Source organism: Camellia sinensis, chromosome 12 (genome assembly GCF_055761805.1).
Source record: "Camellia sinensis isolate YWXY chromosome 12, ASM5576180v1, whole genome shotgun sequence".
Taxonomy (NCBI): Eukaryota; Viridiplantae; Streptophyta; class Magnoliopsida; order Ericales; family Theaceae; genus Camellia; species Camellia sinensis.
Genome location: NC_138972.1, coordinates 98,085,755 through 98,157,843, shown reverse-complemented (window position 1 = coordinate 98,157,843; position 72,089 = coordinate 98,085,755). Strand labels below are relative to the sequence as shown.

General features: G+C 39.0%; 1 protein-coding gene and 1 pseudogene across 1 annotated transcript; both read right to left on the bottom strand.

Annotated features, from left to right (window-relative positions):
* Nucleotides 1–57,945: 57,945 nt before the first annotated feature.
* LOC145804226 (glucan endo-1,3-beta-glucosidase, acidic-like) lies at nt 57,946–62,126 on the bottom strand (annotated as a pseudogene).
* A 2,378-nt stretch (nt 62,127–64,504) lies between these two features.
* LOC114318748 (glucan endo-1,3-beta-glucosidase) lies at nt 64,505–67,462 on the bottom strand. Its single transcript, XM_082897951.1, has 3 exons — nt 67,349–67,462; nt 65,699–66,087; nt 64,505–65,215 (listed from the first exon to the last, which is right to left on the bottom strand). Exons 1-3 carry the CDS (start codon nt 67,410–67,412, stop codon nt 64,634–64,636), a joined length of 1,035 nt encoding a protein of 344 aa, XP_082754077.1. The 5' UTR covers nt 67,413–67,462; the 3' UTR covers nt 64,505–64,633.
* Nucleotides 67,463–72,089: the final 4,627 nt, after the last annotated feature.

The following is a 72,089-nucleotide window of genomic DNA, read 5'->3' as shown; positions in this document are numbered from 1 at the left end:
GAATCGTAGTAGGAATACTACACCCTCCCAAGGAGAGAGCAGAAGCCTCAGGACAGGCGACACTCATTCCTTATCTTCCAGAACTCGTCACTCCAGGTCTGAGAGGACGAGATCCGAAAGATCATACACTGAAGGAAGCACGTATTGGCCTTCGCACTCACACCAAACCAGATCTAGACAGACAGAGCTGCCCAGGTCATCCGACTTACGAACCGTGCTCGAAGAAAAAGCACGATGCAAGGAGGATGCCAGGGCACGCGATCCACACAGAGTCTCTGCCTTACAACGGTTGGCCCCTCGGACGCATGGAAGCGTCGAGGTTGGAATGCCAATACCGCGCCCAGCGTATGAACCAACGGACAAAGCTTTAGCAAGACTACAGACTTCGCCGTTTGTTCCCGCAATTGAAAACGCACCCCTACCATCAGGCTTCCTTCAGCCGAAATTCACTACATATGAAGGGAAGACGGACCCGTATTCACACTTGAGCCACTTTCGCCAAGTCATGGCTGTGTACAGGCGAAACGAGGCCTTAATGTGTATACTCTTCCCGTCAAGCCTTGGCGACCTAGGCTTGACTTGGTTCGAAAAACTCCCAGAGGGCAGCATAGCCTCCTGGGCCCAATTGGCAGAAGCGTTCGTAACAAGGTTCCGAATAAACACTAAAACACCGGTGGAAATAGACCAGTTGCTCTCCATCGACATGGGTGAAAAAGAGACCCTCAGATCTTACAACAGTCGCTACTGGGAGACATTCAACCATATTGGAGACTGCCCCACCAATCTAGCCATTGCGCAGTATAAAAGAGGCCTTCCAGTCGGAAACAGACTAAGGGACTCGATCACCATGACGCCACCCCTTACCATGGAAGCCCTGATGGAGAGAGTGCATCAGCACATCAGGGTAGAAGAGGATGGCGCACGTGCCAAAGCAAAATCTAGTGCAACCACAGTACCAGAAAAGAAGACCTCAGCAAAGGTCAATGCAGTAGATCGGCAGAATAAAAACGGGCGTGGCAGACGAGATAACGGAGAAGACCCAGACAAAAGATGGTTGAGAATCCGCACTGCCATAACAACGGTGTTCAAAAAACGAATATATCGGATTCTGAGCGAAATAAAAGATGAGCCTTTTGTCAAGTGGCCAGCCAAGCTGGGGGAAGCTCAGAAAGACTATGACGACAGATCACGGTGCACCTTCCACAAAGAAAAGGGGCACCGAACTGAGAATTGCACGCCACTAAGACAACACTTGGAAGAATTGGTGGCAGCAGGCCACTTGGACAAATATATTGAAGGAGGGACACAGCCAGCCCCCCAGGATCATAATAACCCCAATGGGATGCCGATCAACACCCCACCACAAGGCATCATCAATGTAATACATGGAGTCTTTGAACCTGAGCGTGTATGCGAGCTCAGGGGATCAATCAAGAAGGCTGAGCACTTTAGGGAAGTGTTAAGTGCCCAACCTGCCACCAAGAAAGGGAAGACAGAGGCAACAAGCGTCATGTCTTTTTCAGACAAAGACCTGGATCGAATATACTGTCCTCACAATGATGCTCTGGTTGTCACTCTCCGAGTCAAAGATTTTGACGTCAAGCGGATTCTGATTGACCAGGGTAGTTCATGTGAGATCATGTACTACGAAACATTCAAACAGTTGAAGCTACAAGACAAAGACTTGGCGCCTGCAGTTTCTCCTCTAATTGGATTCAACTCCATGCCAGAATGGCCCGTCGGCAAAATAATTCTTCCGGTTAGAGCAGGAAGCGTAACAAAACAAGTAGAGTTCTGGGTATTGAAGGTCCCCTCTACTTACAACATCATCCTGGGCAGAACATGGCTGCATGCCATGCGATCGGTGGCGTCATCTTACCACCAAGTAATGAGGTTTCCCAACGACACCGGTATAATTGAAGAAGTCTATGGAGATCAGATCATGTCAAAGCAATGTTTCGCCACGGTGAATGGCAACCGCGCTGCCAAAGGATATGTTCATTCGGTGGAAGAACCAGAAAGTAATGAACTATTCGCGGACGTCGGTAAAGAGGCTGATCAGAAAGCGGTGGAGGACTTGGTGGAGGACTTGGTGGAGGTAAAAATAGATGAGAAGAACCCGGATAAATTCTTCTTGCTTGGCTCATCGTTGTCCAGCACTGAGAGATTAGAGGTCTTGGAATTCTTGACCTCTAACATCGAAGTGTTTGCCTGGACGCCCTACGACATGCCAGGTATTGATCCAAACTTCATCAGTCACCAACTCAATGTCCACCCATCCGCCAGACCAGTCATTCAACGCACACGCAGATCGGCACTCCACCACGCCGAAATAGTGGCAGAAGAGGTAGGCAACCTGCTGGAGGCAGGAGCAATAAGAGAAGTGCACTACCCAAGATGGATCTCCAACACAGTCGTAGTACCAAAAAAGAATGGTAAATGGCGTGTCTGCGTCGACTACAAAACGGTCAACAAGGCCTGCCCAAAAGATAGCTTTCCCCTACCAAGGATAGATCAACTGGTGGACCTAACGGCAGGGCATAACCGACTTAGCTTTCTGGATGCATATAGAGGCTACCACCAGATCGCCATGCATGAGCCAGACCAGGAGGTCACATCCTTCACAACACCAAGGGGATTATATTGCTACAAGGTCATGCCCTTTGGCCTAAAGAACGCAGGGGCGACATTCCAACGGATGGTCACCAAGATGTTCGAACCATTGTTAGGCAAAACAATGGAGGCTTACATCGACGACATGGTCGTCAAAAGCAAGGATGAGAATGACCATCTTAAAGACCTAGGCGAGATGTTCCAGATCCTGAAGAAACACAAGTTGCGCCTCAATGCGTCCAAATGCGCATTCGGAGTTGGATCTGGCAAATTCTTGGGCTTCCTTGTGACCAACCGGGGTATAGAAGCAGACCCTTCTCAGATTAAAGCAATCCAGGAACTGGAGAGACCAAACTCAGTCAAAGAAGTGCAGCATCTCACTGGTATGGCGGCTGCGCTCAACCGGTTCATAAGCAGGTCATCAGACAGACTACGACCATTCTTCCAAGCCTTAAAAGCCAAGTTTGAGTGGGATGAAGAATGCGACCAAGCTCTGGAAAGCTTGAAGGAGTACATGTCTTCCCCACCACTACTTGTTACTCCAGTACCTGGTGAAGAACTCTTTTTGTACCTGGCCGTCTCTCAGCACGCAGTTAGCGCAGTGTTGGTTCGTGCAGAAGGAATACAACACTTGCCCATCTTTTATGTCAGCAAGACATTGTTGGGAGCCGAAACAAGGTACTTGCCCTTAGAGAAACTAGCATTAGCATTAATGATGGCATCCAGAAAATTGGCACACTACTTTCATGCCCACACCATAGTCGTCCTCACAGCTTTTCCACTAAAAGCTTTGTTTGAAAGGGCGAACTTTTCTGGGCGAATCTTAAAGTGGGCAGTAGAGTTGGGACAATTCGACATCAAGTTCCAACCCAAGACCACAATAAAAGCCCAATCTTTGGCAGACTTTGTCGTAGAGTTTACTCCTGGAAGTCATCATATCTGCCCAGTCGACCTAACTGACGAAACCGAACTAGGGACAGAAGTTGACGCCGGAATAGCGCAACCCCTAGTAGAGGGTAGTCAATCAAGCACCAAGGCAGACCATAATAAGGACAACAAGGAAGAGACAAACAAAGGCTCACCAACAGTTCAATCAGAGGACGTAGGGCTGATAGCCAACATGGACCTTGAAGAAAACACCATCCTTGACCACACAACATCGTCTGACCCCTCAACTTACTGGAAGCTATTCGTTGGAGAGATGTGGAAGCTCTTCGTGGACGGAGCATCCAACCGGCATGGTGCAGGGCTTGGCATAGTCCTCATCTCCCCAGACGGCCTGGTTGTAGAGCAAGCAATCAACCTTGGCTTCCCAGCATCCAACAATGAAGCGGAGTATGAGGCGCTTCTCGCAGGACTCAAGTCAGCTTACTACATGAAGGCCACCGAACTAATGGTGTACAGTGACTCCCTACTGGTAGTAAATCAAATCTCTGGCGACTACGAAGCAAAGGATGATAGAATGGCCAAGTACCAAGAATTAGTCAGAACAGAGATCAAGAAGTTTGATGTAGTAAGGATAGAACAAATTGGCAGGGAGGAAAACAGCCGAGCGGACGAACTAGCAGGCCTTGCCTCAATGGCAGATACATCAAACCCTCATCCATTACTCATCGCCTTCTTACCAAGACCAAGCATAGAAGACCCCGAAGCAGAAGAAGTATGTTGCACAGAATTAGGCCCCTCATGGATGGATCCCATCATCTTGTTCCTAAAAGACGGCATCCTACCAGAAGAAAAAAAAGAAGCCAACAGAATAAGGGCAAAGTCACAGCGATTTTGGCTATCTCCATCTTTGGCACTTTACAAAAAGTCATTCTCAGGGCCTTACCTAAAATGTGTTCATCCCAGCAAAGTGGAAGCATTCTTGTTCGAAATACACGAAGGGGTGTGCGGAAGTCATCAAGGGGGAAGGTCGCTAGCTTACAGGGCCATTTCGCAAGGATATTGGTGGCCATATATGCAAGCAGACTCAGAGAAATATGTGAAGAAGTGTGAGAAATGCCAAAAGTTCGCGCACCAAATACATCAACCAGCTAGAGAACTCCTACCATTGACCAGCCCATGGCCTTTCGCAATGTGGGGCTTGGACATAGTAGGACCACTTCCAATAGCACCCGGCGGCAGGAAGTTCTTTCTCGCAGCAACAGACTACTTCACAAAGTGGGTGGAAGCAGAAGCATTGGCATCAATCAAAGAAAAAGACGTGAAGAAGTTTGTTTGGCAGAATATCATCACTCGGTTTGGCATAGCAAAAGCACTGATCTCAGACAATGGTACTCAGTTCGACGACAGAATCTTCAGAAGCTTTTGTGAAGAGTATAAGATAGAGTTCTACAATTTTACACCGGCATATCCTCAAGCAAATGGGCAAGCAGAAGCATCAAATAAAGTCGTCTTGGATGGACTAAAGAAAAGGCTAGAAAAGGCAAAAGGCAAGTGGGCGGATGAACTTCCTCATGTTTTATGGGCTTATCGCACCACACCTCGGCGATCAACAGGAGAAACACCATTCTCCTTAGCCTACGGAATGGAAGCAGTAATCCCACTAGAAGTTGGCCTCCCCACAATTCGAAGCTAGAATTTTGATCCTGACTTGAATGGAGAAGCCATAACATTGGAACTTGACCTTGCAGAGGAAAGAAGGGAAAGAGCACTGGTTCACATTGCCGCATACCAACGAGAGTTAATCAGAAAATACAACAAAAAGGTGCATCCAAGACAATTCATGATAGGCGATTGGGTACTGCGCAAAGTAATGGGAAACACCTCAAACCCAGGAGATGGCAAGTTAGGCCCAAACTGGGAAGGTCCTTATAAGGTGGTTGGGTTAGCAGGCAAAGGGGCATACCACCTAGAAGACAAGGATGGCAAAGCAATCCCAAGGCCATGGAACATGGCCAATCTCAAGTTATTTTACTTTTAGCTTTTCGTTTTTCAAACATGTGTAATTTTTTCTTCCTTCAATAAAACGAGAAATTCTTTTCAGCATAAGTTGTTCTTTGTAAAAGTTAGCCTTAAGGTTAGGCACATTGCAAGCATTTTTCTAAGATTAGCTAGAAAAACTAACTTAGACGTTGGCTGGATTAAACCAACACCTTCCTAAGCCCAGGATAAGGATCTAGGCTGCAGGACGTTTGGTCGGAATAACCAAACATTATTCTAAGTTAGCTGGAAAAACTAACTTAGAGGTTGGCTGGAATAAACCAACCTGTTACTCTTCAGCCGAAGTAAGGGTATGGCTGAAGAATGGTTGGCTGGATTAAACCAACTCTTATTACTCTTCAGCCGGAGTAAGTGCAAGGCTGAAGAGTGGTTGGCTGGAATAAACCAACACTGGTTACTCTTCAGCCGAAGTAAGGGAAAGGCTGAAGAGTGGTTGGCTGGAATAAACCAACACTTATTACTCTTCAGCCGAAGTAAGAGAAAGGCTGAAGAGTGGTTGGCTGGAATAAACCAACACTTATTACTCTTCAGCCGAAGTAAGTGCAAGGCTGAAGAGTAGTTGGCTAGAATAAACCAACTCTTGTTACTCTTCAGCCGAAGTAAGAGAAAGGCTGAAGAGTGGTTGGCTAGAATAAACCAACTCTTGTTACTCTTCAGCCGAAGTAAGTGCAAGGCTGAAGAGTGGTTGGCTGGAATAAACCAACCTGTTACTCTTCAGCCGAAGTAAGTGCAAGGCTGAAGAGTGGTTGGCTGGAATAAACCAACTCTTGTTACTCTTCAGCCAAAGTAAGGGTATGGCTGAAATTGGATTGGCTGGATTAAACACTTTGTACTCCTTAGCCGAAGTAAATATATCGGCTAAGGAGTGGTTGGCTTGTAAGCATAGTACAGGCATACATATCAGAACCAGAACAAGAGTTCAACAAAATTTTCATTCATTGAAAAGCAAGTACAAGAGGAACATAGCCCGGTTACAAAGAAAAGGTAACAAAAAAGGAGAAAAAATTAGGAAAAAAGCTCTTCAATTTCGGCGTCAAAAGCCGCATCACCATCAACTTGGAGACCGGTTTCAAGCGGAAGTTTGCTCTCGGTGGAAAGGATGGTTTCGGCTGGAGCCACGGTTTCACTTGGCTGATCAATAGGAGGGTCCTCTACCATGGGCTCCAACCGAAGTGATGGGTCTGCACTAACAACCGGAATGTCTTCAGGAGCAGAGGAGTCATCAGAATCTGAGTCTTCCAGAAACTCTTGTTGCAAGGCATCCGCATACTCCGCAAGGGACTTCGGTATAAAGTAAGCTGGAGGGTCGAAGACCTCGGTCTGTTGATCATGACCGAGTTTCTCAACAGCCGCCCTCCAGCCGCACTTGAAGAACAGCTCCTTGGCAGCGTCGCACTGTTTGACATAGGCATCTTCTGCCTTCTTGTAACCCTGCTTGTACCCCTCCTTTTCGGCTTCCTCCGCGCTCTTTTTTAGTTGAGTTATTTCGGTGTCTTTTCTCTTCTCAAGCTTCACCAACTCCCGCAGATACTTGTCTTTCATAGCGATGGCAGCTTTCTGCTTCTCCGCTTCAGCCGAATTAACCAGATCGGCAAGTCGGCCGTTCTCTGTTTGCATCTCGGCCAGTTTCTTTTCAGCTTCTTCTAGCTCGGCCACCTTTGCCTCGGCTTCCGCCATTGCCTGCCTTGTGGTTTTTCTAAGCTCTTGGACTTTCTTGTAAGTAATGTTGTTCTTCTGTAAGGCCTGACAAAAAGAAGACTTCTCTTAAGCCGAAGTGAAAGTTGGAAAATTTAGACAGAAAAAACGGACAGAACTACTTACCAATATCATGGACTTCGATGTAGACCGGATGGACTTCATCTCGGTGTTCAATTGCTTGAGGTGGTGCTCCATGTCCTTGGGGAGGCACACACTTTTGGCCAGATTAAAAGCCAATAGATGATCTTTTTCAGCAACAACCGAATCAGAAGCCTTGATGTCTCGGTCGTTGAAGGTTAGCTGCGGAGCCCATTTCGAAGATTCTGCTCGGTCAGTTTGCTCCTGTTGGAGGGTTGGTTGAGGACTTTGGGGGATGGATTCAACCTCATCGACAAGTTGCCGTTCGGTCGATGTAGATCGGGCGCGTTTGGAAGGGTGAGACGAAGAAGGCTGCTGAGAAAGGAGGGCCACAACGGCAGGCTGCGTTTCTAAGGATGGTTGCACTTCGGCCCTGGTTGTTGCGGTCAGAAGGGCCCTCACTCTGCTTTTCTTCGCCATCTCTTCTTCAGCTGTTAGTGGGACAAGTCGTATTTCGGGCAAGTTTGGGTCCGGTTCAGGTGCTTCCTCTAGAAGGAAATCGGTCACTCGGGCTTTCCGACGACCGCTATATTTGTAGGTCGGCTCAAAGCTTAGAAGCTTAGACCAACTTCTTTCCTTAATCCGTAGTGCGGCTCGAAGTATGTTCAGATTTGGGTAGCCGTAATAGGAGGCAAGATGAGCTAAGTCTGCAAAAAGGATACAACTGTTAGGTCGGTTATAACATCTGAAACCGAAGTACAAGAAAAAAATATAAAACCGAGGTAAACTTTACCAGGTTCTCCTTTCTTCCAGTTAATACTTCGGCCTGGGATTTGGGCTTGGTGATCCTCAAAATTGCCCGATACCCAGAAGAAGTCATCATCATTAACATCCTTATCCGGTGTATCTTTTATTATCTTTTCTCTACGTCGGCGTATCCTAAGGTAATAAACCCAGCCATCATCTTTGGAACCTATGGAGTATTGGTGGAAGATTTCGCCTAAACCGAGGTTCAGGCCTGTTTGGCGGTTTAGCTCGGCGATACCCATTATTATCCGGTATGTATTGGTGGATAGCTGGGTTGGGCATAGTCTGGTTTGCCTAAGAAATTCACAAATTAAAGGCTGGACCGGGAACCTTAGTCCGGTTTCTATAATGGATAAAACAGTAAAGGGGACGAAGCCTTGGTTATTCCACGGAATGGTTTCCTTCCTGGCTAGGGTAAGGTGTACATCGTCTGGAATGCCATAATCCCGTCGGAATTCGGCCATACCACCAGGGGTCTCTACCAAGTACCTATACTTACCCATTTGTATAATTTACCAATAAGTTATATCGGTGCAAAAATTGTGCCCAGTAGCTCGGTTGAGCGCACGCAGGAGTGCCTGGGTAACCTAAGTCTGCAAAGTAGAAAACAAAGGGGTTAAGCACAGATCATTGGACTGTGCTACAAATTACAAACAAGGTAAATGAGCCCTGTTTCGGCTTTATGGGCTGGTTCTGTTTCGGTTCTGCACAACACTCGATAGTTCGATTTGAACTTATTGTGCGCAAGATCGGTTTTCCTTTAGGGATTTGTTATCTCGGTTCGAACAGTGGGTTTTTTGCTTCGGTTAAGCCACTAGGGGCAGCTTTCTGAGTTTGGTTTAGAAACTAAGAAAGCTGGCTTAGCCCCAAAGGCTTAGCTCGGTTGAAGACTAAGGTTCTTAGTTTAATGTATTCAGACTTCGTTCGGTGATCTTATTTCGGCTAAAGTGAATCAGGAGGTTATTTTTTGAAGCTACTGTCATCTCTATTAGTCCTAGTTCGGTTATTGACTAAAGTGATCTACCACTAGCACAAAAACAGTATCCTAGTTCGGTTGGGGCGAGATTTTGGATCTAAGACTAGTTTTCTACATAATAGTTCATACACACATGGAGTTCTACTGGTTTTTTCATAAAAGTACAGAAGCAAAAGCAACAAATGGAAAAAAGTGTTTGCAAAAAGCATACAAAACAAAACTATACAGATGATAAAGCAGACAAAGAGCAAGAAGGATAGGCTTGCTTACCCGAATAAGAAAGAAGCTAGGAAATGGAGGCAATGGCAGCAATGGAGGCACGAACACAGCAAGCTCAAAACTCAGGGGCTCAGGAACAAGGGAGAGAAGAAGGTGAATGGTCCAAGAATGAAAAGAGTGTTTTGTGAAATGAGAGAGAGGGAAAAGAAAAGGGAAGAAGCGGGAACTGTTCAAAAATTGTGAAACACGAAGACGGCGTTGACAGCTGCCCTCTACGAATGGGAGCATGCCACGTGTATACGGAAAGGGAAGCGTTACAGTCGTGATTGAAGAGACGTTTTGACCGGACAAAGTGAAGCCCGAAGTAAATTTAGCTCGGCTGGAGAGGCTAAAGGGTTTTTAGCTCGGCTGGAAAGGCTTAATAACTTCAGCTCGGTTGGACTGGTAATCCCAATCATGCTGTGCAGATGGAATTAAGGGGCAATTGAGAGGGTAATTTTTGGTAAAAATTGGGCCGAGCTATGAGATGGGCTTTGTGGCCCAAAGTGCCAAAGATTTGGTGAAAAGGCCGCAATATTACTCCGGCCCAGGGAAGGCCGCAATGTTACTCCGGCCCAGGAAAGGCCGCAATGTTACTCCGGCCCAGGAGAGGCAAGGCTACTCCGGCCTAAGAGAGATAAAGTTACTTCGGCATAGTGACTGTAAAATATACTTCGGTCCTAAGGCAACTTGGAGTTATACCGGTATTGGGGTTAGACCGGCCGAAAGTCGTTGGTTCGGTCTAAGACCGTACCATGGGTTCTACATGGAAAGCTGAGATAAGAAAGGGAAAACACAGGAACCGAACTAAGGATGAGTTCGGTTTACTCGGTGGCTCTGCATAGCCAAGCTTATTTCGGTCATATAGTAGTTCGGCCAAAGTAAAAACCATCCCACTTGGTTTAAGCAGTGGGGGAGGGTGTAAAAGGATAAGCATTATCCTTAGGAGTATGAATCCTAGGAGGACTCTGCATGGAGGAATAAAAGTCCTACTAGGATTGTGCCACTGAAAACTTATAAAAGCTCACAAACATCACCTTGGAGGAGGTAATTGAACACAATTTTTCTGAGAACATAGAGCTTTTGTCTATCTATCAAGTTACTGACTTAGGCATCGGAGAGGTTTCCGGCACACACCCGCCGGCTAGCTCACGTTTGTGTTTTCAGGTGAGAAAGCGACGTCGTACGGAGGAGCGTGGACTTGGTCAACAGGATTATACGAGGAGAATTATTTCTTCCCCGTACATTTAGTTAATTTAATGTGTTGTTCAATTCATTTAATGTGATAGTTAATTATATATAATTAATTCAAATATCTATATTTATATATATATATATATATAAAGGGTGTGACATGTATTGATGTTATAAAGTATATTTATATATTATGTAGTTAGTTAATAAAATAAAAAATATATATATATATATATATCATATTATTTATATTATATTTATATGGTATTTGTTCTATATAATATAATAGCATTAGTTTCTATTAGGTTAGAATCAAAACAAAACAAAAAAAAAGAAAAAAAAAAGAAAAACAGAGGCAGCCGCATAGGAGAGTAGCCGCGTGAGAGGGGGAGAGAGAGAGAGAGAGAGGGGGCAGGGGAGAGCATCAGTGGAGTGAGAAAAGAAAGAAAAAGAAAAAGAAAAGAAAAGAAAAAAAAAGTGGGCTAGGGTTTTACTTTGGTGGTTCAATTAATCTTCTAGATATTGCTTCAATCATCAAAAAAAATAAAAATAAATAGGTGAGTACGAAATCCACTTTTCTTTGTTTATATTTGATTCGTTATATTTATTTATTTGTATTTATTTAATATTGATTTGATTTTTGTATTGATATGAAGATGACAGATTAATTTTAATTGTTTTGATTAGTTGCGTATGTAAGGTTTGGAATTTTTTTTAGATGATTGATTAATTTTAATTATGTTGATTAGACGTATATGTAAGGTTTATGATTTTTAGATAATTAATTGATTGTAATAATTTTAATTAGTTGGGTATGTAAGGTTTGAGATTTTTTTTAGATGATTGATTAATTTTAATTATGTTGATTAGACGTATATGTAAGGTTTAGGATTTTTAGATGATTAATTGATTGTAATAATTTTAATTAGTTGAGTATGTAAGGTTTGGGATTTTTTTTTAGATGATTGATTAATTTTAATTATGTTGATTAGACGTATATGTAAGGTTTAGAATTTTTAGATGATTAATTGATTGTAATAATTTTAATTAGTTGGGTATGTAAGGTTTTGAATTTTTTTTAGATGATTGATTAACTTTAATTATGTTGATTAGACGTATATGTAAGGTTTAGGATTTTTAGATGATTAATTGATTGTAATAATTTTAATTCGTTGGGTATGTAAGGTTTGGGATTTTTTTTAGATGACTGATTAATTTTAATTATGTTGATTAGATGTATATGTAAGGTTTAAGGTTTTTAGATGGTTAATTAATTGTAATAATTTTAATTAGTTGAGTATGTAAGGTTTAGGATTTTTAGATGATTGATTAATTTTAATTATGTTGATTAGATGTACATGTAAGGTTTAGGATTTTTAGATGATTGATTAATTTTAATTGTGTTGATTAGATGTATATGTAAGGTTTAAGATTTTTAGATAATTAATTGATTGTGATTATTTTAATTAGTTGGGTATGTAAGGTTTAGAATTTTTAGATGATTGACTAATTTTTAATTATTTTGATTAGACGTGTATGTAAGGTTTAGAGTTTTTGGATGATTGATCGATTTTAATTATTTACATTAGTTGGGTGTGCAAGGTTTAGGGTTTTATTTTGGGTGACTTTATTAATTCTTTGAGTGATTCTTTGATCTTCCAAAATAATTGTGAGTACAAAACCCGCTTCCCTTGATTTATATTTAATTCTTTGTTTTTATTTATTTATTTGATATTAGTCTGATGTTGCATTCACATAAAGATGATAGATTGATTTTAATTATTTTGACTAGTGGTGTATGTAAAGTTTAGGGTTCTTAGATAATTGATTGATTTTAATTACTTTGATTAGTTGTGTAGGTAAAGTTTAGGGTTTTTAGATGATTGATTAATTTTAATTATTTTGTTTAGATGTGTATGTAAGGTTTAGGGTTTATAGATGATTGATTGATTTTAATTATTTTGGTTAGTTGTTTATGTAAGGTTTAGAGTTTTTAGATGATTAATTGATTTTAATTATTTTGATGAGTTATATATGCAAGGTTTAGGGTTTTTATATGGAATGATTTTATGATTGTAATCACACTCATGATTATATAAAATTAAAATAAACTTAGAATCCATAAATATTGGTTAGAGGATAGGTTGATTCGTTATTTTTATTTATTTATTTATTTATATTTGATGTTGGATTGATTTTGTATTTGCATGTAGATGATAGATTAATTTTAATTATTTTGATTAGTTGTGTATGCTATGTTTAGGATTTTTTTATGGATTTATTTTATTGTTGTAATTACACTCATGGTCATATGAAATTAAAATTAATTAAGAACCTATAGATAAATTCCTTATACTCCACCATGACTCCATGGATTGTTGTTTTATTTGAGTGATGGTGAGAAAGAGTGTATAAAAAAAAGTGAGGATTATGAGATTTATTTGAATGCCTTAGGCTCGGCATTGTTATGTTTATTCTCATGTGTGAGATGTTGAGTATATATATATTGTTGCCTCGTTCTCATGAGTAGACGAGTGCTTTGATTTGCGCGCGTACGTATATGCTAACCATCCGGAGAGTGTGAGTCAAACTCGGGATGATATCCCCGTGCAAGTTTGGCTTCGGAGCGGTGTTAGGTATACGGGAGGCACATGGGATATATGTGTAGGCCGGAAGGGGAGGGTCGAAGTGGTGGAGTCAAGGAACAAAGAATTTAATTATGAATTTATTAGTATAGTGTGAATGGTACTAATATGTACATGATAAAAAAAAATATAATATAAAACGATCTTGATAAATTTTGAAATTTGAGTAGAAACATGTATACGTGATTCTAGACAACTTTTTTGTTTTATCTTTTTACTAAAAAGATCGATTAGAACTTATAATCGGATGATCTTGATTATTGTCGGTTTGATTCATTTTAGCAAGACAGATTTTAGAGGCTGTTTTAACCCACGAAACGAGCTCATTTTTATTGGTTTCGCGTAAACTGAAGTAAAACATTATTCTGCACACTTTTCGTGTTTTGAAATTTTTCGAAAAAAATCATCTTAGGGCAGTTTTGGTTTGTTTTCAGTTTCAGATTTTTCGATTGAATTCTGTCTAGATTTTTATATCAAGTTTTTCTCTTAACTTGTTCAGTTTCTGTTAAATTCGTTCACGCTGTCTTTTAGAAAATTTGATTCTGTACAACTTTCGTTCTTTGAGTTTTGATCAATTCGAATTATTTAAGTATGAAACGGTGTAATTTTATATATTTTTTTAATAAGTTACTTATGATTAAATTATACTAACTTTATTTGTTTTGCAGGATGGTGGGTCTTACTAACTTTTTATGCAGGGCTAACCCACCATATTTTTTATTTCTATTTTGTCTATTCTATAATCAATTTATATTTCGTTGTGTATGGACCAGAAACTAAATGCCACCGTATCTCGGGAAACTACCCATTCGTCTCGGTACGGTTGGAACTACTTGTCTTGTCCCGTGATAAGAATTAAATGTATTTTTGTCTGTGTCTGGTGGACACGTGGGTGTTAAATCTTGTACTCATACTAGTATACCCGTATACTGACCCGTTTTGTCTCTTGGCAACTCGGGTGCGTTCTGTATGAGCGCAGCTGAGCTTCCTTTGCAGGATTAGTTGAGGCTACGGTGGTGACGAGAAGTAACTAAAGTTTTTGGGCATATCTCTTGGATTTCTTTTGTTTTTTTTTGAGCTTAGGGTTGTTAGTAGTTTATGTATTTATTATTATTATTATATTTTTTTTATGACTTTAGTATTGGAATAATTTGGCATGGTTTGTAACCGTACTTTATTTAAGTTGTTTTGACTAGTTGTTGCTACCTTAATGTTGAGGTATTTGTTAGTTATGAATTTATGGTGGATGGTTTGGTTGGCGTTTTTGTTTTTTTGTTTCACCCCTAGGATTTGGATGATAGAATATTAATTGGGGTTTAGTCCTAATTTAATATTTAATTGTCCAAATTTTGGGGCGTGACAGCTGCAGGCCTACTTTCAACTATTTTGGATGCATCCATCGCACCCTCTCTCGTTTGGCAATATGAAGAGGGATTTTTGTCCAGCAGCACCGGGTCAGGTAGTGAGCCGGAATCTGATTCCACCGTGTCTTGTGAGTCGGAATCAGGTTCCAGCTCGACTGAGTCTGAGTCGGTATTCCTAGGGGTGATAACCCGGATGCCACAGTCCTGTCCAGGTCGTCTTTTTCTTTCTCCTTTGAGTCTGTTGTAACAGAAGAATCGGACGGTTTGGAAGCACTTAATGAGAATAATGTGGATGTGGTTTCCGAGTACTTTTCTGTGCCTTTGATATATTGCTTAAATCAGGACTTTCAAAATTTTGACGAAAACGACGAGGGAGAAATTCCTCCGGTTTTGCAACGATTAATTGATCAAGAGCAGGAAAGATTTGTTAAACCTTTAGTTGATGAAATCACTACTGTGAATATTGGTACTGAGAAGGATCCGTGGTCCAGATCGAGTCCTCGTTGTCTTCGGAGGAACGCGAGCGCTTAGTCGCTTTATTAAAAGATTTCAAAGATGTTTTTGCGTGGTCCTACGAAGACATGCCTGGAATCGATCCTGAGATTGTACAGTACCGGATCCCTCTTGACCTCGAGGCCCGACCTGTCAAATAGAAACTCAGAAGGATTCGTCCAGACTGGGCCATCAAGATTAAGGAAGAGGTCACCAAGCAAATCGATGCAAGCTTCCTGCTGGTATCCGAATACCCGACTTGGTTGGCCAACATCGTTCCAGTGCCAAAGAAGGATGGCAAGATCCGAGTATGCGTAGATTTCAGGGATTTGAACAGAGCTAGTTCGAAGGACGACTTTCCCCTGCCGCACATTGATGAGTTGGTGGATTTCACGGTAGGGCATGCTTTGCTTTCGTTTATGGATGGCTTCTCAGGTTACAATCAGATAGTGATGGCACCTGAAGATCGAGAAAAGGCTGCTTTCACCACCCCGTGGGGGACATACTGCTACAGAGTGATGTCGTTTGGGTTGAAGAATGCTGGAGCTACATATCAACGGGCCGCGACCACAATATTGCATGACATGATCCACAAAGAGGTTGAGGTGTACGTGGACGACATGATTGTCAAGTCCAAAGAAAGAGAGGGCCACTACACCGCCTTGCAAAAGTTCTTTCAAAGGATCAGAGAATTCCAGTTGCGTTTGAATCCTCAGAAGTGTACGTTTGCTGTTACAGCAGGGAAAATGTTGGGGTTTCTTATCACATAGAGAGGTATCGAAGTCGACCCTTCCAAAATCAAGGCCATCCTAGAAATGCCACCACCAAGGACTGAAAAGGAGGTGCGAGGCTTTCTGGGTAAAGTGCAATTCATAAGACGGTTTATCTCAAAATTAACCTTGACTTGTGAACTACTTTTTGGTCTCTTGAAGAAAGGAAAGAAATTCCAATGGGATGGCCAATGCCAAGCTGCTTTTGAACAGATCAAGGAATACTTACAGAACCCGCCCGTGTTGTCACCACTAGAGCCGGGGAGACCGTTGATATTGTATCTTTCGGTAACCGAGACCACAATGGCCTGCATGCTCGCGCAAGAATCAGAGGACAAAGTGGAGAGAGCCATCTACTATCTAGGCAAGAAGATGCTAGAGTATGAGACTCGCTACACACTGTTGGAGAAGGCTTGCTTAGCTTTGGTATGGGCTACCAGGAAGCTGCAACACTACCTGTTAGCTCACTCCGTAATGTTGGTTTCACGACTCGATCCCATCAAATATCTTTTCGAGAAACCGGCACTTACGGATAGGCTAGCTCGTTGGTTGCTGTTGCTTTCCGAATTCGATCTGAAATATGTGACGCGTAAGTCAGTCAAAGGAAGAGCAGTAGCAGAGTTCTTAGCCGATCATCCAGTGGAAGGAGGTGAAGCAGTTGAGTACTCGTTCCCAGATGAGGCCATTTTGCATATTGACGACGAGTTTTGGACGATGTATTTTGACGGAGCGTCCAACCAGTACGGGTATGGGATAGGGGTGTTACTAATAGCACCCGACAACTCCCGTATCCCTTTAGCATTCAAACTCCGATTCAAAGTCTCTAATAATGAAGCAGAATATGAGGCATGCATTGCCGGTTTGGAAGCAGCCCTGGAGCTAGGAGCAAGATGGTTGGACGTCATCGGGGACTCGAACCTTATTGTGTCTCAAGCAAAAGGAGACTGGAAAGTCAAAGAAGAAAAGATGATGATGTATCACCGAACCTTGGACTTGTTAATTCCTCGGTTTGAGAAGCTAAATTTTGCTCATCTACTAAGAGAGAACAACAGGTTCGCAGATTCTTTAGCAACTCTATCTCCCATGATAGACATCCCGTCCGGAGTCCGGATGCATCCAGTCATCATTGACCAGAAATTTGCGCCAGCCTACGAGTCGATCGCCGCCATAGATGAGGTTCAGGACGAAAACCCCTGGTATTACGACATTTGGAACTTCTTGGAGAAGGAAATGTATCCACCGGAGGCAAACGCCAAGGATAGAAGGGCAGTCAGAAGAATGGCCGTTCAGTTCATCATCTGCGGGGGTAAGCTGTATAAGAGAGGTCACCTGCGAATGTATAAGCTATGTGTAGAAGCTGAGGAATCAAAGCGCCTACTGGAGGCCATCCATGGAGGAGAGTGTGGGGCACATATGAATGGGATAATGTTAGCGCGGAAGATCCTCAGACAGGGTTACTACTGGTCCACCATGGAGGATGATTGTATCAGCTTTGTTTGGCGATGCCACAAATGCCAGATCCATGCAAATCGCATGAACATTCCGCCATCGAAGCTATACAATATGACTTCGCCATGGCCATTTTCAGTTTGGGGAATCGATGTGATTGGGGTTGTTACTCCGAAGGGGTCGAATGGGCATGAGTTCATCCTGGTCGCGATAAATTACTTTACGAAGTGGGTCGAGGCCCAATCTTATGCGGTGTTGAAGGCTTCACATGTTGCGAAATTCATCAAAAACAACATCATCTGCTGCTATGGGGTCCAAAACGAGATTATTTCAGACAATGGTTCCCATTTCAAGAAGGAGGTGATTGATTTGTTAAAGAAATACAATGTGGCTTTTCATAAGTCGTCCACATACCGACCGCAGACCAACGGAGCAGTTGAGGCCGCCAACAAGAACATCAAGCACATACTGCAGAAGGTGGTGGAAACCTACCGGGACTGGCCAGATAAGTTACCATTTGCTCTGTGGGGCTACCGGACTTCAATTAGAACTTCTACTGGGGCGACTCCGTATTCATTAGTCTATGGGATGGAGGCCGTTCTACCTATCGAAATTGAGGTTCCGTCATTGCGAGTATTGTCTGAGTGTCAAATAGCCGAAGCAGATTGGCAGCAAAGCAGATTCGAGGAACTAATGCTCTTTGATGAGAGAAGACTGAAAGCATTGTACCATGTTCAAGGTTATCAGCGCAGAATTGCTCGGGCTTTCAACAAGAAGGTTAAGTCCAGGAATCTGAAAGAATGAGATTTGGTACTTAAGGATAACCGAGCTCCCATCCATGACCCAAGGGGCAAGTTCAGACCCATTTGGACTGGTCCCTACATCATTAAGTCTATTTGGTCGGGTGGAACTGTCGTTCTGATAGACCTAGATGGCCTAGAGTTCTCCCAACCAATAAACATGGACAAATTGAAGAAATATTACCCCTGAGAGGCTCGCTAGGTCGAAAACCCGAAAGGGCGACCTAGGCAAAAGTTAGAGCACGCAAAATTAGAAAGTATAAAAACTAAGCTCGCAAGGTTGAAAACCGTAAAGGGTGGCTTTGGCAAAAGTTAGAGCGCAAAAGGAGAGTGAAAATACTCGAGTGAACCCAAGCCTGAACTACGTAAGGCTTGATTCCCATCTTTGGTATACGTAGGCAGCTTCATCCTGAAGTTCAGCCATAAACACTTCCCCGATCAACTTTGTCCATTTGATCGCCTTGGGCCATCTTTGTCTATTCAGCATTCAAGAGTTCAGTTATGATCTCCGGTGCAGTGCTCTTCAGACTAGGGGAAACTTTCCGTTGCTGTGCAGTGCTGCGGTGCTATTCAGACTAGGGACAACTTTTCAGTTGCAGGGATCCGGGGTTGTGCATCTCAGTGACAGATCCCAGGCGTGTCCAGTTCTGATCCATATCAAAAATATTTTTGAAAAGTTTTCATAAGTTGACTTTGTTCAAATTAATCTTTCTACAACTAAGACCATCTCTGGACCAAAACAGAAAATTTTCAGTACCACAACCTTCAAGTTCATTAATTTCAGTACAGAGTCCTCCTGCTCTTGCATACAAATTGAAGTTGCTTTTTATTACATTCACAAGGAAAACTTGAAAGTACTAATAAAGCAATAAATCCGAGGCATAGTCAAGTTAGGTGTTCCTGCGCCCCCTCCCAGAGCTGGTCGAAGCCCCCGGTGCCAAGCTGGGCCCGATCTGTGCCTCCTCACTAAGCCAATCTATGCACTCATCAGACAAAGTACAACTGAAAGTAGAAGCGGGGGCCAGGAGTTCTCTTGTCCTCCACGCTGTGGCCTGCCGAACAAGCTGCGCACCTCGAAACGGAAAGGCAGCAGGATATTCTATCCCCTCTGCAGGGCAAATCTGGTCATGACCGAACTGGCGTCGGAACCGGAATGGGAAATAGAACACACAGTGAGTAAAGCCAATCAACTGAATCCCAATCTGTCGGGACATGCTGTAGCCCATGGCCGGTAGATTGAGCCAAGAGCACCGCCAAGCAATGATGTCGGTAGATAAGTTGCACATCCAGTCGAACCACCAACCCTCATCAAGGGCGTCGACCAGACGTTGCCTGAAGAAGTAGCCGCGAGCTGAGTATGCTGGGCAAGAGTCCACAACCTGTAACTTGTCCATCAACCACACCTGGGAAGGGATGAAAAATGAGAGAATAAAGAATAGAGAGATGTACGATGAGAGAAAAAGTGAGAAAAGGGTTTAATGAGAAAACGAGTTTGAGGGCCGAGCGGCGTGAGTAGTACACATGTGAGATTGGGTGGGAAACTTTACCTGCAGCAATAATGGACTCCCCGCAAATCTAGTCGTCTCTCGATGATAAAAGGCATCTAACCCCATCAACGTCTCAGCTAGAGTCATGACAACGCAACTCTTGCCCTCTTTCAAGCCCTGGGTAACCTCGATCAATCGAACGGAGCCTGAGGCAAACAGAAAATGAGATAGCATGCACAAATAGAGGGCGTGTCGCCGGAAGCCTTGCCAATGATGGTTGTTGCGATCACCGGCATCGGAAAATCGATAGATCAAACTAGGAGTGTCCAGCATTCCGTCATAAATCAGAGACCGAGCGTCACGCATAGTGAGTCCATACATTCGCCCTAAGGTTTGGGCATGGCCAAAATTAAGATGGGGCAGGATCTCCTCGTCATGCTCAGATTCCAGTAAAACTCAGAAATCTTCAAAGGTAGGACACACTTCTTGCCCGCTAAAGCTAAAGACATGTGTCACCAGATTCCAAAACCTTGCCGCCGCATGGAGAAACGGGAGGTGTAACGGGGTACGACCCAGAGTGAATAGTGCGTTTATGCCAAAACCCCAGAAATTCAGCTTTTCCGAGCCATCCAAGTTGTTAATCCAAGTTGTGAGATTTTGGGCAAGAAGCGCTTCCACTTGGGGCAAATCAGTGTTGAATTGGGAAGAACCACGAAGCTGAGGCCTTTTTGTAGAAGATAAGGTTGAGTGAAGGACAGATGTCAGCATTCTGCTGATTCTGACAATTCATGGCCGGCCGGCCAAACATAGTGCCGACCGGCCACCACTTTTGGCCGATTGATCAAAGTTTCTGGCCGATGGCCTTTATCTCTGGCCGGTGGTCTTCCTCCTTGTATTCTGAGCTGTTTATGCTAAGGATTGGGGAATTCCATCACCTCCAATGCCCTCCGGTGATCGATTCTTGCGGAGTCACGCCTATTTGCTTATCGAGTTGTTGTACATTTGCTTATTGAGTTGTATGTCACTCTCTTCAAGTCTTTAATTTGCTTATCGAGTTGTACTCATGCTTAGTTGGTTATATCGAGTCTCTCTGTTTTGCTTATTGAGTTGTAAATTGGCTCACTACCTGATTATTACGGCGCGAATGCTCTATTTTCAAAACGAATCTCATTCACATTGTTATGTGATGCCATGCGATGCAATGCATAGAATGTACAAATGCAACACCCCTTTGAACAAAATAGCAGTTTCATTTCCATCATGCGTTTTGCGAAAATATGCAGTTTTGAGAAAAAGTAAAACCTGCCTGAGGTAGTGCAATGTGCTTAGACTACCAGTAAAAAGGAAAGTAAAGCAAAAAAAAAAAAAAAAAGAGAGTAGGGCAACAAAGTATCAGAGTTGATACCGGTAACCCATCCCTTGAGGTCAATACATCTCTCGCGCCTTTGTTGGGATCCATTGTTTGGTGTGGCACCTCAAGTTTCTCAAGGCAGTGCAAGGAAGTACACCTTTGAAACGTCCGTAAACCTCCAAGTTGACCTCAAATTGTGTCTGCTATGAGTAATGCTCCGTGCATGCGAGGAGCATCCCCTCCCGTATCCTTTGTATATCTTGTGAACTCCACAAATCACTTCAATTATAATGTATTGCAGTTCTTTGTATTTCGACATCTTGGATAGCTTACCTTTACCATATTTCAAGTCCCTTTTTATACACATTGCTTGCGTAGACCGCATGCTTTACTTACATGTGTTCAATTTCAAGTTCTTTTTTATACACATTGCTTGCGTAGACCGCATGCTTTACTTACATGTGTTCAATTTCAAGTTCCTTTTTATACACATTGCTTGCATAGACCGCACGCTTTACTTACATGTGTTCAATTTCAAGTTCCTTTTTATACACATTGCTTGCGTAGACCGCATGCTTTACTTGCATGTGTTCAAGTTCCTTTTTACACACATTGCTTATGTAGACCGCATGCTTTACTTACATGTGTTCAAGTTCCTTTCTATACACATTGCTTGCGTAGACCGCATGCTTTACTTACATGTGTTTAAGTTCCTTTTTATACACATTGCTTGCGTAGACCGCACGCTTTACTTACATGTGTTCAATTTCAAGTTTCTATACACATTGCGTGCATACGTGCATTGCTTTACTTACATGTGTTCAAGTTCCTTTTTATACACATTGCTTGCGTAGACCGCATGCTTTACTTACATGTGTTCAAGTTCTTTTTTATACACATTGCGTGCATACGTGCATTGCTTTACTTAGATGTGTTCAATTTCAAGTTTTTATACACATTGCGTGCATACGTGCATTGCTTTACTTACATGTGTTCAAATTCAAGTTTTTATACACATTGCATGCATACGTGCATTGCTTTACTTACATGTGTTCAATTTCAAGTTTCTATACACATTGCGTGTATATGTGCATTGTTTTACTTACATGTGTTCAATTTCAAGTTTCTATACACATTGCGTGCATGCGTGCATTGCTTTACTTACATGTGTTCAACTTCAAATTTCTATACACATTGCATGCATGCGTGCATTGCTTTACTTACATGTGTTCAATTTCAAGTTTCTATACACATTGTGTGCATGCGTGCATTGCTTTACTTACATGTGCTCAACTTCAAGTTTCTATACACATTGTGTGCATGCGTGCATTGCTTTACTTACATGTGTCCAAATTCCTTTTATACACATTGCTTGTGTAGACCACACGCTTTACTTACATGTGTCCAGTTTCAAATTTCGTTTCTATACACATTGCTTGCGTAGACCGCATGCTTTACTTACATGTGTTCAAGTTCCTTTTTATACACATTGCTTGCGTAGACCGCATGCTTTACTTACATGTGTTCAAATTTCTTCATACACATTGTGCACGTTGTCACGTGTTCTTTACTTACATGTGTTTGTGCCTGTTAAGTTGTTTTCTTTTGCAGGCACGATATTGTATGTATGGTTCATTTGAGGCTGGTGCAACCAGACGAACCGGACAGGTACTGTATTCTCCGAGTAAGACGTATCGAGAATTACATAATTCTCTTACATCCTTTCTGCATTATAGTGTAGTTTGGTGTATGCTAGTTTAAAACTGTCGCATGTTATGCTTCGTTACAGCTTTCTTTGCATGATTATAAGTTATGCTCGGCTTTGTGCATTGTCTTGCATTCTGCCCCTGCCCTCGGGCACAAATCTTTATCTGCAGCTTGTATGCCTTGTCTAAGTCTTCGGCCTAGTCAAAAATGGGTCGTCTCTAGGCTTTGACAATCACTCCAGTCACTGTTATGACTTTCGAGTTCTGTCAAAGAGGGGCAATTGTAGACACCCCATTTTTGACCGTCCTCAAGACTTGGACGTCACCGCTCGAACAGTCGGCGAGTACTCATGTTTGTGTTTCGTTTTGAGTTCCCGGAGGTCTCGGTTACGCGCCTTGCCTCAGGATCTCTCAACTCGACTGTTCTGTGTTTGGTTTCGCACCAAACACTTGTGTTTTTGCTTCTGAGGGTAGAAAATAGCTTGTTAGCTACCCCTGACACCCACCGGCCTTGGTTTGAGGCCACCGGCCATGTTTCGAGGTTACCGGCCATTGGTGAATTATACCATTGGCCGGTCGGCACTCAGTATGGCCGGCCGACCATCTGTTTGGCCGGTGACCTCCTTTTCTGGCCGGTAGCACCTTTTTACCTTTTTCAGGCATGGCACAGCTAGCATGCACCAAACCTGCCCCGGGGCATGCTTGTGGTTGTTTTGCCCTTTTTGCACCCTTTTGGTCAAAGCTTCTTGAGGAAGCTTGACCCTTTGTCAAAGCTTCCTCAAGAAGCTTGCCAGCTGTTCTAGCTTCCTCAGGAAGCCTTGCACCCTTAGCTTGGCTTCCGTTGTAAGCCTTGACCCTTTTGAGTAGCTTCCCTTAGAAGCTTTGGCCAATTACCTTGCCTATATAAGAGCCCCTCCTCCTCCTTTGTTTGGTTCAGCAAAAAAATAGAGCTATACACATATATATCTGATATATATCATCCTCTCTCTCTATATCTCCCTCTCTCTCTTCATTTTGTGTGTGTTTGAGGGCCTAAAGTGTGTGTTTGTTCTTAGTTTTACACTAAAACACATAGCATTACACCTTACTTCGAATTTGAGGGGCTTTGGGGGTTTGTTCTTGAGGTTTTGGACTGGTTTTAATCAAAAGAAGAAGGCTGCACTTGCTGTCCATCAAGGTTTCTTCAAGGGTAACTCTTTAACTTTAGATTCCCCAATCTTGCACTAGACTTTTGCCTATCTTGCTCATTGTTTTAGACTTTGTGTATACTGAAAAAGTCTTGTATTTGCATGCTTAAGATATCTCATTAAGGTTGTTTTGGCATTGGGGGTCGACCTCCCCCTCTTAGGCCTTGTTTGGGCCCTTTTCGTGCTTCCTTTATTAAGTTTTGATTTCTTTGGTGTATTAGCCTTCTCACCACTAAAATCCAGTGGGTTTTCAGTGGTGAAGAAGGGGGTTTGAGGTCTTGCATAGGGGAGGGACACCCCTCTCCCTTTGTCTCTCTTTTGTCCTTGTTTTTGGCTCATAAGGGTAGCATGCATGATTAGTTGTTCTTGACTTCATTTCAGAGGTTTTTGGGTGTTGTTGGGTCATATTATGCCTCTGTTTTTGGTCAGATTAATGGCCTCTTTCATGTTTAAAATACTTGCTTTGTATTCCTCTCTTTGGCCTAGAAGTGCATTATGCATTTAACCTACCATGCTCTCATGTTTTGGCCTAACTTTGTGAAGTTCTTAGCCATATCTTACCATGCTTGAGGCCTGTTGGGTGCTGTTTTGATCATATTTGCCATGCTTGGTATAGCCTCTTTGCATTTTTGGCTTGTGAGCCTTGAGGGTGTGAGTCATGAGCATGCTTGAGTTGGGTTATTTCAGTGATTTGGAGTCGTTTCCATAACCCATGCTCGTATGATTGCATTTGTCATCCCTTTCATGCCTTGAAGAGTTGTTTTGTTGTGCCTTGAAATGAGCATTGTGCATGCTTAAGTGTTTAGGTCTTTGGGGCTGCCATATCAGTGGGTTTTGGGGGCTCATTTTGCATGTTGAAACTCTGTTTTTGGTTGTTTATTTCATGCCATGTGTGGTCATGATAGTGGTGGTAGAATGCTTTTTTTTTTTGTGCCTTAGTCTTAGGCTCATTGATGTGCATGTTTGCATGAACATTTGTCCACCATTTACACCATCTTTGGCCACTGTTTTGGAGAGGGCTGAGGCCTTCTCATTTCAGTATAAGTCCATCTTCGCATACTTCACATGTTTGGCATGTTACATTGTATTGGTCGCATGCTTACATTGCATTACATTTGCATGTTTGCATGTTGTTTAGCTAGTTGCATTGCATGTTTGGACATTGCATGCTTGCATGATAGATTGCATTGCATTTGACATGTTTTGCATCTTAGCCTTATGTTGCATAACTTGAACCATGTTTGTATACATGCCTTGCATTGCTTGGTTTGGGGTGTCAAACCAAGCTTGAGGGGTGAGGTGTGTTCGTACTCAAAGTGACGAAACACGTCTCAACCCTTGGGTCGCCAATGCCCTTGATCTCAATATGATAGGGTGTTGGCATTCATTTGTTTGTTCCATGCATTTACATTAAGAGGCAAACTTGGCCTCTTAGGCCATCACGCATCAAAATGCATAATTGATGGCCCGAGGGTCGAGGGTCATGCTCCCTTGAGTCCCTTGCATGATAGGGGAGTGTGTCCATGAATACATTTGCTTGAAAATTCCATGCCATACACTGTTTGCCCTCTGCTGCTGTCAACTGCAGGTTTCAGCAGGAATATTTGGCCGGCCGGCAGTGTTGAGTGCCGACCGGCAAATAATGTTTGGCCGAGAGCACAATATTTAGCCGGTGAGGGTATTCCCATGGCCGGTAGTATATTCCTTTGGCCGGTAATATTTCACAACGCTCAAGGAGCAGTTCTGGGGACTTTCAGAATTTTTAGAGGGGCGAGGCAGTGTAAACAGAGGCAACGGTGCTATGGCAGCGAGTTTCCGGGCAAGATGAGTCAAGCATGCATCATTCACGCATCCCGAGGCGGGGCTGTGGCGACCTTCTTTCTGCATTTAATTTGTTAATTAATTAGAAATTTTGTAATAATTAATTTAGTATTATTTATTCGGACCCTCCGAGTGAGGGCAATTGTGTAATAAGTGTGCGTGAGTGTGTGTATGTCTCACAACCCCACGTCTTTCTTCCCTTTTATCTACTAGCTTTCGATGGTTAGCCTAGGGCATGTTTCAATTAGCATACAGTATGATAGCATGCGTGCATCCATACATTTGTCTTACATGCACCGGGCTCGGCGCATCATACTAACTGCATTTGTATTTCAATTCCAAAGTTGAATACATGTTAAGTCGTAGCATCATCACATGCCATCTTAGAATAGCCGAACCTATTGTAGTTGCATCTTGTATGTGTTGCCTTAGCCATCTTAACATGAGCTAGGATCATGCATATGATTACTAACTAGTTTCTGTTTTGGCTTGGAGTACTCGGTAAGCATTTATGTTTTAGCATCCTTGCATGTGTGTGAGTGTTGCCATGACAGCATGTTTACCATATGGCCACTTGCTTATGTGATATAATTGCTTGAATGCCTGTGGATGGAGGTTGAATTACCTAAATTGGAATAATGCATTAAAACTGTGAGTTTTAAGCCCACTAGATAGTGGGAAAATCATCTTTTCTAAAGCCCACTTGAGGGTGGGAAAATCTGCATTTTAGCCTACTTGCGAGTAGAAAGCCATTTTGAAAATAAACATGAAATGTTTTGTTCCAATTTAGGCGATTTGGTCTATACTTGTTTGCTGTGCGCATAACATAGTAAATCTAGGCTAATAACCGGAATAAGAGCATATAATGTTTTCGAAACAAGATATCACGGTTAGTAGAGGCCGATCTTCGGATCGGGCGAGAGGGGGTGCTCATAGCTGACCTTCCCCAATCGCACCCAAGCTCCCGAGGCGAGGCAACTTTGGTGATGACGGACACGTGGCCTTTGGTACCGAGTCAGGGTTTCCTAAATTTTTCGAAATAAAATATTTAGGTGGCGACTCTGTATCTGGCAAAGCAGTCCATGTTTGGCACTTCTTTTCTAAAAATCTATTTTTTCTCAAAACGATTTGCCGGATTTGGACTCTTTGGTTCAGATTAAGAACCGTGACAATTTGAGAGTCCTGAACTATAGTGAGCCCAAAACGAACAGAACAGGACTCGTCCTCCCGGGGCGTTCGGGGACGTCTACAGTGGGCAGTAAAGCTGGGGCAGTACGACATCAAGTTTTAGCCCTGAACAGCCATCAAAGCACAAGCCCTGGTTGATTTTGTAGCGAAATTTGCACCAGGCACCCACCCCATCTGTCCAATAGACTTGGCGCGTGACACCAAGCAGAAGAAAATGGCTAATGTGGATTTTGCATGGCCCATGGTGTTGATCCTGCCGCAGGGAGATGGGGTGCATACAGTAGACGAGCAAGACAATCCTGAGTTAGCCGAGTAAGGGCCAACCGACTTACCGATGAGACAAATGCGCAAGCAGGAAAGCTGCGCACGGTACCGACCAATGCCTTGGACTTGCAGAAATCTCAAAATCCCTTTGATTGCTAGAAGTTGTTCATCGGAGAAATGTGGAAACTCTTTGTTGACGGTGCCTTAAATAGACACAGTGTCAACCTAGGAGTTGTGTTAACCTCGCCAGATGGACTGACCATTGAACATGCCATCACGTTAGGATTCCCAGCGTCCAACAATGAGGCATAGTATAAAGCTCTCCTAGCTGGCCTGGAAAGTGCTTTACAGATGAAAGCCACCAAGCTCATGGTGTTTAGTGACTCCAAACTCGTCGTTAACTAAGTCTCTGGTGAGTATGAGGCTAAGGATGAGAGGATGGCCAAGTATCAAGTGTTGATACGTGCCAAAATCAAAAAATTTGACGCAATCCGAATGGAACAAATTGGCCGCGGGAAAAATAGTCAAGAAGATGAACTAGCCGGCTTGGCATCCATGCAAAACACCTTCCCCAATCCTTTGATGATCGAGTTCTTGCCCCGACGTAGCATCGAGGAGCCAGTGGCGCCCGAAGTACTGTGCACTGAATTTGGGCCGTCCTGGATGGACCCAATCATCACCTTTCTCAAAGATCGAATCTTGCCCACCGATAAGAAAGAAGCCCACAAGATCAGGGCCAAGTTAGAACGGTTTTGGCTCTCTCCATCTGGGGCCTTGTCCAAAAATCCTTTACGGGGTCGTATCTGAAATGCGTCCATCCCAATAAGGTTTAAGCTTTCCTTTTTGAAATTCATGAAGGCATGTGTGGCAACCACATTAGGGGCAGATCACTGGCATACCAAGCTATTTCCCAAGGCTATTGGTGGCCGTGCACGTAGGCTAACGCGTAGAAATATGTTCGTAAATGCTAAAAATGTCAAAAATTTGCTCACTAAATCCACCAGCCGGCCAGAGAGTTGCTCCCCTTAACGAACCCTTGGCCGTTTGCACTTTGAGGGCTGGATATTGTGGGACTGCTTCCAATCGCTCCAGGCAACCACAAATTCTTCAATGCTGCCACAGACTACTTCACCAAGTGGTTGGAAGCTGAGCTACTAGCCACCATCAAAGAGAAAGATGTGAAGAAGTTCATCTGGCAGAATGTCATTACTCGATTCAGCGTCCCAAAGGCCCTCATCTCGGACAATGGTACGTAGTTTGATAGGAAACTCTTCCGCGGGTTTTGCGAAGAGTTGAAGATTGAGTTCTACAATTCTACACCGGCCTATCCCCAGTCAAATGGTCAAGCTGAAGTTTCAAACAAAACCATCTTGGACGGCTAAAGAAATGGCTAAAGAAAGCCAAAGGGAGATTGGTTGAGGAACTCCCCAGTGTGCTTTGGGCATACCGAACTATCCCAAGATGTTCAACCGGGAAAACTCCATTCGCCCTGGCTTACGACATAGAGGCGATCATACCCTTGGAAATCGGCATGCCAACTATCCGATTTGAAAACTTCGAGTCCGACTTGAACAGTGAAGCTATCACCCTAGAGTTGGACCAAGCTGAAGAATGATGGGAAATAGCACTAATTCACATTGCAGCCTATCAACAAGAGCTCTCCAGGAAATACAACAAGACCGTGCATCCATGTCCGTTCCAAATTGGGGACTGGGTCTTGAGGAAGGTAATGGGCAACACACTGATCCCTTGGGAGGGCCAGTTGGGTGCAAATTGGGAAGGGCCGTACAAAATAATTAACCTGGCTGGCAAAGGGGGGATACCATTTAGAGGACTTGGACGCAAAGCTATCCCAAGACCATGGAATGCAGCCAACCTCAAGTTGTTTTTCTTCTGAAATGTAATATTTCTTCCTTTTTATTCAAACTTGGCCTTTTGACATTATATGTAATATTGACGAGCAATGGAAAAACGCCACTTATCTCTATTGTATTATGTGCCTGCCCTTCCTTCTTTCTGTATTGAAATATCAAGTTATTAAGTACTAAGGGCAATCCAGCCTTAGTTACAATAGTGCACCGTGAAGAAAGTTATAATCGGCTTGGGGAAAAAGACCGAGCTAGCTTTGCCCCCATTGCAATCAGTTGTTATCCCCAACTGTGGTCTCTTGTTTTGAGCTGATTTTGCTCACCCTTTGCTGAGATGATTTTGCTAGCCGGGGAGAAGTTAGTGTTCTGCCCAACTTTTGATTTGAGACTGAGTTGATTTTGCTCGTTATGTTTGAGCTGATGTTGCTTGTCTTCTCGAGCTAGATTTGCTCGCCTAGCAGTAGATTGATGTTTTGTCCAACTTGTGATTTGAATCTGAGCTAACTTTGCTCATTTCCCAAGTTGATTTTGCTCGCGTGGTAGTAGGTGTTATGTGTCACTTAACTTGCATAACCAAGTCAATTTTACAATCACACTGAGCTGAATTTGTTCACCAGGGAGACAGTTGACATAATTCCCAACAGATCTTTTTTGCTTGAGGGGACATTATTCTTTCCCAATTTTGGAAAGGAATTTTACATTTACGCACATTTGAAAAATTATCCGAGCAAAAATAAGCTCGGCATGGCGAAGAGCATTACACATTGGCACACTACGAGCAAATTTCATCTCAGTGATGCGCAAATTTAGCATGACGCAGTTAAACCAAGCAGTTTTATCTTGGCAGCATTACAAGCTACAGTTCCAATCATTCAAACCAAGAAGTAAATTGAAGAAAACAAATGTGCATGGCGAGCAAAAAGAAGTTGTTATTTCATTGATAAAAGCAGTCCAGTTACAAAAGTAGGATTCACAACCCAGTTAAATTCAAAAAAAAAAATGGAGGGGTTCAATCCAAATCCACAATATCAATTTGATCGGCCACTTCCACCTATATCTCTTCTGCCTCGGCCTCTTCCTCTGCGCCGAGCACTATATTGTCCTCTAGCTCGGGATTAGGTTGGCCCTTTCCCGGATGCCTCCGGCGACGGATTTTGGTCGGTTGGTTGGGTGGCAGACACATCGGCCACGACTGCAAGCTTCGTTTCTTCTATGAGTTTATGCTGCATGGCATTGGCGTACGACTACATGTGGGTCGGGATGAAAGCGAGAGGTGGATTTTTGAATACATCAGAGTCTTGAGCAAGGCCAAGTTTTTCCACGGTAGCTTTCTAACCGCACTAAAAAAAGATGTCCTTCGTCCCTTCGACTTGCCGTTCATATGTCCTTTCGCTCTTAGCATAACCGCAATCTTCAGCGTCGTTGACTTATTTCTGCAGCTCGGCTTTATGGCATCACAGAACTTGCATAGCTTGGCAATGTATCTGGCCTTGGTTACCTGCAGAGCCTTCTGTTTTTCCTTATCCACCCTTGGTAACTGCTCAGCCAGCTAGTCACGCTCGGCCACTACTGCCTCTTAAGCGACCTTCAGTTTTTCCAATTTAACAGTTTTGGCCTTATTGTCAGTGATGGCCTCCCTCAAACTTTTTTTAACAAAGACCGTGCGCTCATGGGTGGGGTAGTTTTTTTGCACGACCTGCAACAAAGAATACGTCAGTACTCGTCGAACAATAACTTCTTAACAAAGAAAGTCGCATACATACCAGAACAAATCGACTTTGCAGCCGACCTAAGGACCTTCAGGTTAGAAAGTTCGTCATGCCTCTTCATGTCTACCGAAAGGAGCAGACCCTTGGTCATGTTGAAGCCAAGAGAGTAGTCCTTGTCGGCATAAACCAAATCAGCCATGGTCATTGCTCGACCCTTGTTCTTTAGCTCGGGTGACCAGACTAGTGGGGCAGTTAAGCGAGTGGACTGTTCGACCAATGGTTGTTCAGTCTGGTCACCCTGATCCGTAGACGGCTGTTTAGTTGAATCTTCATCGACCAAACATTGCACGGTCGAAGTTCGCTTGGGCCTCTTCTTCGACAGACTAGTAGCTTGCTCGTTGGCAAGAGCCAACACTGTTCTTCCTTCCCGCACGGCCGGCTTAGAAGATTGGCCCCTAGCTGTTTCGGCTGGCTATGAATCCCTCGGCTCACCTGTGATCATGGACTTTATAGCTCGGATTTTGGCTATTTCTTGCTCGGCTATTAGAGGTACAAGTCTAATTGGCGGAAGGTTTGGATCCGGCTCTGGACAGGGGGGCACGAAGAAAATCGGTGACTCTGCTTTTGCGTGGTGCAGTGTGCCTATAGCTCGGTTCATATCCAAGCAGTTTCTGGGGTTCTCGCTTCTCGGCTAGATGCCGCAGAGCAACTTGGATGGCCTCCTAGTTGGCTCGAGAGTAATCCCCCGCCAAGATTGTGTAATCTGCACAAAATGCCAAGTGTTAGATCGGCAGAAAAGATCAAATACAAAAATTAAAATCGTGTTAGACTGCTTACCAGCGCTCCCGAAATTTTTTGCGTATGTACCAGCCCGGTATGGGCGCCTCGGTGTCCTCATAATTGTCGAACACCTATAGAAAGTCGTCGTCATTTATTTCTTTGTCTGGGTTACCCTCAATGAGTTTTGCTGGGCCCTTCCTAACTTTGAGGTACCAGCAAAAGCCACCTTTATTTTTGCTAAGCGTATGCTGGTGGAATATCTCGGCAAGGCCAAGGTTCAAACTGAGGATCCGATTCAGCACGGCTATGCCATTTATTATCTTATAAGTATTGTTGGACACTTGGGTTGGACACAGCCTAGTCTGCCTTAAAACCTCGCAGATTAGGGGTTGGACCGGGAAGCGTAGGTCGCCTTCCACAATGGAAATGACCATGAAGGGGCAGGCATCTAATTTTCCCCAGGAAGTGTCTCCTTTCTTGGCCAGCTCAAAATGGACATCATCTGGAATGTTGTATTCTCTACAGAACTCGGCAATTGCCCCAAGCAAACTAACCATAAAGCAGTATTTCCCCATTTATCCCGGTTTTATTTTGTATGGTAAATTTGATAGTAGCTTGGTCAAAATTGAGCAGCTCAGGTGATTATTTGCTCGATCTTTAAGCCTTACTGATGTTGATGTTGAGGCGTGCTTGGTCTATCCTAGTTTCTGCATTATTAAAAAATAAGTGCAAATGTTAGCACGGCATCAAGTGCGCGGCTACCAAAATATGCCTAGCTCGGCTAAAAAATCTCAGCTAAGCTATCAATTTTATCTCAATTATCGTTTTATCTCGGTTATGGAGCTTAAGGTGTTAGGCCGGCTTTGGGCCTGCGTCAGAAACGGTTGGCACTTATCTCTGTTTAACACCCCTACTGGTTTCTATCGCGGTCCAAATCGTTTGAAAGGACCACAAACACATCTTAGCTCAGTTTGGAGCATTTTCAAGATCCAAAACCGAATTTTTGCTTGGTTTTGCCCAAGAATTACGCTGTTCATCCTAAGTACAAAGTTTATATATTGGAATTAAAGGGAATAAGGGGCATGGGGGCCCCATTCATGTTTGTGGCACCGATTTTACTTAGGTTCTATGAGTGTCTATCAATTTTGCCCCACGAGAGAGGCGTCGACAGTATGTCAATAGTCAAAATGAAGAAAAAATGAAGAACTTGAAGAACAACGAGTAAGGGAAAGTGAAGAGGATTCAAAAAAATTACCAAACACAGTGTGGAACCTTGATCCGTATGGATAAGGAGCTTCAACAAAGGATAATGAATCCAACAAAGCAAGAACAACAGCTTGGAGCGTGAGCAACAGTGACGGCAATGGCAGCGGAAGCTCAGAGGATTAGGGTTTCGCTTGAGAGAGAAGATGAACAATGATGAGGGTTTTTGGGCTTCTTGTGCATATATATGGGGGGAAAACAAAAGGGTAACAACCTTTTGAATTTTTAGCATAATGATGACAGCAATGAGGTCGTACGGAGCGAATGGGGAAACACCACGTGGCAAGGAGATGATTGGTTGTCAGTACGATCAATGGGTTATCAGTACGGCTGATTAATTGATGACAAGACAACCTGCACAAGTCTCAACAACCGGCCAAAATAGATAGCTCAGTCAGAAAAAGTAATCCCACTCACGTTCAGCTCAGATGGGATTAAGGGGCAATTGAGAGGGAGATTTGTGCTGAACAGTGGGCCAAGCTTGCCCAACACGGAATATGGTATTGGGCTAGGTGAGGAGAGCCTGGGATACATCATTGGGCCAGACTGGGTCTGTGCTAAATACGGTGCTAGTGCAGGACTGAGGTTATCCGAGATGTGTTTGGCCGAGCTTGACCAGTACAAAATATGATGTCGAGAAGAGCTAGACCTATACAGGGTATGGTGTCGGCCAGACTCAGCTGAGCTGGCTCAGCCGATGGGTAGAACTACCCCAGCATTAAGGCCTAAGGTAGCGGAGTCACATGACGACCGAACTGTAGACTGTTCGGGTTATTATTATCTAGGTAGGCGGTCTGTGGGATCGCGGTGTGTAGTAGAGATGTCGCACATCGCACCTACCTTCAGTCGATGCCAGGCGAGTAGGGCTTTGGTTAAGCATACTACTTCTGATAGACTGGTCTGATTTAACTCGACATAAAGGAGGTCGACGTAATGCTGGTGGTTCACAAGTAATAGCCCAATTGGGTATTCCACATGAACCAATATAGAGTAGAGAGAAATCCACTCCTGGTATGCATCGATACTATTTGGTGGTGCGACAGACACTGTTTGGAGGTTTTGGCCTCTACACATGTAAGAAGTGTAGAGGAGAGCACAGCCGCTTGTCCAGAGAAGGACAACAGAGGTAGTGCGCCCACAATCTCTGAGGCTGTATGGCTAGCCTTGAAAAGGAGAAACATGTAGACGTTAGAGGTAAGCAATTTTGTGTAACTCTCTCTCTCTCTCTCTACAGTGCTCTCAACCTTCTCTCTTCTCCTAGAAAGCTAATTTGACCGCCAGAGGGGTTTTCCGGCAAACCCACCCGCTGGGTAGCTCACCTTGATTTTGTTACAATGCGACGAAGTTCCAACAGAGTGCGATGAGCTTGTAAGCAAGGAGGTACGGAGCGGGGCGAATATTTCTCTTCCGTACAATTACGGAGCGGGGCAAATATTTCTCTCTCATACAATTCAAATTCATTTAAGATGTATGTTTCAATTACACATTATAATCTTTTTAAATGTGTTTTTAAATTTTGTACAAATATTTTTACTGTTTAATTTTATACTATATTTTGAGTTTGGATTTGCTAAAGTTGAAAATCTCAACTTCACGGTGAAGTTGATCTATTATGGGACTGACTTGAACCTATTTTGGTAATCTAAATCGTTCATCTCATACAATCAATTGAAAAAAGTATCCATTCAAAAAATCAAATTGATCAAATATCGATTGTCATACCATTATATCATTGTTATTCATACGACACATATTTTTTAAGAGTAAATTACACTTTGCACCTCTGCACTTTGCACCAAATCTCACTTTAGCCCTTACACATGAAATCATGAAAGTTAACCCGTCGTATTTCTAGTCAAATCTCACTTTGGTCCTTGCACATGAAATTATGACTGTCAACCTCCTGTACTTTTGGTAAAATCTCACTTTGGTCCCTACATAAGAATCAATGTCCCATTTCTGCTATTCAATTGTTTAAATCATTAACAGAATCTAATCATATGATAAGAATGTGACTATGACATGAGGGTAAGAAGAAAAAATCATTTACATTTTTCACCAATACACACCTGATCTCAAAATTTACATCTAAATATGACTGTATTAAGCTAAAACAAAACACAGATTGTGAACAATTAAGAAGATGAACGCAGATTCTATAAATTAGAATCATGAAACTCTACTTTACACGGTAACACAGTTTTCTTCCTATTCATCTTTCTTCCTCTTTGATTTCTTTGTTGCATTTTTTTTTTATATTTCAAAAGTTCTACTTTCTTGCCTTTTCATCCCAATTTTTACCATATGAATATATATATATATATATATATCATATAACTTTGATGTGTTCATCACATAGGACAAAATGTATTAGTGGGAAATATAGATGATTTTTCTCTTTTACCCTCATTTCGTTGTCAGATTTTTGTCACATGACTGGACTTTGTTAAAGATTTTAAAATGAAGTAACAGAAGAGGGACATTGACACTTATGTAGGGATCAAAGTGAGATTTGAGTAAAAGTGTAGGGGTTGACTATCACGATTTCATGTGTAATGACCAAAGTGGAATTTGACTAGAAGTGCAGGAGGTTGACTGTCATGATTTCATGCGTAGGGACCAAAGTGAGATTTTGGTACAAAATGTAGGGGTGCAAAGTGTAATTTACCCTTTAAGAATAAACCATCCATTTATTATAATATATATGTTATTTGAACAATTGATTGCTAATGTCTGATCAACCGAATTTTTTGCATGTATATTTTTCTTAGTTTATCATTTGAGATGAATGATTCAGATAATTGAAATGAGTACAAATTGGCCCATAATGAGCCAACTTCACATGTAAAGTTGAGATGTTCAATTTTAGCAAATCAAAACTCATTGCATGGCAAGGAACTCAAGATCATAGGGACATAAAAAGTTTTAAAAATAAGGTATAAAAATACATATATTTTTTTTATATTCACATTAAATTACAAAACATAATAATTGTAAGATAATTTATTTATTAAAGCGAAACAATTTGAGTTATGTTTGATATTTTTTATGTAATTAAAAATATCTATAACATAATCAATATTAAAACCCAAAGCAATTTATTTCTCCGTAAATATGGATAATTAACTTGTTAACCATTCTATCTATCTACCTTCTTCTCTACTTTCAAGGTATAACTTGTAATCAATCCTAGTTACAAGATATTTTTTTTTTCTTTTTTTTTTGGTTCTATTCGGTTTAAATTTTTAATTTTATACTTTGATTACATCTTTTATAGATATAAAATATAAAAAGGGACAACCATTTTAATTTTTTTTAAATAAATAAATAAGAAGATAACCCACTTGTCCCTTTAGGTCCATAATTGTTGTTAAGTATTTGCCTTCACTGTCCCAAAACAATCATAATAAAAAATTATACTGATTGGATTATGTTTTAAAAAAATTATACTCTAAAAAATAATAAATAAATAAAATGAAGAATGGAGAATCAATCGCCAGCTTACATTTCCTCTACACTTGACTTAACCCTCTAAAAAAAATAATAAAAAAAAAAAAATAAGACTTGACTAACTGATGATGACCTTAGTGAGTCTACCACCTTGACCAGATCAGAACTAAAAGGTAAATTTTGTCTGATTTTCACCCGCGTACCTAATTCACATCATCAAGCGGTGACGGGACGAATGGGGAGGGGTGGTGGGGGAAAGATGACAGTGCTGGTGATGGTGGTGAAGGGCTGGGTGGAATAAAAAATTATGCGTATATCACTTTCGTCCCAAATTATTTGTTCGGTATTAAAATAAAAACTTAAAAATAATATATATTTTCTTGGTAAATTATTTTTAAAAATTTCAATATATGGATATATTAATTATTGGAATATTTCTAAATAAATTTTATCTCACAAACAAGTATTTCAATTAGTCCCAAAATTTTTCTGTTGATCTGTTAAGTCCTATTAATAGAGAGTTTCTTTTCGTGTGGTCCTATTTCAATTTTGGAAATGTTTTAGTTGACGATTTTACATTTTTATGATGTAACACTCCAATGTGATAGGTATTAATGTGACACTCTAACTTAGCGGGTATGATGTGACAGTCCAAAAAAATTAAAAATTCCTTAGTATACTTTTTCTAAATGTAATAACGTAGCGGGTATAATATGACACTCCAAAAAAATTAAAAACTCCTTAATATACCTTTTTCTAATGTGACAATGTGTAGGTATATGATGTGGAACTTCAAAAAATTAAGACTCCAACATGACGGGTATGATGCGACACACTTTAAAAATATAAAAACTCTTTAGTATACTTTTCCCAAATGTGACGACATAGCATATATGATGTGATAATTAAAAACTCCTTAGTATACTTTTCTCAAATGTGATAACATGGCGGATATGGTGTGACATTTTAAAAAAATAAAAATTCCTTAATGTACTTTTTTCAAATGTAACATTTGATACTCCAACGCGATGGGTATAATGTGGCACTCTAAAAACACTAAAAATTATAATGTGATACCCTAAAAAACCTAAAAGCTCCTTAGTGTGTAATTTTCTTAAATGTGACAACGTGATGGATATAATGTGACACCCTAAAAAAGCTAAAAACTCCTTAGTGTACTTTTTCTAAATGTAACATATGACACTCCAACGTGGCGGGTATAATGTGATGCTCTAACAACATTAAAAACTTCTTACTGTACTTTTTTCAAATATGACACTCCAACGTGGCAAGTATGATATGATACTGAAAAACTCCTTAGTATATTTTTTTTCCTAAATGTGACACTCCAATGCGGCGAACAAATGAATCATTACACATTCAAAAGAATCAAATGGATCACAAGAAAAAATATGGGACTATATGGGTCATAAATTCAAAATATGGAACTTCTTAGTCGATCTCCCTATATTATTTTTAAGTTCTCATTTTTTGTATTGGACAAACAATTTGAGACTACTTCAATATTAAAAAAAAGGTTTGATTCTTTCCCAAAAAAAATAAAAAAAAATCACATGATAATTGGACTATTCATGATCAAATTATAGTTGAATCTGTTAGAAAAATAGTTTGGAAACCATTAATAGGTGAAGGAGAAATTGACTCCAAAGTGCACCATTTGAGTATGATATTAAGACGAAATTTATTTAATTTAAAATTAAATTTATTTGATATTTATTTGGGTCAAAATTCATTACAAGAATTAACACTTTTGGTGACTAAATTTTTAGTCGCCGAAACTTTTTAGCGACTAAATTTTTTGGTCGCAAGAGTAGTCGTTGAAGGATTGTCGGGAAAGATAGTTGGCGACTAAAATTATTTTAGTCGCCAAATGTACTAAAATGCCGACTAGTTTTTTAGTCACCAAAAGTATTGAAAAAAATTACATCTCAACTTTTCAGCGACTAAAAATATTTTGTCGCGAAAAATCTTACTTATATCTAGCTACTAAAGATTTAGTAGCCAAAATTTTTTCGGTTCCTCCTATTATTTTTCTAGCTACTAAATATATTAGTCACCTAAAGTGTGATTGTGTTTTAGCTACTAAAAGTTTAGTCACCAAAAGTCTCAATTTTTCGCTACTAAACTTGTAGTCGGCAAAAGTTTTGTTGTTGTTCATCAAATTTTTTTGGCTACAAAATATTTTATGTGACGACCTAGTATGCCATCAATCTCTTTTACTTTGTTTAACCTCGGATTTGTCACGTTAGTGTGTCGGGTCTCACTGGAAGCCTTATTAATCATCTGGGTTGTTGCGCTCGAAAGTTTTTCTCGAAATTCTTGTTCTTGTTTCTTTAGTGTTGATTCCTACTTGTTCCAGAGGGTGCGAGGTTCGGTCCAAGGTGCCTAGAATTGAGTGGGGAAAATTCTGGGCTGGAAACCAGGGGCCGCACGTACGGGAGAGGGGCCACACACGCGGGAAGTGAGGCCACACGTGCGGAATCCATGGGAGGTTTGGGGCTGTACACTGCAATATATGCAGGTGCTGGAGGAGATGCGGCAAGGGAAGGCCGCACGTGTGGGGTTGAGGGCCGCACGTGTGGGGTTGAGGGCCGCACGTGCGGGGCACGTGCCGTACGTGCTTGACGCTGGGCGGTCCAAAAACCCTATTTTTTTTTATCTTTTAGGGCTGAATGTATCTCATTGTTTTCAACACCTCTCTCTCTCTAAAAGCATTTTTACTCTTCCTTCTCTCCAAAAACCCTCAGCTAGCAGTCAAAATCTTTGATTTCTTATGATCCTTTAAGCCTAGAGTCATCATTGCTCACTAATCTTGAAGATCAAAGCTAGGGCTCCTCTTGGTGTAGTGGAAATTAAAGAATCTTCCATCTTGACTCTAGGGTTTCATCTCTTTCATCACCAAACATTGAGGTAGGGACTTCCTTGAGTTATATATACATGTTTTGTTAGATTGATGTTGATTTTAAAGTTCTCTTGAAGTTATTTTGAAAGTTTGGTTTTTTGCTCAAGAGTGTAGAGATTTTTCAAAAGAGGGTTTAAAAATGTTTCAAAGTTGATCCTTAAAGGTTTCACTTTCATTAATTTAAGGAAGATGTTTTTGGTGGGTTTTCACTAAAGAAATGGGGAAATGTTTGGTTTTTAATGAAAAGCCCTAGAAATTTGGGGTTTTGGAAAAATATGAAAAAGTCTATGGATTTATTTCTTGTCTTGTGATAAGAGAATGAATGAGACTAGATTTCATAATATGTTTTTCTAAATAGCAATCTTCTTGATATATGAAAAATTAGAAATTATTTTAACATTATTGCTAAATACTTGAACATGTATTGTTTTGAGGTGGGAAATGGTTGTGTACCATGGATTGTGAGAATTGTAAAATGTTGGAGATTAATGTTTGAAAACATCACATGAAGTCTTGAAGATACCAAATTGCTAAGAATTGCGCATGATGAGAAATTGTTGTTGCGTGTTGATGCATATGGTTATTTTGCGAAATAACATTGAAGAGAGGAAATGGGAAATGTATTTGTTTTGATATTGTGGTTAAGATACTTGAAAATGGAGAAATGCTACGAGGCAAGGAAGATCACTACATTGCATTCGTATGAAATTAATTATTATGCATTGTGAATTTAGATTGGAAACATTTACTTCAAGAAAAGAAAATATGTTGTAATAAGAACTACGGAAATGTGTATGGGGTAAATACGTTGGTAAGTCCGATTAAGAGGTGTAGATGAGTTGATAAGTTGGCTTGAGTGTCCGGGTGAAAGACCAAAAACACGTGCGGAGGAGGTACCACTTCCCTTCCGGTTAGTAATCGGTAAAGTGGGGTTATTGGTAATTCTTGTTGAGCCTACTTGCAGACACCAACTTAGGAATTACCTAAGTCGTATTTACCACCCCTAAAGATTAAAAAAATTGGAAGTTTGAATTTGATGAGATTGCAAAATGTTAATGAAAACATGGTGGCTTTAAGAAGAGCATGAAATAAGATCATCTTTGAAATGGCATTGCATGGCATTTGCATTTGCATTAAATGTTGGAAAATTTGCATAACTGTACATACTTTGTAAGGATTTCTCTACTAGGCTTTATGCTCACCCCTATGGGATTTGGTACAGGTAAAGATATGGTAATCCCCTCGAGTTGATGGCGTGGGCATATTTTTGTGAAGAGTAGATTGAAAATCCTACGTGATTTGTGATTAGATCAAGATTAACTTATTCCAAATCCCAATTAATTCAAAACACTCAACCTAAAATCATCAAACACTTACGAGAGTGATTTTAGTTTGTTTGTTTTTGAGAATAAACAATAAATCGACACAAACGATTTTTTACGTGGAAAAAATCACAATTGAAGAATCTTCAATTGTAATAAAAAACCACGGGCGAACCGCCACTATCAATCCACTACTGAAGAACGAAAAGATTACAAAGATACCATACAAATTACCCAACCCATTCAATTTGTCTCTGAATCTTCTGTAACTCTTTCACCACACCTTCGTCACGGAATTGATCCTGAAGTTGATTCCACACCACAACTTCACTTGTCGAATTAACGACTGCGTAGAATCAAACGCCTTTTGGATTCTACGCTTTAATCTTCGGAATCCACCGAAGAGAACTTACTTGAAACTTAAGAAGCAACCTCCTTGATGTATGAATCTCAATGCATAAGTTCAGAACTCTCTCAAGAACATCAGGGAAAAGTATGAAAAATCTCCAAAGAAAACTTTAAACACAACCCTAGTGCTTGTAGATCAGATCTAGGAAAAACTACTTCAAAAAAACACCCTTAACAGCTTTAAATAGGAATCTGGATCCGCGATCTCCGCTCGAGCTCAACACAGCCCGCTCGAGCGGACTGACCAAAAACTGCGTGCGAACAAACTGAGATGCGCTCGAGCGTAGGAGAATCCGCTCGAGCATAAAATCACACCCACCAGTATTTTTTTGCTTGCCCTGACAAAATACTGAGACCTGCTAATCTACGCTCGAGCTCACAAGGATCCGCTCGAGCGGACAGAACAAAAACACAAAAAATTACATTTGAATCAACACAATGTTTTGTCTCCGGATTTGACAACATAGGGACCTAACAATCTCCCCCTTTGTCAATTCCCGGACAAAACCTTTCTAACCATTGTTCCTTACACACACGCACTATAAAAGTTTCAAAACAAATAAACAAATCATTCTTTTAAAACCCGAAAACACACAACTTGAGAAAGAATTCATTCATTCAACTTCATCCACTTATGCGCGTGTTCCATGAGCCTGAAAAAGAACACCCAAACACAAGCTAACCAAAAACAGGTGGAACTGGATTAAATAGTAAACCATTAAGCCAATCATAAGCAAACCAGTTTAAATAATAAACCATTAAGCCAATCATAAGCAAACCAGTATCCATCCATCCATAAACATATATCCATCCATCCATAAACATATATCCAAAATATAACCAAAAAGAAAAAACTATATAAAATCCAACTGTACCAAGGAAGGATAACCAGAGAACAACTGTACCAAAAAAGTGTACCCAACTGTACCCACACAACATCACTCCCCCTTTTTGGCCGGGGACCAGAAATCAAGCATCGGGTGGCCGTGGAGACTGAATGAGATGAGCGAGATGGGTGAGAGTCTCCTCAAGCTAACCAAGACGACCATCAAAGGCATCGGAGCGAGCATCCAAAAAATCCAAGCGTCTGATCATGGCCTCCGCGAACCGCTGAAACAGAGCAGGAAGATCCGGAGGGGGAACAGGAGCCTCATCATCATCACCGGCTGCGGTGGCATCAAACTCGGCTTCTTCAGCAAGACCAGCAGCAACTCCTGCAGAAGGACCAACCCGGGATGACTCCCCTTTAATATGAGCTCGACTTTGAGACATAGTTTTCTTGGTAAAAGGGCGAAAAGGAGAGGCAAACTCATCATCTTCTAGGATAGGGGTCCCAAGGTCAGACAAAATTCGGTTGATCAAGCAACCGTAGGGAAGGCCAAGCTTTTTTTGCCCATGAGCACCGATCATCTTTTTTATAATAAGAGAGGCGAGATCAATAGACCGGTGACGGGCAATATAGGACAAAATGAATCCTTGGTCTTGTTTGACCTCGGATTTTTTTTATTTTTGTTCTTGTGGGCACTCACTGGTGGCATGCACGCTCAAGAGTATGGATTCCAACCAGAGAAGAATGAATTCAAAATGATGGCCTGGTTGGTGCCTCTGAGGTAGCCTTTTCCTAATGCCCGGAGATCATGTACTGAGGGAGAAACCATGGAAGTGAACTAAGGCGGTAGATGGTTAAGAGACTTAACATCACCCATGATATACTAGTATAGGTCAATTTCTTCGCAAAAGTACAAGAAACACTGTCAGTGGTCCATAGAGAACTTTGATCACTTATGCGGAAACCCCTGCAACAGTTTAGCTCAAGAATGTGTACAGAATGAGATCACGAAGTAAATGAGTATGGGCATTCAGAATGAGCTATGAACAAAGATGTAAAACAAATCTTGTAAGAAACATGAGCAGTGTTCATTTAATATTTTGATGCAAAAGATACCAGGACTCAATCACAATGAGATTAACACATCTAAGAACAGTAAGTCAGCCACTCACACTCACCTCACGAACACAGGAAGCAACCTAGTTACTGAGCATTACACCCAAGGTCTTTCTAAGAAACTCAAATCGAAGAAGATCAAGGGGTTTTGTAAAAATATCAGCTTTTTGATGCTCAGTAGGGATATGTTCCAAAACAACAAGGCCTTCATCCACTAACTCTCGAATAAAATGATGACGGATGTCAATATGTTTGGTGCGAGAGTGTTGGACTGGATTTTTTGAAATGTTTATGGCACTTGTGTTATCACAAAAAAGAGTGAGGGTATTCTGTTCTATTCCATAATCATGAAGCATTTGCTTCATCCACAACATTTGTGCACAACAACTCCCTACAGCAATGTACTCAGCCTCAGCAGTGGAAAGAGAGATGGCATTCTGCTTTTTACTATGCCAAGAAACCAAATTATTCCCAAGGTAAAAACACCCTCCGGAGCTACTTTTCCTATCATCAGCACACCCTGCCCAGTCGGCATCAGAAAAACCAGTAATTTCGGCTGTAGTATTAGTGGAAAACCAAACCCCATACCCCAAGGTCCCATTAATATACTTGATGATGCGTTTTACCGCAAGAAGGTGAGACTCTTTAGGACTGGCTTGGAAACGAGCACAAACACCGACACTGAAAGAACTATTAGGACGACTGGCTGTGAGATACAAAAGACTCCCTATCATACTCCTATAAAGGGTAGGATCAACATCAATACCAGAGGAATCTTTGGAGAGGTGAAGACTGGTGCTCATTGGAGTGCGTGCATGCTTGGAAGACTCAAGACCAAACTTGGACACAAGATTTTTAGCATACTTAGACTGAGAAATAAATATGCCCGAAGGAGACTGTTTAATTTGGAGACCCAAAAAATAAGACAATTCTCCCATGATGCTCATCTCAAACTCCTGTGTCATGCAATCAGAAAAATATTTCACAAGATGCTCAGCAGTAGATCCAAACACAATATCATCAACATATATCTGGGCAACAAGAATATGTGACTTCGTATGTTTCACAAATAAGGTCTTATCCACACTACCTCTGTCAAAATCATTATCAAGAAGAAAGGTAGTTAGCCTATCATACCAAGCCCGAGGGGCTTGTTTCAACCCATACAAGGCCTTGTCTAACTTGTAGACATGATTAGGGCATTTAGGATCCTCAAACCCTTTTGGTTGCTCAACATATGCCTCTTCTTTTAAGTACCCGTTCAGAAAAGCACTTTTCACATCCATTTGAAACAATTTAAAGCCAAGAAAACATGCAACACCAAGCAAAATACGAATGGATTCGAGACGTGCAACTGGGGCAAACGTCTCATCATAGTCAATACCCTCTACTTGTGTGTAGCCTTGAGCAACCAACCTGGCTTTATTTCTCACTACAGTACCATTCTCATCAGATTTATTTTTAAAGATCCACTTGGTACCTATCACATTCATGTTTCTAGGTCTGGGAACAAGAGTCCAAACTTTGTTACGCTCAAATTGACCTAATTCTTCATGCATAGCATTGACCCAACTATCATCTAGCAAGGCCTCTTTAATATTCTTAGGTTCAATTAAAGAAACATGACACATGTGTGATACCTCATCCCGAATCTGTCTTCGGGTTTTCATTCGATCCGAAACACTTCCAATCACCTGTTGAACTGGATGATTCAGTTTCACCCTTGCTGATAGTTTTAGTTCAGGACTTGCGGTGATAGAAGCATCAGGAGTGATGTTCCTTTGAGCACTCTTGGGACTTGAACTTACCTGTGAGGATGGTGCTGTAACTTTTTCTTGTGATTGAACCTCAGCTTCTCCTAGATTTTGTGGTTGAGTATCCAAGATTGGAAACTCACCATTGTCATCCTCATTTGTTGCTGGAGTAGGAGAACCTGTATCATCTATAACCACATTGATAGATTCCATTATTGATGAAGTTCGCAGGTTATAGACACGAAAAGCCCTACTGTTGGTTGAATACCCTAGAAAAATACCTTCATCACTTCGGGAGTCAAATTTGCCCAAGGGCTCTCTATCTTTGAAGATGTAACACTTACTCCCAAAAGTTTTGAAGTATTTTACATTAGGTTTCAAACCCTTCCACAATTCATAAGGAGTTTGTAAAGTGCCGGGCCTTAAATACACACGATTTACAACATAAACAGCAGTATTTAGGGCTTCGGCCCAAAACTTTGGAGGAAGACTCTTACTAAGGAGCATGACCCTAGCCATTTCTTGAACAACTCTGTTCTTCCTCTCAACCACTCCATTTTGTTGAGGAGTAATAGGTGCAGAAAACTCATGCTTAATTCCATGCATATCACAAAAATCCGAAAACGAACTATTTTCAAATTCACGACCATGATCAGTTCGGATTCTTATGATACGCCCAATGGAAACACCCTGTTCATTTTGGATTTTAAGGACTAAAGCCTGGAAAGCATTAAACGTATCAGATTTTTCCCTTAAAAATTTTACCCATGAGAATCGGGTAAAATCATCAACAGTTAAAAAAATATATCTTTTACCTCCAATGCTTTCAGTGCGAGTAGGACCCATTAAATCCATGTGAACCAATTCAAGAGGACGTTTGGTTGTAAAGCTGTTCACCTTTTTATGAGGAGCACAGGTTTGCTTGCCAAGCTGACATGGTCCACACACATGGCTCAAATTCTTTCCTAGTTTAGGAACTCCTCTCACAAGCTCTTTGTTGGCTATCTTAGTTAGGTCTTTGAAATTCATGTGACCTAATCTTTGATGTCATAGATCAATGTTACTTATGGTGGCAGAATGACAAGTAAGATCATTAGTCGTAAGAATCCTATAGCAGTTATCAGATGTGCAAACCCCATGTAAAACAGTATTTCCCTTTTTATCCAAAATTTCACATTTATCTTTTGAAAACAATACTTCATGATGGGAATCACACATTTGACTAATGCTCAAAAGATTAGCTTTAAGGCCATCAACAAGTAAGGCATTATCTAGCTTGGGGAGACCAGCAACACTTATAGAACCCTTACCAATGACTCTAGAAGTGCCGCCATCTCCAAAGGTGACAATTCCTCCTTCATATTTTTCAAGAGAGGTGAAGTAGGATTTGTTACCGGACATACGACGAGAGCACCCACTATCAAGATACCACATGTGTGAGTCACGTGCTTTTAGAGCAGTGTGAGCAACAAAACAAGTCAAATCCTCTTTTCTAATCCAAATCTTTTTAGTCTTGGTGTTCTGCCTAGACATGTAAGGTTGTCTCCTAACCCAAAAAGTATTAGAATTTCTACCCTTTTGAGACACCTTACCAAACAGTTCAAAACAGTAAGGACGAATGTGGCCATACCTACCACAGTGATGACAAATAAAAACAGGTTTTACCTCCTTTTTGTTGATCTTACCTACTTTTGCTTGATGAAGTGAAGGATCAACCTGGTCTATCTTCAGTTTTCCTTTTGCTTGAGTCTTCAAGTTCTGAGAGGTAGAGGCCTGCCCTTTGTGAGCCGTCGCACCATAGCCTAGCCCTCTTTTGTCAGAACCCATTTGTTGAGACCCGAGTATGTCTTCTAGAGATCTGGAACCTTTGTTCCACATGGCAATTGTTGCTCTAGCAATACGGAGTTCTTCATCTTTTTGACTGACTTTCTCTTCCAATGCAGCTTGTGACAACTCAAGACTTTCAAGCTTTTCTTCATATGTGGAATACACCTTCAGAAGTTCATTCCTTTCAGTTTCACAGGATAGAAGTTTTTCACATAAGTCTTGCCTGTCACTCGAGATCTTGATGACATTATGTTTTGCTGTCAAGAGTTCTCCTTTGAGCCGGACATTCTCACTCTCACATATTTTGAGCTTGAGAGAGAGTTTGTCATTGGTTTTAGACAAATTCAGAGATTCCTCGTACAGCTTCTCGTAAGCTTGTTGTAGTTCTTCGCCATTGATCTCATCCATGTCTTCAGATGTTTCATCATCCTCTCTTTGCTCCTCATTCTCCTTGACCTCATCCAATTTAGCAACCAAGGCAGACAAGTTGCTGGATGGAGGTGGAGGTGAATCTCTTCTTTCATGGAATTGGCTCAGAATTTCCCATGCATCTTTAGCCTTTGTGCAGTGAACAACCCGTTGTTGTTCTTCATTAGAGATTGCTCCACGAATAATGATCAGGGCTCTCAGATTGCCCGGATTATCTGCACTTTCTGTATCTTCTTCAATGGTTTGCCAACCTTCTGGTTCAAAAGCTCTGAGAAACGCCCTCATTCTGATTTTCCAATACAGATAGTTAGCCCCATCAAAGGTGGGAGCATGATGCAGGTTCTGGCCACGAGCTGATTCCAAAGGCTTTGGAAGAGGTTGAGAAACCGTGGCCCAAAATGGCATGAATGCACTATCCCCATCTTCATCGGATTCAGGTTCTTCGGGTTCTTGCTCCGACCCGCTTTCATCATCCCAAGTTACGGTGTAGACTTTCTTCCGATTCTTTTTCGAAGGGCATTCAAGAGACATATGGCCAAACCCTTGACATTCATAACACTTGACCCCTGGTCCCCTTACAATATTTTTTTCAGTAGTTTGAGCAAATTTTGGTGGAACAGTTTTGGGTTTGTCATTACTCTTATCTTTTGAAATAGGGGCTCTGAAATTCAACTTCTTTTTCAAAAAAAATTTAAACTGTTTTGTAAGCATAGCCGTCATCTCAGACTCTAAATCAAATTCAGTCTCCGGAGGTTTTGCAGTCTCATGGGCACTCGTGAAAGCCATATTTTCTTTTTGATTTTTCTTAGAAATTTGGTGGGCTTCATAAGTCTGCAAATTTCCAACCAATTGATCGAGCTTGAGGGTATCAACATTCTGAGCCTCCTCAATGGCTGTCACCTTGGTTGAAACCTCTCGGGAAGGGACCTCAAAATTTTTCCAACAACTTTTGCTTCCGGGATTTTTTCACCGAGAGTGAAACAGGAATTCACGATATCACTGAGTTTTGCATAAAATTCATCGAACGTCTCATCGTCGCGCATAAAAAGGGTTTCAAAGGCGGACGTAAGATGTTGAAGTTTTGACCTTTTAATAGAAGTAGTACCTTCGTGAATCGTTTCAAGAATATCCCACGCCTCTTTTGCTATTTCACACGTGCAAATTCGACGGAATTCTTCAGGTGTGACAGAGCAGAAGAGGGAGTTGAGAGCTTTGCTGTTCCAACTTGAATTCTGGTAATCGGTTGTGTCCCATTTATCAAGGGGTTTAGGAATATCAATCCCGTCAATGGTGATTGTAGGTTCACTCCACCCAAAGATTACGGAGTGCCAAACTTTCTCATCGATGGATTTTAAAAATGCTCTCATACGAGCTTTCCAATAAGAATAGTTTGTACCGTCAAGTAATGGGGGTCTATGAGTCGAGTTACCTTCACGAATAGAATCCATGATACTAATCACACAAAATCACACTCCTATAGTTTTGAAAAAACAAAGAGTGACCCGCTCAGATACCAATTGAAAATCCTACGTGATTTGTGATTAGATCAAGATTAACTTATTCCAAATCCCAATTAATTCAAAACACTCAACCTAAAATCATCAAACACTTACGAGAGTGATTTTAGTTTGTTTGTTTTTGAGAATAAACAATAAATCGACACAAACGATTTTTTACGTGGAAAAAACCACAATTGAAGAATCTTCAATTGTAATCAAAAACCACGGGCGAACCGCCACTATCAATCCACTACTGAAGAACGAAAAGATTACAAAGATACTATACAAATTACCCAACCCAGTCAATTTGTCTCTGAATCTTCTGTAACTCTTTCACCACACCTTCGTCACGGAATTGATCCTGAAGTTGATTCCACACCGCAATTTCACTTGTCGAATTAACGACTGCGTAGAATCAAACGCCTTTTGGAATCTACGCTTTAATCTTCAGAATCCACCGAAGAGAACTTACTTGAAACTTAAGAAGCAACCTCCTTGATGTATGAATCTCAATGCATAAGTTCAGAACTCTCTCAAGAACATCAAGGAAAACTATGAAAAATCTCCAAAGAAAACTTTAAACACAACCCTAGTGCTTGTAGATCAGATCTAGGAAAAACTACTTCAAAAAAACACCCTTAACAGCTTTAAATAGGAATCTGGATCCGCGATCTCCGCTCGAGCTCAACACAGCCGCTCGAGCGGACTGACCAAAAACTGCGTGCGAACAAACTGAGATGCGCTCGAGCGTAGGAGAATCCGCTCGAGCGTAAAATCACACCCACCAGTATTTTTTTGCTTGCCCTGACAAAATACTGAGACCTGCTAATCTACGCTCGAGCTCACAAGGATCCGCTCGAGTGGACAGAACAAAAACACAAAAAATTACATTTGAATCAACACAATGTTTTGTCTCTGGATTTGACAACATAGGGACCTAACATAGATGACTCTATTTTGTTGTATATATTTTGCTAGCCAAGGGCTATACATGTATGGGTCCGAGAGGCCACTTTTGTGTAACCAAGCTTAAGCCTTGGAAGTTGTAAGCCCATGGAGGCATTTTATTTACTTTTGAGATTTGATGCTTCACATGCTATAGATTTATGTGTTTTCATACCATTGAATGTATAAATCGCATGTGGAACTTTTGTAATAACTTTTTTGATTTATGATGTAAGGGTTAGAGTTTTTCCATTATTATTTAGTGGATGTGGGTTGATGTATTGTGTATTTGGATTATTTCGGGGCGTTACATTTTAGTCGCCAAATGTCGGATTGTTTTTGGCTACTAAGGTTTTACTTGCCTAAAGTCTAGTTTTCTTTTTGGCTACTAATTCTTAGTCACTAAAACTCTGACTTTTTTGGCTACTAAGCTTTTAGTAGACAAATATTTTGTGTTTTGCCTACTAAACATTTAGTCGGCAAAAGTCTCACATTTTTCGCTACTAAACTTGTAGTCGGCAAATGTTTTTTAATTTTTTGACTACAAAATATTTTAGTTGCCAAATGTATGATAATTTTTTAAGTTTTAGTCGCCTAATGTCTGCTTTTTGTTGGCACAAAGCTTTGTAGTCACCATAATTGTTTCCCGAAATCTTTTTGTTTGGTTTTAGCTACTAACACTGAAATATGTATTTCCTTTTTTACTACAAATTGTTTAGTCGCCAAAAAATGCTCTTATGTTTTATCGCAAAATTCTAATTTCTCCACGACATGTATGTATTTCATGCACCTGTAGTATGTATATAAACAAAACAATATATATTTTATCAATCATTCCACAATGTAAAATTATCAATCATTTCACAATCCATATTACTTCCAACCACCCAAAAATGAATAACTTTAAATGTATATATTCTATACAAATCAACTATTGTCCAAACTAAAATTATATTTCCATACAAAAATCCAACCCTCCATATAAAAAAATATATTTACTACCATGCGATATGGCCATTTGGTGTGGTACAAATTACCATCGTAATCTATACCATGACAAAAGGTAATCTATATGCCATGCCAATAACTATCAGTTGGATTACAAAAGTTATATGTATCAATAATACTAATCTACACCAAAGCCGAGGACGACATAGTTAGCAGGATTATACAAAAGTGTCAAGTGTCCTTCATAAATAAAAATATAGACTATCCACAAGTCTACGCCAGCCATCTACAAAAAAATAAAATAAAATAATTGCACCCATTACAAAATATCAATTGATTCAGACATAGGGAAAAGGTTGTAATAACATGCATTTAAGATAGAACAATCTATAAAAGCCTTTTTCATGAAAGATTTATTCCAAACTTGATTTCGATTTACAAGAAATACAATTTTTAGGAGCATGCATTTTCATAAAATAAATGCTTATTGCTAAAATGTTTTGGCTGTAAATTTATTTTAACTCTTCTCCATGCCCATTTTCTTAACACATTTACAACCCAAATGACCACCGTATATGATGAAACAATGGCATCATTTAAAATCAAAATGTTGAACAATTATTGGATGTCAAACTCTCCCTTTTTCGAATAAGTTTATGGCGTTTGTGGCAGTAACTCCCAACCTACGCATGCTAATTACATTTCTTCTGTTGTTAAAGATCCTATTTGTCATGAGGAAGCTGGCCATGACATTTCTACGGTGGTTCTGGGGCTGTTTTGCATTTTTGCCTCCTTAACGCCCTTTTTCGATTAAATTTTAGGCGTTTTCGGCTCTAATTCCTAACCTATGTGTGCAAATGACATTTCAACTGTTGTCACAGGTCCTATATGTCACTGGGAAGCTAGTCGTGACATCCACATGATTGTTCGTGGGCTGTTTTGCTTTTTTGCATCCTTAACGCCCTTTTTCGGTTAAGTTTAAGGCGTTTTCGGCTCTAATGAACATAGAGAGAAAGAGAAGTGTAATTAGGTTAATAGAGAGAAAGAGAAGTGTCATTTGGTTATTATTTAGCCCAGCTGTGCCAAAAGAAGAAGAAAAACCTATAAAAATTAGGACATAAAAGATGTCTTGAAAGCTAGAAAATAAAGAACATGTAATAAGTTAAAACGTGCAAGTGTACCAGTTGTTGTGAGAGCAGATCCTATCATAGCACTGCTCCAATCAGGGCGTATGGCTTTGATGAGTGCAGCTATAACAGCCACATGAGGGCAAGCCATGAAAGTTCTAGAGTCAAAGTTCTCCATTCACAAGGTTCTGTAGAATGAACCCAATTCCTTGGACTCTTTTGACCTCTAAGCCTTTCTCAACATTATATGAATACCTACTTAGACACAAAACAATTTTTCCTTTCACAAGCTCCGGTGAAAAGGTACCATCAAGGCATTGTCTGGAAAAATTCAACAACTCAAATTCAAATGATTCAAAATATCAATTAAATCTATACACTTTTGAAAAAAAAAAAAAGAATAATTACCCAGTCGTACTATTCGTGGTTGTTCCAGGGACTTCAACATCTCTAACATAAACTAGTTGATACATTTTGTCCAGCTTGAAGAGTGTCACTGTTTGTCCCTATGTATAGATAGAGGAGAAAACATTATGAATAAAATTCAATATAAGAAGAGTATTGATATTCAGGCACAAAAATTAGACCCAGTGTTTTTTTTTTTTTTTTCTTTGATGTAATTAATTATGATGGGAACAAAGATACAATGCAAATGGATTAAGCCTTTGATTCATTAAAAAATTTTGGGTACCCAAAAACGGTTAAGAGTTTCATAGTCATGCATTGTTTTTCTGTTTTTAATCAATATTCATAGATTCTATAAGCAAAGATGGGCCTGAACCATGCACCTTTCCTTGCGAAATGATCTAAAACTAAATGGGTGATCTTGTAAAATTATGTATAACAGTTTTGGAGTACAATTTGCTACATCAAGACTGCCAAAATGCTTCCAATAAATATGTTGATGACATTGGAAACATCATTGTTCAGCTGCAAAACCAAACTAGCAATAGATGTCAGCAGCGGTGAATTAAAATCCTAGACAAAACAACAGTAGAGAGAGAGAGAGAGAGAGAGAGAGAGAGAGAGAGAGAGAGAGTTAAGTTGCTAAACAGCAATCTTCCCAGTGTTATACCAGGCCACATGGCATAAAGAACTAACTTCACTTCTCAGTCATACCAAAGAAAAATGGATAGTTGGTAAAAATAAAAAATTGAAATAATAATTTGTGTTGGTCATCTACCCATCGGAATCCTTGTTTCTCTCGAAGGGAAGCACTTGTCACACTTTCCCCAGGATTAGCAATCTGGGAAGCTATAACACAAATTACAGCCTCAGGTCCATTTATCTGTTTTCCCAATTATTTCAAGAAAAGGAAAAATACATATTTGGTCAGATATCTTTGAGGTAGAACACTATTTAGGCCTCAAAAGTCTAAGAAAATGTCCCCCACTGACTCTAATTAATAAACAAGCAGAAATACCAGACTTTTAACATTATCTCACATAACATCCAAAACAAACAAACAATAAAAAATCAAAATTGAACAAAAAAAGAAAAAAGAAAAGGCATAGCAGAACCAAAGAAGAAACTAATCAAGTGATAAAAAATAATACAAATTGCAGAGACTCGAAAATCCCTAAGCTGAAAGCATTTGATATACATGCAAACACATTCCCAGTTAATGGTTCTGCGAAGAAATTCGATTCAACCCCCTAGCATATAAATAAAATATTTATTTTCCTGATAATCAAGCTAACTTCAAAGTTTTCAGTGGAGAAAATGTTGAACCATGAAACCATGAGCATCTAAAAAATAGATAAAATCTAAAATCCCTACAATGGATTAGGGCTTTGAAACTAATGAGAGAGAAGGGGAAAAAAGGGAAAAATGTATCAAACCACTAAAATCAAACCCATTTTGGACATTAAACCCATAAAACTTTAGAAATCAAACCACTTCAACCAAACCCATTTTTCGAAATCACCACGAAATTAAACTAAAGAAATCATAAAAACCTTAGAGTAAGATTCAGAAAGGAGGAAATAGAGAAAGGGGGAGAGAGAGAGCGAGAGAGCGAGAGAGAGAGAACGAGAAACAGAGAAAGGGAGAGAGAGAGAGAGAGAGAGAGAGAACATGTGAGGATGCAGCAGTGCTGGTGGTGATTTGCTGTGATGGTGGTGGTGGTGGTGGTGGTGGTGGTGGTAGTGGCGAGAGACGGTGGTCTGCGCTGAGGTAAGGTGGGGTATGGTTTGGTGGTCATAGAGAATTTGTGTGTGAGAAAGAGAAGAATCGGATGTCTAAACATAGAACAGGGCGCCAATATTAAAATTCATTTCCCTTTAAAATGAATTATACCTTTAGCAACTAAACTGGCTATTTGTCGCCAAAAACTAATATATAATGACTAAAAATTTTGTAGCCACTCTTCATTTTTAGCTACTAAAATATTAGTCGCCAAAGCTTGTAATTTGGCGACTTTTTTTTTTTTTTTTGTCAGAAAAAATTGAGTAAACCACAACTAAATATGTTTTTGTCACCAAAAGTGGACATTTGCCAACTAATTTTTTGGTAGCCAGAGAGTAACGGAAAACTATGACTGTTTATTTGGCGACTAAACTTTTTTTTGTCTGCAATAATTAATATACGACGACTAAAACCCCATTTAGTAGCCTAAAATCTTGACTTACGCAGACTAATATTTTTTTAGTCGCCAAAAGGTGGCATATTCAACTACTAAATTTTGTTTTAGTCGCCAATAAGTAATATATCTCGGTTAAAAAAATTTAGTAGTTACAGTCTAAACAAACACCGACTAATAGATTTTTTAGTCGCCAAAAAGTTAACCTTTGGTGACTAAATTCTTTTTAGTCGCCAATTTTGGTCGCCAAAAGTGTAAATTGTTGTAGTGATTGAACCGAATTGGATACAAAATTCGAATCTGTTTGAAAGAACAATCATGTCAGTTCTTTGCACCTATTTTATGGAAGAGTTATGTCTCTTTTCTGCACCTATTCTATGGAAAAGTTTTGTCTCTTCATAGATTTGTCTCTTCAATGAAAAGTCATCATAACTTTTCAAAGAGTCACTAATTCACCTATATACATAGACCTCCATTGCATTCATTCATAAAATTGGATTCATCTTGTGTTTCTTTTCTTCTGCACTCTGTCTTTTCTGTAGGAGAATTCTGCACAGTAAGGTTCGCCAGACTTGCCGTGGTGGTGCTTCTTTTGCAAGGTTCGATCGTTGTATCTTGGGAGACGAACGTCCAATAAAAACTCATGAGCACCACAGCAGGAGACGAATTTGTCTTAAGAAAATTGTGTCTAAAACAAGCCTCGATCACATTTGGTTTCATTTCCAGATTTTTACAATTTGTTTTGTAAGTTTTCTACTTCTCTGTAAGTATTTATGGTTCTTTTTGGTTTGATTTTACCCAACCAATTTACATTATATTCAACTTACATTTTTTTTAATATAATTTGGTAATATATTTGGTGCAATGATTACCTGTTTTACACCGTACACATAAGGAGTTTTTTCTTACAACTTAAGACAAATTCGGTATTATATTTTTACAGATTTCAAGTTATTTGGTTAAAATCTTGTTTCAGTTTTTATATAGACTATATTTTCTGGTTTGATTTTTTTTTTAAACTTCTATTTTATAATTCAATTAATTTGTTATGTACTGTGTGTTATCAAATCTGTTTGATACAGTCCGTTTGTGATTTCTTTCAACACCAAATGTGAAACGTCACCTCCCATCAAAGTAGGCCATTTATAACTTTGACTCGTGGTGTTCATGAATCACGGCGATTATATGAAACACTAATACTTGTTTCCACTTTTTAAAAAATATTTTTCAGAAAATTCTATTTTCTTATTTTTTGTGTTTTTTTGTTTTTGCTGATTTTTTAAAATATTTTAAGCAATTTTTTTACTTTTTAGACACACCTAACATAAATACACCTAAAAAGTAAAAAAATTGTAAAAAAAAAATCTCTTAAAAATTCACTAAATACCAAAAATACAAAAAAAAATGCAAGAATTCAGTACATTTTTTTGTATTTTTTTGTATTTATTAATTTTTTATAATATTTTTTCACAATTTTTTTACTTTTTAGATACATCTAAGTAAGGTGCATCTAAAAAAGTAAAAAAATGTTTAAAATTTAAAAAATATTCACTAAAAACAAAAAAAAAATACGAAAACCAAAAAAGTCAGTTTTCAAAAAACTTAATCCAGAAAGCTCAAACCAAACACACTGATTCAGTTTTGGTTTTGGTTCTCATGCATGTGTTATTTTCAAGGGGAAGTTATTGATAAGTCCAGGCACAAAATTCAAAATCTATCTAGTCTCAAAACAAAATTCTTGCACCAATTAGTCCTATATATTTTTAATTGTTATCAAAAAATCTTATTTTTTTAAAAAAATAAATATAATAAAGATGCTCTTACATCCCACCACCGTCGGACTTCTATCAGACAACCATCAGAGACTGGCTAGAATATTCAACATCACTAGAAAAGTCAGTGGAATATCACCGAAAGTTCACCGGAGTATTGTCGGAATATTCTAAATGTCACTGGAAGTCATTGGAATGTCTAGAATATTCATTGGACGTCAAGAATGTCACTGGAGGCTCACCAGAATGTCTAGAATATTGTGGGGGAAAAAAAAAAGAATAAACTGAGAAATTAAAGTGAAAAAACATAGCCAAATGTGCTAAATATTGCTAAAAGAAGGGAAAAAAAAATTTAAGAACAACAAACAACAACAATGAAAAAAATATATATGTTGAGAGGGAGTTTTTATGTGCATTAGGGCCGAGCTAGGCCAAGGCGTGGTAATGGGCCGTTCTGTGGGCCGTGGTAAAAAGGGCCGAGTGAAAGAACCTTGCAATTAGCTCGGTCCAATTGTGGTTGTGGTTACCACGGTCGGTATGGAGATAATTAGCTCGGTCATGGTATTCAAAACCAAGGTATTTGGGCTTCTTATGGTGGACCTTGCTCTCGTTAGCTCGGTCAAAGCTTGCTGCAGTTAGCTCGGTTTCAACGGACCAAACCGAGGTACCAACAATGAAGGGAAGAACCGAGCTAGTTGGAGCACGGTCATTTCTGCCGCTTTAGCATGGACGTGTTAGCTCGGTCGTTTTGTCATACTACCGAGGTAAAACCATCTCACTTGGTTTAAGCAGCGAGGGGGGTGTTGAAGGATAAGCATTATCTTTCAGGAGTGTGATTCCTAGGAGGACTCTAGATGGAGGAATAAGAGTCGTACTAGGATTGTGCCACACGGAACCTATAAAAAGCTCACAACATCACCTATGTAGAGGTAACACAACTTTGATTCTCGAATACACAGAGCTTTTGTCTATTTTGCTGACTTAGGCATCGGAGAGGTATCCGGCACACACCCGCCGGCTAGCTCACGTTTGTGTTTTCAGGGAGTAGAGCGACGACGTTTGGAGAAGCGCAAACTTGATCAACAGGATTATACGAGAAGATAATTTCGTGCTCATACATATGTTATTCTCAATTTTTGTAGGGTTTAAGCAAATAATTTCTAATATTGATCAAACTGAAAAGCAAGTTTTGAAACTATAAAATGTTACAGTTTCAAAGTATGATTTTATTAAGTATTTATCCTTATTAATCAAACTGAAAAACATGTTATGAAACTGCAAAATTTTATAGTTCTAAAGAAAAGTTATGAAACTGCAAAATTTTACAGTTCTAAAGAATGATTCAATTCAGCACCAAAAAAACTGAAATTGTAAATTTTACAGTTTTTACCGCTTATAATTAAAACTCGAAAACAACTTATTCAGAATTTAAAATTTTTCCCATTATAATATGAAAATAGAAGTGTATAGTACAAAAAAAGTATTAAAACTAAGAGATCGAAGGGAAAAGACAAATATAGAGAGATGCTTGCACTCTGACAACTATTTTTTGGTTTAGATCTAGCCGGATCTAACGTAGATTTGAGTAGATCTACTTATCTTCTTTGTCAGAAACTCATCTCTTTCGCCGTCAGTGGTTTATATTTTTAATTGATTTAATTTTAGATTTTGCCTCAATTTAGTTCAACATTTTAAGAAAAAATTGATTAAGGTTAACCCACTGAGTTAAGTAAATTTGTAATTTTGTTCTTAAAAATATGGCACATGACACTTACGTGTATATTTTTCACACAAAAAATAAAAAATAAAAAAATCTAAGATTTGTAATCAATTGAACCAAATTAAGACAAAGTTGAAAATTCATGATTAAAATCAAGCCAATTGAAATTAGAGTGACTAAAATAACATAAGGATCAAAGTATATAAACTACCGTCATAATTTGCCAAAGCAAATATTTTGATCTTTAAAAAAATATAAGATTATCCTTTTTTTTCGATAAATATAATCTGATTATGTAACTATATGTCTGATCACATCTTTCATGTAGGAATTAAAATAATAAAAAAAAAAATCTATTTTTAAGTAGGGAAATAAGAATTAAAATTTATTTAGTAATGCTATTAAGTAATTATTGATCTCTTTCTAGGTAGACAGATACATCCATTCATACAAGCCTAGCTAGCTAGGAATTCATATTCCAACACAAAAAACTAGGCCTCCTTCCTTTATTCTATCATTTCAAAATTCTTAAAAATTTCTGACAAGTACATACTCAGAAATTCTTAAGAATTTTTCTAGGTAAATAGCTTTACTGATTAATTAACCCACATCTTAATTAAAAGTAATATGGTACTTAGGCTGTTTGTTGGGGTAGAAAAGCCCAAAATTCCTCTCTGTTTCTTCCCCAGTTTTGTTGTTCTCATCAAACATAGCAAACAAGTAAACCTGTATAGCCTTTCCAGGCCTCTTTGGAGTCCCACTCCCTGCCTTCACATGCTTAATCATATTCTGATAGTAAGTCTCTGCATTCTGCTTTGTAGCTCCCTCATGACCTTGAGACGGCCACCCGGTCTCTGATACCACGATCTCCACCCCGGGTCCGCCTGCCTTCTCGACGGCCGAGTACATAGCATCCAACAAGGCATCAAAAAGGTTCTGGTAACCAGACTGATCACCTGAGGCAGTGAACAGGGCATATGTTTTCTAGCAGTGGAGACTTGTTGGCGGCTAGGAATTGAATGATCGGTTCCATGAACGACTTGACACCACCGTCGAAAGAGCCTTGCGATGGTGGGTATGGGTTGCTTACTAGTGCCAAGTATGTTGCAGTTGAGACCTTGATTTGGTCCTGTTTTATTCAACAAAAAATGTGAATAATAAAACTACATTAATAATCTATCGATTAATAGAATTGACATTAAAATTCTAAATAATATTTTTCTCAATAAATATGATCAAATAACTTAGTTACTTCTTCTTTAATTGTATCCTCTTCTCTCTAATTTGATCATACTAGTTATGAAAAACTAATTTCCTTTTTGTATATAATTTAATTCTTTTTAATATGTTTTATAGATATAAAGAGGACCACTACTATTTTTTAGAAAATGGATCAACTCCTCGTATTGGACTAAAAGGCCCAATACAACCTCAACTGTCCATCTTCTAATACTCTCCAAGTAAATGATTATATTAAGTTGAGCAAATATGGATAATTATATAATTGAATCAAATTTATTTTAAAAAACTAAACTTTACATATGATTTTAAAATCTACCATTCATTTTTTTAAAACCAATCAGTCTGTTTGATTTGAATTTTTTGGATTAAATTTTTTGAAAATTGAATTTTTTAGTTTTCGTGTTTTTTGATTTTTAGTGAATATTTTTAACATTTTAAACATTTTTTTTTTACTTTTTTAGATGCACTTTACTTAGATGTATCTAAAAAGTAAAAAATTTGTGAAAAAATATTTTAAAAAAATAATAAATACATAAAAATATAAAAAAAAATATACTGAATTCTCTTTTTTTTTTTTGTATTTTTGGTATTTAGTGAATTTTTAAAAGTTTTTTTAACAAATTTTTTACTTTTTAAGTATATTTATGTTAGGTATGTATAAAAATTTAAAAAAAAAATCTTAAAATATTAAAAAAAAATTAGTAAAAAAAAAAAAAAAACACGGAAAACAAAAAAGTAAAATTTTTTAAAAAGTGTTTTTGGAAAACTCTAACCAAGTAAAGTGAACGCAATTCAATTATGTGACTATTGATCAAGTTAAAATTCTTTTACAATAATGATCAACTTGCTAGACACTAAAAGGTAAATGATTCACATCATCGAATTAAGTCCAGAGTGGGCCCACATCGCATAAATTGACCCTCCCGTCCAAGGAAACTTCTTTATTTCAAAAAAAAAAAAAAAAAAAAAAAACCTACATGATTGAGACTACATAATTTAGAAATGAGTAATGATATTATGCTAGGAACCGCAAATGATTTACCAAAATTTCCACCAAATCACTCACGTGCCTCTAGCATTTTAGTTTAGAAATAAATGCTTGCCTGTAAACCCAAGGCTGCAATTGCATTGTAGACGTTTTTCATGGCGGGGAGGACAAATTGAACATATGGAGCAGTGTTGGCTTTGTTGGGATCCACTTCGTTTCCAACCGCGATGTACTGGAACTTGATGCCCGGGAAATAGTTTCCAACATTGTTTTGGACCCATTGTGATGTGGCCAAAAGATCAAACCCAAGAGCTGGAAGGTCGGAGTTGGGGACGTCGAGGACTAATTCAATGTTGGAGCCCCTCAGGGCTTCGAAGGTCGATGACTTTGGACCATACATTCTCATCCTTCCAAAGCCGTTGGATTGGTAGAGTTGTACAACTTCTTGATCCGATGGTAAGTTGTCGCCTTTTGTCCATTACAAACTCGTATGGATTGTGCATCTGCAATGGTGACATTTTTGTGAGAAAAAACGCTAAACATACAAAAATTTTGTACAAAATGATGTGGAGTGATTTTTTTTTTTTTTTTTTTTTGGAATTATGAAATATAATGTTAGGCTTTTTGAGTTTTAATGAATGAATAAAAATGGGTCACCTCAGGTTATTGACTCAAACTCTATGTTTCCTTTGTTAAAATGGCATAAGCTTATTATATAATTTGTCTCGTTTACTTTTTACATACTATTTCAATATATACATATCTATAATATTGAATGAATCCATTTAGAAAAATTTCATATGTAACAAAAATGTAGACACCTGAATTTAAGATAATTATACCCGATAGCATCCTATTTGAAAAAGAAGAAGAAGAAGAAAATGCTCCAATGTGTATGTGGAGTGAGTGAATGGATCAAATATTCAAGATCAAGAAGGCGTACAAATATGCCCTTAAACAAAAAAATCTAAAAGATGGGTCATTACACAAAAATATACAAGACATCAATGATGTACAAACAAAAATATTATATACAAATTAGATGTAAAATGATGTAGCAGAATTATAGATTAATCTCTTTAAAACAAAAACAAAAAACCTATTAAGATGCTTATTAATAATTAGATATCCGGACTCTAAAATTAACGGTCAGATAACTGTTCAACGGCCCATTTGAGTTTGACCTTAAATCTTATTCTCAAGTCTTCACCGTTCGGCCGAATCCTTTAGAACCGTTACCAAGGTTCTAAATATCGGCCAGTATGTGCCGTACCGGCCGGTTCGTACCGAAAAATGGGAGTGCTGAGTCGGATACTCATCGGTATACCGGTGAGAATGAATTTTACGTCCGTAGCGGCCGATTCCCGATACGTATCGGCCTGAATCCGATACGTGAGAGATATAGCTCCGATACAGTCTGATACGGCTGAAAACGAGCAAAGCACCTGCAAAAATGCTCTGTTTATAATGCTCTGTCTTTTCTAATCCCATGCTCTGATAGAGCTCCGATACATTCCCATCCCATGCTCTGTTTATTAGGAGCATTTATAATGCTCTGTTTTTTCTTTTGGTTGAAGAAGTCATGGTTTTGCTTGTAAGGTGTGTTCGGTTTCTTCATAATTTGTTTTGTTTTTTTTTTTTCTTGTTTCTGTGGTTATTTTTTTATTTATATTATGGTATGGGATGAGAATGAGATATATTTTCATATATATTTATAATTCTTCAAATATTTATATGCGATTATGACTGAAGCGAATGATTTATTTTCATGTCCCTCTTTCTCTTATTAATTTGTTGTGCATGTGGAAGTATTTCATTGTTGAAAATAAGTAAAAAAATACTTCTACATCAATTTAATATTAAAAGTTTAACATATATGCCAAATAAAAGCTTGAGACTGAAATAAATACATATCATTTAGTTGAAAATGAGTCATAAGTGCCTCTATATATCAAAATTTTGATTAAAATGTGATAAATTAAGGCTAAAAGAGTCAAAAAATGTATAAAATTGAGTTTTAGAGTGATTGTTAATGATTTTTGAAATTTCACAGCCGCGACGCCCAATACCCGATACGTACCGGTCGATATTACCGATACCGATACTCCGCGATCGATACCGTTACGTTATCCGATACCGCGATTTAGAACTATGACCGTTACTAACACATCATGCAAGTGAATGTTTTTATATGAAAATTTTGAAAGAATAATAAATTTTCCTATAGAAGATAATATATGTGCGCATGAAGTCGGCATTTTTATTATGCACTTCATAGTTCATACAGCAAAGTGTTAGCATTACTATGCTCTGTATGACATGTGCAAGAGAGAGAGAGAGACCTGTCATATAAATGGTAGGTGATAACAATACAACTAGCAATACAGAAACCAGAAAAAGTTCCATTTTTGAAAGTGGAGAGGAACAACTAAAACCACACTTCAATTGTTTTTTTTTTTTAAATGGAAGAAGATGTAGAAAACACTACAATCTCCCCTACTTTATATAGAGAGCCAATAATTACTACTACTCTGGAGGACCCAAACTGTTGTCCCTGTCAAAGCACTCCTTTGAAAAGTAAAACTTCAATATGGTAGGTCAGTTAGAACAAGTCTAACAGAAAAACACTACGGGAGAATCATTTGACACCATTTATTATTACTACGTATTTTCCACCACTTTTTACACTAAATAAGCTCATCATTTTTCTTCCTTTTCTTCTAATCTTTTTATATCTAATCTTTTTCTTTTTTTCATTTATTTTTTTTGCATGAATACGTTATTATAAAAAAAATAAATTATTTAAATTATCGAAATAACCCACAAAAATAGGCTAGCAATGCTATATATATAGAATTTGTAGAAAAAACACTTAGAATATTCAATATATAATTCAAATTCATTTAAAATGTATGATTCATCGACTTTAATCTCAATTACATATTATTATATTTCCAAATATATTTCCAAATTTTGTACAAATATTTTTAATGTTTAATTTTAGACCATACCTTTCCTTGTCTCTCCAAATCAACTGACGAGGCTTGAAGGTTCCTATAGCCGAGTCAACAGGGAAAGAAAAACCCAATTGCACGGCACGGAACTCCGGATTTTAGAGGCATAAAAAGTTTTAAAATGAGGTATAAAAATATTATGGTACTACATATATCAATTAATATATTAATTAGTGTACCAACATATATTATGACATTATTACTGACTCCACTCATTATATAAATTATAAATACTCAAAACCTCTAAAATTATGTCAGATCACCTATTAGTACATTAATTGATATACCAATTGGTACATATAACATTATATTCATAAAAGTAAGTACATTTTCTTATATTCACATTAAATTACAAATCATAATAACTGCAATATAATTGATCTATTAAAGTGAGATAATTTGAGTTATAATCGATACTTTTTTAGATAATTAAGAACATTTATAATAGAAGCAATATTAAAACCCACAACAATTCATTTCTCAATAAATGTGAATAATTAACTTGCTGGCTATTCTATTTTTCTACCTTCTTCGCTACTTTTAAGGTACATTGTAATGAGAATTTTTTTTTTTTTTTTTTTTTTTGGTTCTATTCGGTTTAAAATTTTAATTTTATACTTTGATTACATCTTTTATAAATATAAAAACGGGCAATCATTTAATTTTTTTAAATAAATAAATAAATAATGGTTAATTATACTATAGGAAAACAATTTTTTAAATCGTAGGAGATATCCCGTTTGTCCCGTAAGGTCCCCATAATTGTTGCATTGCACGGGTATTTGTGTTAAATCTTTAAGTTCTTTGTCCCAAAACAATAGTAATAAACAATTAGGTAAATTACAACACACTTTTTGAGATTTAATTCAAATATGGATTCTCTCATGTGATTTTAAAATTCATATCATGTCCCTTTAAGTTTTTAATCAAATAACAAATGGTCTCTTTTATTAATAAATCGTCAAGTCAATTAATAATTTTTAATGATATTATAAATATATTTCAATTAACAATTCTTGTAATTGTAATAAAATTTTAAAAAATAAAAAGTGTAATGAGATAATTTTATGATATAAATAGAGGCACTCAATAAATATGTTAGGGTTACGTCAACGATTTACTATAATGGTCTTAGTTGGATTTGCATATGCAAATGTATCATGATGAAATGCATGATGAAATGCACAAATGTATTTTAATGAAAATGTTATTGACACCCGATTAATTTAATTTTTTATAAATATATTTTATTTGATGTTCTCCAAAAATTAAATCATTTGAATGATCAAAATAGACCATAAAATAAGTTTCACAAACCAACAACAGTCACCTGAGCTTTGCGGACAATAGTGACCCCAAGTCCCAATGTGAGATATCCATGCAATTTTTACAAGAAAAAAAATTAAAAAAATCAACACAATGATGATACTTTCGTTCCATATCAATAATATAATGAAATGTTGAGGACGCGTTATTCATGATACTCATAATATATAATTATTGTGTGATATTATAAAAACAAAACAAAACAAAAAAAAAAAATTAAAAATCAAGAAGCAAGTTTTGGTCTTATTTTTTTTAAAACCAAGGATCTATCAAAGTAGTTTAAAATTTTAAATTTGTCACTGTCAAATTATTTTGATCATAAATTCAGTAAATATAAATGTTTTCAAATTTATTATTTTTTTTTTTTTTGCCCAACAATCAACGAAAAAGATATTATAAAGTATAACATTGCTCATAAGAAGTAACATAAATTTATTAGTAGGAAATAACCTTTAAGGAGATAATTAAACAATCTTTTGATATTGGAATCAAAATTTATACAGTAATGCTAACTTATTGATGTCTTAATTTCTTGATAGGTAGATACAATCATGCACGCGTAGTTAGGAATTCTTACTCCAAAAATAAGGCCTTCTTATTTATTTTTCTTTCAAAACTCGGCAATTATTTAGTCTACTAACACACAAATTAATTAAAGAACTAGATATAGAATGTATATAAAATTTTTAACCATCTCAACTAATTGAAAGCAATTTGGTACTTAGGCTGCTTGTTGGGGGAAAATAGGCCAAAATGTTGCTCAGTCCCTGCTCCATCCTTTTTGTTCTCATCAAACATAGCAAACAAGTAAGTCTCTATAGCCTTCCCAGGCCTCTTGGGAGTTCCACTCCCTCCATTCACATGCTGAATCAAATTCGTATAGTAAGTCCCTGCATTGTCCAATGTAGATCCGGCACCGCCACCATCAGATGGCCAGCCACTCTCCGACACCACGATCTCCACCCCGGGTCCGCCCGCCTTCTCGACAGCTGAGTACATAGCATCCAACATGGCATCAAAAAGGTTCTGGTAACCAGACTGATCATCTTGCACCACCACTCCTGTGGCAGTGAACAGGGCATATGGAAGAGTAATGTGTTGTTGATCACCATTGTATGCAAAATAAGGGTATATGTTTGCAAGCATTGGAGACTTGTTTGTGGCTAGGAATTGAATGATCGGTTCCATGAACGACTTCACACCGTCGAAAGAGCCTTGCGATGGTGGGTATGAGTTGCTTACTAGTGCCGAGTATGTTGCAGTTGAGACCTTGATTTGGTCCTGTTGTATTCAACCAAAAAAAAAAAAAAAAAATGTGAATAATCAGATTATATTAATAATGTAAATAAATGATTCATATTAAATTATCGATAGTCATATAATTGAATCAAATTTATTTTGAAAATCTAAATCCTACATATGATTTCAAAATATACCATCTATTTTTCTAAAACTAATGCAATCCAATTATGTGACTACTGATATCTAATCAAGTTAAAATTCTTTCACAGTAGTAATCAACTTGCTAGACACTAAAAAATAAATAATTCGAATCACCGAATTAGGCCCGGAGTGGGCTCACATCACATAAATTGACCCGCCAGTCTAAGGGAACTTCTTTATTTAAAATAAACCCTACATGAGTGAGACTACCTAATTTAGAAATAAGCAATGTTATTATGTTAGGAACCGAAATGATTTACCAAAATTTCTACCAAATCACTCATATGCCTCTAGCATTTTTGTTTAGAAATAAACGCTTGCCTGTAAACCCAAGGCTGCAATTGCATTGTAAACGTTTTGCAAGGCGGGGAGGACAAATTGAACATACTGAGCAGTGTCTGCTTTGTTGGGATCCACTTCGTTTCCAACCGAGATGTACCGGAACTTGACGCCCGGGAAATAGTTTCCAACATTGTTTTGGACCCATTGTGATGCGGCCGAAGGATCAGACCCGAGAGCTGGAAGGTCGGAGTTGGGGACGTCGAGGACTAATTCAATGTTGGAACCCCTCAGGGCTTCGAGGGTCGATGGATTTGGACCGTACATTCGCATCCTTCCAATGCCGTTGGATTGGTAGAGTTGTACAACTTCTTGATCCGATGGTAAGTTGTCGCCCAGTTGTCCATTACACACTCCTATGGATTGTGCATCTGCAATGGTGACATTTTGGTGAGAAAAACGCTAAATATACACACACAAAAAAATTGTACGAAATGATGTGGCAGTGATTTTTTTGGGAATTATGAAATATAATGTTAGGCATTTTGAGTTTTAATGAATGAATATAAACAGGTTATCTCTGGTGTTATCGACTTAGACTCTATGTTTCCTTTACTAAAATAGCATAAGCTTATTATATAATTTCTCTCATTCACTTTTTACATACTATTTCAATATATACATATCTATGATATTGAATAAATCCATTTAGAAAAATTTTATATGTAACAAAAACGTTGACGCCTGAATTTAAGATAATCATGCTGATAGCATCCCATTTGAAAAAGAAGAAGAAGAAAAGGCTCCAATGTGGAGTGACTGAATGGATCAAATATTCAAGATCAAGAAGGCATACAAACATGCCATTAAACAAACAACTCTGAAAGATGGATCATTAAACAAAAATATATAAGAGAGTAATGCTACACAAAGAAAAATGATATACACAAATTGTATATAGAACAATGTGGTAGAATTATAGATTTATCTCTTTAAAACAAAAACAAAAAATCTATTAAGTTGCTTATTAATAACTAGGTATCGGGACTTTGAAATTAACGGTCGAGTAACCCTTTTTTTTTTTGGATCGGAGGTCAAGTAACCCTTTAGTGGCTCTTTAAGTTTAACGTTGAATCTTATTCTTCAGTTTTTACCGTTTGACCGAATCTATTAGAACCGTTACTAACATATCATTTTAGTGAATATTTTCATATGAAAATTTTGAAAGAATAATATATTTTCCTATAGAAGATAATGTGGGTGTTTGGGAAGTGGGTTTTTTTGTAGGTTTTTTTAGTTGTAAGATATTATTGGAAAAAGAATTTTTGTGTTTGGGAAGATAGTTGGGTTTTTTTGTGATTGGATGTGATATTTGTGAGGGAAAAAGTGAAATGATTATAGGGTTTGCTGTGATATTTTGTTTGGATTTGTTTGTTTTTTTGATTTTGTAATCGATTTGTCTTTTAGTGAAAAAAAACTAAAAAAAATCTTCCCAAACACCCTCAATATATATGTGTGCATGAAGTTAGCATTTTTATTATGCACTTCATAGTTCATATAGCAAAATGTTAGCATTACTATGCTTATGCTTGGTATGACATGTACGAGAGAGAGAGAGAGAGAGAGAGAGAGAGAGAGAGAGAGAGAGAGAGAGAGAGAGAGAGAGAGAGAGAGAGAGAGAGAGAGAGAGACCTGTCATATAAATGGTAGGTGAAAACAATACAAGTAGCAATACAGAAACCAGAAAAAGTTCCATTTTTAAAAGTGGAAAGGAACAACTAAAACCACACTTCAATGGTTTTTTTGTTTTTTAAATGGAAGAAGATGTGGAAAACACACGATCTCCCCTACTTTATATAGAAAGCCAATTACTAACTACTACTCTGTCTGGAGGACCAAAACTGTTGCCCCTTTCAAAACACTGCTTTGAAAAGTAAAACTTCAACATGGTAGGTCAGTTAGAACAAGTCCAACAGAAAAACACTACACGAAAATCATTTGACACCATTTCTTATTTGGAGACCCCCAGTGACTAGGCACCTCCAGTGTCACATGGCACACTGCCAGTGGCTGAAGTCTAAAAAAAAAAAAAAAAAAAAAAAATTGTTTTCCAGCCAGTCAACAAGGACCCCCAGCACCCCCACTGGGGGTCTGAAGCATTTTCCTTATTATTATTATTACTACTAAGTAGTTTCCATCATTTTTTTTTGCACTAAATAAGCTCAAAAAAAGTATATAATTTTTTTCTCACTTTCCACCACCTTTATCCTAAATAAATTCACCTGTACAAATTTAAAATTCAAACAACACATAGGCTTAATTAGCCATGAATAAAAATAAATAAAATTTTTAGATGAACCACGGAATTTTGTTCCATCTCTGATTTTACCGCAATCTGTGGCCTATTTTGATACCAATTTAAGTGTTCAACATTGTTTTTTGATTTTTTCTATGCGCAAAAGTCTTAGGTTTTCAATATTTTCCAAACCATTTAATTGAGCCTTGGACCCAGACCCCTCTCTCTCTCTGATCAAACTCGATGGACCGAACTTTTTTTTTGATCAGCAAAAAAATTTTTTATTGATGAAAAACATACAAAGTATGAAGGATACATCAATAAAGAGGAAGGTGCAAAAAGCATCACAATGGAACCTCATGATCCCAACGAGGTTGGCACCAGGAAGCCCACGAAATCATCTGCTAGCACTACCTCAAGCTTGAAGTTGGAGAGTAACCAACAAAAAGAGCAATACAAAGAAAAACCAACACACTACACCCATCAGAAGACACCCTTTTGAAGCAACAACAGCAGCTGGGTAGCAAGCACAGCAATAGCCAGCAATGATCTTCCCCCAACCAATAAGCAATCCACACAGATCATTAACTTGGGTTGAGATTCCCTAAAAAACTAATAACAAACAGCATAACAGTGTCACAGACGCACTGTAGGCAGACCACCCAAGACCAAAGTTGGCAGATATCAGCAGCAAACAGAACAGAGAACAGAAACCACAAGCTTGAAGTTGGAGAGTACCCAACAAAATGAGCAATACAAAGAAAAACCAATCCACACAGATCATTAAACTTGGGTTGAGACCAATAACAGACAGCATAACAGTGTCAAAGACGCACTGTAGGCAGACCACCCAAGACCAAAATTAGCAGCAGACCCCAGCAGATATCACCTATTGCAAAATCTGATTTGATGTAGATTAAACATAATATCATTTACTGAAAAGGGCAACCCCGAGCATGAAGCTTTGAGCCATATTGCAGTTCTCACTATGATCAATTCACAGAGTTCTTCGAATATGGGATGGGCATTGTTGAAAATACGATCATTCCTTAACTTCCATACTGACCAGAGCACCGCAAACGGAATGATTCTCCAGATCTTCTTTTCTAATTTTTTGAACTTTGATCCTGACCACCAAAGAAGCAATTCATCCACTGATTTTGGTATCGCCCATTGAATACCCCACCATCTCATAATTTTAGACCATACTGACCAAACAAACGGACAATGTAGGAGTACATGGTTGTCTGTTTCCTCCTCCTCATTACAGAACACACACTGTAACCTAGAATAATTTTCCAGAATCCCCAACCTTTGAAGGTAGTTTGAAGTCTTAATCCTTCTCTTCCAAGCAAGCCAGCCAAAGAATTGGACTTTTGGGGGCGCCACATTCTTCCAGATGAGCTCTGTTATCCTGAAAGTAGATCCGAAGGAGGATTCGCACCAATGGTATGCTGATGAGACAGAAAACATTCCTGAAGGGTCTGCCATCCATTTCAGTTTATCCGAGACATTCACCCTTAACTCAGCTGCATTAAGCAACATCCCCTTCAATCTATCTAATTCCTCCATTTCCCATACAAATAAGCTCCTTCGAAACAATGAATACCAATCATGTTGACCAACTCTAGCTCGCACTGAAGACACAGATTCAGATTTGTTCAGAGCCAATAAAAATAGTCTAGGGAACAAAACCTTCAAAGAGGGTGAACCAGCCCAATTATCTAGCCAAAACTTTGCCCTCAAACCATCCCCAAGTTCAATTGTAGTATTCGAATTAAAAAAGCCCAGCACTTCAGGTTTAGAAACTACAATCCCCACAATGTCTTCCCATATTTTAGACATCATTCCACCTCTTACAAGTGCAGGTGACCACTCATCAGTAGATCCATAGTACTTTTTGCAAATCACATCCTTCCACAGGGATTTCTCTTCTACCCCAAACCTCCACCACCATTTTAATAGTAGACATACATTCATCAGATCTGCTCTTTTCACTCCCAGCCCTCCTTGACTTTTACTAAGGGTAACCTCTCCCCATTTAACCAAATGGATTTTCCTTCTAAGGTTCGATCCTCCCCAAAGAAAAGTTGATTGGATTTTAGCAATCTCCTTTGCTACTCCTGTAGGCATCTTAAATAGAGAGAGATAATATATCGGCAAACTAGACAACACAGCTTTGATAAGTGTTAATCTACCTGCAAAAGAGAGGTACCTTCTTTTCCATGAGGCGACCTTTAATTTAAACTTTTCAATCACAGGCTGCCAAGTCAACTTTCTACTAGGGCTAGCTCCCAAAGGCATTCCCAAGTACTTCAGAGGTAGATTTTGATAAATGCAGTGTAATTTAGAGGCAAACTCATGACATAGAGTTGACGATATACCCACCCCACATACCACACTTTTATGGTAATTGATTTGCAAGCCCGACATAATTTCAAAGCATCTCAATATTCTCTTAATATTTAAAATCTCCTCCCATTCAGCTTCACAGAACAATATAGTATCATCAGTAAATTGTAAATGCGTGATCCTAAGGTCAGAACCCACCACCGCACCCTTGATCAAACCCAGCTGCTTTGCTCTTTCCAACAATATATTAAGCCCTTCCGCCACAATATTAAATAGAAAAGGTGATAACGGGTCCCCTTGTCTCAGCCCTCTCTGAGGTTTAAATTCAGAAGTTGGAGAACCATTCACCAAAATAGAAATGCAAGCTGAAGTTACACATTCTTTTATCCAACTCACCCATTTAGCCCCAAACCCGAAGTTTGATAGCATTGAGAATAAAAATCCCCAATTTACTGAATCATATGCTTTTTCAAAATCAAGCTTCAGTATTAGCCCCTTCCTTTTGTCCTTCTTCCACCCATCAACAATCTCATTTGCAATCAATATCCCATCCAGGATATTTCTTCCCCCAATGAAGGCAGACTGTGTAACACTAATTATTCTAGGCATTACTGTCTTCATCCTATTGGAAAGTACTTTTGCAAGAATCTTATACAAGGACCCAATCAGGCTGATGGGCCTATACTCTGCAAGGCTAGAGGGATTATCATTTTTTGGAATCAAAGCTATAAAAGAACTGTTAATACCGCGAACCAACTTCCCATTCTGGTGAAATTCAGACATAAATTGGAGTACATCACCCTTAATAATATTCCAACATTTTTGGAACATGTTAAAATTAAATCCATTTGGGCCAGGCGCCTTATTGCCCCCACAATTCCTAATTGCTGCCTTCACTTCAGATTCTGAAAAGACTGATTCCAAAAATTCAGAGCTTTGATCTTCTCCAATGGTGTTAAAAGGACCTAGCAGCCCTGGTCTGTTAGACCAAGAATCTGAGAAGTGGTTAATAAAGTAATTTTTCACTTCAGCCCTAACATCTTGAGGATTCTCCACCGCAGAATCATTAATCACAATAGAACATAAGGCATTCTTGTGCTTCCTACTACAAGCCATAATGTGGAAAAATTTTGTATTTCTATCACCTTTAATTGCCCAATTCAGCCTTGATTTCTGCATCCACACCCACTCCACCATTTTACTTAGTTGCCATGTTTCCCCTTTAGCCTCCCTTCTTCTAGCAGCCTGTGATGGTGATAATGACCCTTCTTCAGCCATTAAGTCCAGATTATGTAATTCCTCTTCAACTTGTTTTAGCTTGAAATCAACATGACCAAAGACCTCATTATTCCACTGCTTTAATGTGGCTTTTAAAGCTTTCAATTTATACAAGCACTTGAATCCCGCCCAACCATCTAACAGTGTTTCTGCCCAACATTTTTGCACTACCTTCATAAAGCCTGGATGAAGAAGCCATGCATTAATGAATTTGAAGGGTCTAGGACCCCAATCCCTCTCATCCTCCATCAGTAAGATAGGGCTATGATCTGAAAACCTTCTAGGAAGACCCCACAATTTGAAGTTAAAATTACACACCCAGTCTGTGTTAAGGAGAAATCTGTCTAATCTACTCCATCTTTCCCCATCCTGAGAATTACTCCAGGTGAAATTTCGCCCGAACATTGGTAAGTCAATTAACTCTAATTGGTCAATCATTGCATTGAATTCTCTCATCCCCCTATCCATTCTAGAGCACCCTTTTCTTTCTGAAATTCTCCGGATCTC

What these genes read in the sequence shown, in the direction of transcription:
- LOC114318748 (XM_082897951.1), bottom strand. Translation starts at nt 67,412, where the DNA reads ATGGAACTTTTTCTGGTTTCTGTATTGCTACTTGTATTGTTTTCACCT. An exon ending in ACCTACCATTTATATGACAG is followed by an intron (nt 66,088 to 67,348) that starts GTCTCTCTCTCT and finishes TCACCATTGCAG; the next exon opens with ATGCACAATCCATAGGAGTG. An exon ending in TTGCAGCCTTGGGTTTACAG is followed by an intron (nt 65,216 to 65,698) that starts GCAAGCGTTTAT and finishes TGAATACAACAG; the next exon opens with GACCAAATCAAGGTCTCAAC.